Source organism: Haliotis rufescens, unplaced genomic scaffold, assembly GCF_023055435.1.
Source record: "Haliotis rufescens isolate VD_foot unplaced genomic scaffold, xgHalRufe1.0.p SCAF_1, whole genome shotgun sequence".
NCBI lineage: Eukaryota > Metazoa > Mollusca > Gastropoda > Lepetellida > Haliotidae > Haliotis > Haliotis rufescens.
Genome location: NW_025963779.1, coordinates 23,076,039 through 23,148,127, shown reverse-complemented (window position 1 = coordinate 23,148,127; position 72,089 = coordinate 23,076,039). Strand labels below are relative to the sequence as shown.

General features: G+C 41.0%; 4 protein-coding genes across 4 annotated transcripts; all 4 read left to right on the top strand.

Annotated features, from left to right (window-relative positions):
- Positions 1-3,324: 3,324 nt before the first annotated feature.
- On the top strand, positions 3,325-10,877 carry LOC124131599 (transmembrane protein 18-like). Its single transcript, XM_046494968.2, has 5 exons — positions 3,325-3,470; positions 5,679-5,796; positions 6,797-6,851; positions 8,428-8,521; positions 10,173-10,877. The coding sequence occupies exons 1-5, from the start codon at positions 3,417-3,419 to the stop codon at positions 10,323-10,325; spliced, it is 474 nt and encodes a 157-aa protein (XP_046350924.1). The 5' UTR covers positions 3,325-3,416; the 3' UTR covers positions 10,326-10,877.
- Positions 10,878-14,651: 3,774 nt separating this feature from the next.
- LOC124131719 (protocadherin Fat 3-like) lies at positions 14,652-23,849 on the top strand. Its single transcript, XM_046495187.2, has 11 exons — positions 14,652-14,969; positions 16,295-16,577; positions 17,249-17,422; positions 17,897-18,031; positions 18,903-19,031; positions 19,633-19,815; positions 20,295-20,497; positions 21,005-21,837; positions 21,996-22,043; positions 22,678-22,751; positions 22,967-23,849. Exons 1-11 carry the CDS (start codon positions 14,886-14,888, stop codon positions 22,990-22,992), a joined length of 2,172 nt encoding a protein of 723 aa, XP_046351143.2. The 5' UTR covers positions 14,652-14,885; the 3' UTR covers positions 22,993-23,849.
- Positions 23,850-28,766: 4,917 nt separating this feature from the next.
- Positions 28,767-44,483, top strand: LOC124131598 (cadherin-23-like). Its single transcript, XM_046494967.2, has 11 exons — positions 28,767-28,874; positions 30,212-30,473; positions 31,006-31,182; positions 35,224-35,364; positions 35,761-35,886; positions 36,482-36,664; positions 37,651-37,853; positions 38,090-38,958; positions 39,677-39,727; positions 41,542-41,627; positions 42,266-44,483. Exons 1-11 carry the CDS (start codon positions 28,794-28,796, stop codon positions 42,370-42,372), a joined length of 2,286 nt encoding a protein of 761 aa, XP_046350923.1. The 5' UTR covers positions 28,767-28,793; the 3' UTR covers positions 42,373-44,483.
- A 3,488-nt stretch (positions 44,484-47,971) lies between these two features.
- Positions 47,972-65,115, top strand: LOC124131597 (cadherin EGF LAG seven-pass G-type receptor 2-like). The gene is made up of 11 exons (XM_046494966.2): positions 47,972-48,090; positions 51,682-51,940; positions 55,298-55,474; positions 56,365-56,505; positions 56,926-57,051; positions 58,040-58,222; positions 59,972-60,174; positions 60,391-61,286; positions 62,735-62,782; positions 63,612-63,691; positions 64,207-65,115. The coding sequence occupies exons 1-11, from the start codon at positions 47,995-47,997 to the stop codon at positions 64,311-64,313; spliced, it is 2,316 nt and encodes a 771-aa protein (XP_046350922.2). The 5' UTR covers positions 47,972-47,994; the 3' UTR covers positions 64,314-65,115.
- The last annotated feature ends 6,974 nt before the right edge of the window (positions 65,116-72,089 follow it).

The window sequence follows — 72,089 nt, the reverse complement described above, 5'->3', positions numbered from 1 at the left end:
GCTGTATTTGATATATATTTGTATCAGGGTCTGTAAGACAGACTACATTCACTGTCATGCCGCGATAACCAGATTAGTGTGGACAGGGGAGGTTGTATTGTATCTTACACGTGCCCCTGCGTCTGCCCTGTTAAGACGCTGATAACATTAGTCAGTGACGTGGAACAGCTGGAGTGGGCATTATTCAACAAATCACGGAAACGTTCATGCTTCGGGAGCATCCTTTTCATACCGGTTGACAGCGACTAAGCTACATACAAGCGTGCGTCACCATGGTACTTGGTCTGCCATCAACACACGGCTAAAGTAATCTAAAACATCGTAAATCCCGCTAAACGCACTTCGATTAGTTATTGCCGAGATTTATCTACACATTGTAAACAAACAGAGTACTCGCACACATACATGTACAGTGTATGGGATGTCATTGCACGGCGCCAGGCGTCGTGTCTTATTTGCTACGGATTTGAGAAAATTACGTGTGGGGCATGGGCCATGGGGATGTGTATAAATCGTTGGATAGATGCAACCAAACTTTCGAAACAATACTTTATCTTTGTCTCACACGGTTATAATGATATGCGTACATACGAAATACTTAAATAATTATGAACATATTTTCCGTCAATTGCTAACTGTAAATTATTAGACGAAACATGTTTACATTATTCGGCAACAATCACAACAGCTGTGCTGTCCTTGACTGGTTTACCTGCCCTAGAGCGCTTCCGCTCCTCGCCTGCAGCCTCTAGGGGGCGAAGGGCAGGGTACCAGTCTAGCTCTGTCCGATCTATTTCCCAATACAGCATATCGCTATGTGGGCAACGTTGACCCAGTTTCCTTGTAGCGACATATTAGCACTTTTGGACAATGTGAATAATTGACGTTTCGGGCTACAGGCACTCACAACGTTGTGGGTTTCAACTTTAACAATATATGCATGTCGATCTCCATGTGCAGATCTACTTCATTTTAAAATAATATCACAAAATTGTAGCTATAACTTTGAAAAGATTAATTTTGAAAAATATTAATAACTGTACCACTGTAGATAGTTCAATGTCAACAGTATCATGTAAACCACTATGATTGTGTGAACTTAATACCCCATGTTCCTTAAAAACAATAACAAATTTTCGGGAAGTCATTGTTGTGAAAACACATAACTAGTTTTGTTTTTATAATATATTTGTTTTCTACTTTTATATTACATAAATATTCTCATTCAGCAACCCATACTTGCTGTAAAAGGCGACTATGCTTGTCGTAAGAGGCGACTAACGGGATCGGGTGGTCAGGCTCGCTAATATGTGATCAGCGCATAATATGTGAGTGAGTACTTGTTGTTACAAGGCCTTATACGAAATTCATGAGCACGCATCGACGTCACTGGGGTACGATGACACACAACGCCAAGTGTCAGAGCCGAACATCAGCCATGCACTTGAATTATACGGCCTGTATAAAGACACTGTTGTAAGACCGGTCACCAGTCTTAACAGTGTTGGACAATCAGCACAGAAATATGCGCACTGGGTAGGAGGAACAAGAGACCAATCAAATTATACACAATCAAAGGGATACAATTTCTACAAATCAAAGTGATTGCTACAATTTATGCTAATCAAAAGGACTTAAGGACCATCCTAGTCTTTCATATCACTATCGATAATTTGTTAGGACAGATTAACTATAGTGATATGAAAGAATCGGTTTATCCTTAACTTCTTTTGAGTACTATAGTTACGATGAGAGTCTCTCCTGTGGTAGGAGAGAGCATTCCTCTCTTTTCCACTCTCCATAGTCCTTTGTTTTAAATGGTGTTGAGGCGATCCGAGTGTTATCCGTGGTCTCCATTTGTCGTTTGGAAACTTCCGTATACCACAAATAACATGTCAGCTCAAACAAGCATGTGTTGTATACGGCTTAAACAAAACATTTTCTTCAAGTTCCATCACTGAATCGAAATACGCACATTGGTACAATACACGCTTTGAAAATATTCCAAGTAACTGCATATTTTACGTACGCATCATACACATTCACCTTGTGGCCTGCCGTAAGCAAGAGCCATATATGAATTCTGCCGTTAGCAAGAGACATATATGTTTAGTGAAGAAAGTAGAAGAACTATACTAGTAAGAAGGCGCGATAGACCGCTGGTTAGTAAGTTAGTTTTTCTAGTGTTGACACTGATTGTACTCACGAATCTAGATCTACATGTACAAACGGGGACAGTGTGTGTGATACGTACGTAAAATAAGCACTACCAACCACGGATGACATGTGCAGATCGGTGGATGCTGGTGAGGCGATGTGAACGAAATGGGGTTGAACGCCGTTCACAAGATTATTCTCTCTCCGGGCAGGCGCTCTGTCTTCTATTCCAGGGAGGCGGTTGGTGTGTGGGCGGCGGGAGGTGTGTGTGTCTGACAAGACTGCATGAATAGGGATATTAGTTATTTAGAGTGGATATACCCATACTCTTCAAAATATTCCAAAAGTTATCAACTTTCCATGGAATCTCGAATTCCGAAATCTATGGAGTTTTTCAATAGAGCAAAATTATTGTTCACATCTACAGTTTTTAACGTAACGTCACATAAGTTTCCAAAATAGATTGTTCAACTTCCAACACACTTTTAAAATTTATTAACGCGTTCATTTAATTCATATTTATTGTATCTAAGGTAGGTGCATAAAGCCACAATAACCGTGGTAAAGAAGGAAGTGGCTCTCGTCAGGTGTGTTTGTTTTTGTTTGTTTGTTGTTTAACGCTACACTCAGCGATATTCCAGTAATATGACAGCGGTCTGTAAATACTCGGGTCTGGGCCAGACAATCCAGTGAGCCTGACCATCCGATCTTACGACAAGCATTGACGCCTTTCACTGCAAGCGTGGGTTGCTGCAGACCTGTTCTAACATGGATCTTCACGGGTTCTTTCGTCATACATGTACACTACGGATTAGTAAATGGGTTAATTCTTACCAAGCCCGTATACTTGCGACCGGAGAACTTCTCTAAAACACGCATACCGTTTCTAAATTACAAAGAATAAATTGTTTAAAATTCCCAGCAAGAACTAAAGCTAAGTTATAACTTTTATATGGTCACGTCAGCATAAAAGTTTATTAATCTGGAACACGACAATCCCATTTCATCTATTCGTTAATTGCAAAATGAAAAATAAAAACATGTGCATCGACCGGGAATCGAACCCGGGTCACCCGCGTGGCAGGCGAGTATTCTACCACTAGACCACCGATGCTTACGAACAAATGTTCGCTTTGTAACGTAAACATCCCTGACTTCCTGTATGGTTGGCCTCCACTTCCGCTTCAGCCACGTTTCATTTTAATCCAAACAACCATTGCAGACAAGCGACAACGAGTAGGCAATAAGAAAAACAACTAATGGAGCCGACAAGGACAGACGAAATCGACGGGCTTTGGAGCTACCTCAACTCCGTAAGTGCGCGTAAATCATGAGAGAGTCTTGTTGCAAGCCTAGCTAGCCATGTCGCTGATAAGATGTATTGAGGTCCTCAGTTTTCGTTCACATTTAGTGTTTCAACTCCTGTATCATTACTCCAAGTAAACAAGTACATTTCCTGTGAGCGACATAGACATACCTGTTACGAATGGACATTTTGGTCTTCATGAACAAGAATTATATTATTATATTATATTATCAGTACAAAATTCATTACGATTTCCCCTAGCTTTTACAGTGGCATCCTTTGGCGAGAAAAAATAAATTATTTTGAAATTTTGGTGATAATTTTGGTTGCAAAAGGGTCACGATGTCTATCATATTATCTCAAACAGACTTCATGTTTACACCTGCATTGGGCCTATTACAGACTCAGACATTCAAAAGTTTACTTCATTGGTATGATAAATTATGTAGATCTGGTAGATGTGACCGCAATGTAGACCTATAACTACTAAACAAAATGCCAGTCTGGAAAAACAAAAATCTACAGGCAGTGTTTGGAATTAGTGGGATCCAGGTGTTCTTGAGGTCTTCTACGGTATTGGAATAAAGGACTCTCTCAGTCCTTAACTGTAAAAACATTAGCTAACGTTATGACAAGGACACCTTGACTTTTGTACTTAATGTTAAACATTGATATGTTAAACAAAATACAGTTGTGTTTGTAGCGGGATGTATAGGATTTTATGAACTAATTTAAATGTCTTGTTTATCTCTTGTACTGTGACCGCCTCCGTGGTCTAGTGGTAGAGCGTCCGCCCGGAGAGCAGAAGGTCCGGGGTTCGATCCCCGGCCATGTCATACCAAAAGATGGATACTTGTTGTTACCCTGTCTGGCGCTCGGCATTAAGGGGCTAAAACAAGGATTGGTCGGCTCGGAGTCAGTATACTGTGTCTTAGTGGGGTATTCATGTTAAACTGAATCTAATCTCAGTGAGCTAACACTCTAAATCGGCACAAGTCCGGACTAGTACAAGCAGCCACACAAACACACACGTACATGCACGTCGCTATATAAGTGCAATAATCTGGGACGCCACGTTAAACCCCATTTCACCTCACCTCTTGTTCTACAGTATGTAAACCAGACTACACACTACCTTTGTCAGACAGTGAGTGAGTGAGTTTGGTTTTACGCCGCTTTTAGCAATATTCACGCAATATCACGATGGGGGACACCAAAAATAGGCTTCACACATTGTACCCATGTCGGGAACCAAACCCCGAACCAGGTCTTCGGCGTGATGAGTGAACGCTTTAACCGCTAGGCTCCCCGACCGCCCCTGTCAGACAGTGAGGTGTAGTGGTGTAGCTAAGAGGTTCAGGTGTTGGTTTAGATTGTCATGACCTAGGTTTTATTTTCCTTCATGGGTATAAACCTACTCTTTGACTACCCAGCATTATAAACCTCCAGTGACGTCATCCGATTGTTCTCGTCGGGTTAAATGTCATAAATACGGATGTTATAATATTCCCAGGATTTTATATAATAGCCCAGGTATTTTATATAATATCCCCAGGGTTCTATATAATATGCCAGGTATTTTATTTAAGATCTCAGGGATTTTATTTAATAGAACTTCCGTTTATTTGGTAACATATGAATGTTTTTCTCGATAAAATTTGGTTGTATTTGAACACAATGTAATGAAATGTAAAATCAAATGACAAATATTTTCTTTATATTCCTGCGGATCGAACACGCAACCTTCGTGTCTGTAGCCCAGTGAGTGTTCCAGCAGGCCACAGATGTGCTGATATATCAGAGTGCTTTCGTTAAGAATGTCTTTTACAAGTACCCGTATGCCATCAACAGATATTTTCTCACATTTCCTAAGGCTCATTGAAAGTATGTTTGAAAATGTTGATAAATGTTGTTATAAATATCTTTTTTGGGTTTATAAGTTAGATATAACCCTCATCCTCGGGATAAAATCTTGGATTTGGGCTTGTAATCTCATAAAAACCCTCTGGCAAGTTTTATCCTACACATTATATCGGTTGAACATATTGATGAAAACGGTCGCCTCTGTGGAGACTATAGGTCAGAAGAGATCCCCAGTATGAAACATCACTCAATTATCATTGAGGGGAGTAGATCTAATGCACTATCTGTTGTGTCAAGTTGATTCCAAAATGTGTTTTAAAGAGGAACTACTGACTTCCTGCTGGTATTTCAGATTGACTGGTCCGAGTGTTGGCTGTGGTGTTTGGGAGGGTTCCACGTCATGTGTGCTCTGATGACCTACCTGACCAGACAAGGGGGGCCCCTTCAGGCTGTGTACTTTGTGGTGCTATGTGAGTACACTGTGGAAACAGGCCAGGCACTGATAACACACACACACACACACACACACACACACACATTGCTATATCAGTATGTCCGCGAACTGATTCTGGAAATCATAATATTATTACTTTTCCAAATGAAGTGCCAACCCTAGGCCTAAAAATGAACATGTAATTATTGCAAGTAGCCCTGATTTTACAAAGATACATCTCACTGATCCTTTTTAAAACAAAGTCGAATCAAGGTATCAAATACTACAATAATTAGGTGATAAACACACTGTGTGGAACTAGGTTACCTAAAGATTTAACACGCTTAGTTCAATATTTAACTTCACAGTGTGAGGTTTCAAATGTTGTAATTAGTATTAATTGAGAAAGCAGTACTTTTCTTTAAATATCAGGTTCTGCAGTGATGCGGCTGTCAAATCTGTCGTTAAAAAAGTGTGTCTCTTATTTATTTCAAACACATTCATTTCAAGATTTACAGTACGGCATTGACACTTTCCTCAATCAATCAATTTTAAAGGTATCCTTTGGCAAGAATAAACAAATTATATTGCATGTTTAGTGTGAATTTTGGTTTGCTTCTTCTACACTTTGCACCCCTGATTTAACATTAACATCAACATCATGTCAATTATGAGACAATTATGAAGTGTTCTCAGATTTAAGACTTAAGATTTCAATTCCAAATGAGATTTCTGGGCATTAAAATCCATGTGCAGCCTGTTTTCTTCGTGGCGGGGTTCAAGGGATTTATTCTCTCACTCAGAAATGTATTTCCCTCCCAGGCGGGATGCACAGTATTTTATCAAGATCATGTGAACCAATCAGATCTCATCATTCTGACATGGAGGTAAGATACTTTATTATGTGTGACTGGACTTGTGTCTGTATTGTGACCATGGTAACACATTTCCCTCCCAGTGCTACAAATGAAAGTATGTTCACCTGGAATCTGAAAAGTTGTTTATAACTGTGCATTATTTTCATTTTCTGTTTTCAGTGATGTTGGTATACTTTGCTGAAAATTTGAATACAATAGCTGCTCAAAACTGGAAGTAAGTTTAAATCAGACTGATTACTGTAAATCATAATATAATGTGTGCTGTTTGAAGGACACTGTCCTGTAGCTGGAATATTGCTGAGTGTGGTGATAAAGGGTACCCACTACCTCATGTTTTCCTACAGACTTCTGTAGTACTGTTACATTTCTGAAAGTGACGAGGCAATCAACTGCCATTTCTTGTACACACATGCACAGATTGGCCTCAGAACTGCAATAAAATCACAATATTGTCCATCTTCTCGAGCTCCATTTCCGATTACAGGAGCTTACACATTATCTGCACAATTTCGCAAAGTGGAATCTGGACAACATACAATCCTTGTACAATTGTAGGAAACAAACTTTCATGTTGAATTATCTCCCTTTGATTATGTCTAACATCTCGCTGAACTAAACAGAAATTGTTTCCATAATTCTCTTACATGCTCAGTACATATTGTGAAGTAATTCAGATTACCAGTGACCCTTGGTCATTGACCTCTGAAATGATATGACCCGCTGATTGAGGCTGCCACCCCCACTTTGGTACGTGAGATTAGGGGATCCTCTTAGACGGTATTCAGGACTCGGTAGTGTGATATGTGGGACGCGAATGAAATCATATTCTGTATGCAGATTCAACATTTTAAACAAATTAATGGTGTGCTTAAAGGTTTTTTCCGTTATAATAATTATTTTGTTTTTAAATTCATTTATTTTTTCGTAATTTAACGTCAAATCACACACCCTTTTCTAGTATTCAGGATGAAGAAATGAGATTCATAATGAAAAATTAGATGGTATTTAGGATTCAGGGGAGGAGTGGGTTGACACCCTCACTGATTCTGAACAACACTGGTCCCTGGCCCAATCTTTCTGATACTTGACACATGACTATTCATATCAGTAGGAAGCTCTGCACATACTAGTGTTCAGTAGTTACCATGGAGTGTTGGTCGTAAGTTCTGTTTGTTTGTTTGTTGTTTAGTGAGTGAGTATGGTTTTACGCCGCTTTTAGCAATATTCCAGCAATATCACGGCGGGGGACACCAGAAATGGGCTTCACACATTGCACCCATGTCGGGATTTGAACCCGGGTCTTCGGCCTGACAAGCAAACACTTTAACCACTAGGCTACCCGACCACCCCTGTTTGTTGTTTAACGCCGCAGTCAGCAATATTCCAGCTTTATGACGGCAGTCTGTAGATAATTGAGTCTGGACCAGACAATCCAGTGATTGACATCATGAGCATCGATCCACGCAATTGGGATATGATGACATGCATCAACCAAGTCAGCGAGTCTGACCATCCAATCCCGTTGGTCGCCTCTAACGACAAGCAGAGTCCCCTTTTACAGCAAGCATGGGTTGCTGAAGACCTATTCTAACCCGGGTTGGTCTTAAGTGCTCGCTTTAACATAATGAAACAATACACAGCATTTTGAAATGCCATGTTCGTCATTGTCTGTGAAGGAATAAATTGTATTTTTTTAAAGATAATAACTCAAAATAATTAATAACTATGGTTTCAAATTGTCTGTATGTTTGCAACATCACTAATATTGTTATGTTTTCTTTGCCTTGCAGAAAGTTTTCAAGACAGCAATATTTTGACAGTGGTGGACTCTTCATATCTGTAGTGTATTCTGTTCCTCTGCTGGTCAACTGTCTTGTCATTGTGGTGAGTAGTTACTGGCCAACTGTCTTGTCATTGTGGTGAGTAGGTACTGGTCAACTGTCTTGTCATTGTGGTGAGTAGTTACTGGTCAACTGTGTTGTCAGTGGTGAGTAGTTACTGGTCAACTGTCTTGTCATTGTGGTGAGTAGTTACTGGTCTACTGTCTTGTCATTGTGGTGAGTAGTTACTGGTCAACTGTCTTGTCATTGTGGTGAGTAGTTACTGGTCAACTGTCTTGTCAGTGGTGAGTAGTTACTGGTCAACTGTCTTGTCAGTGGTGAGTAGTTACTGGTCTACTGTCTTGTCATTGTGGTGAGTAGTTACTGGTCAACTGTCTTGTCATTGTGGTGAGTAGTTACTGGTCTACTGTCTTGTCATTGTGGTGAGTAGTTACTGGTCAACTGTCTTGTCATTGTGGTGAGTAGTTACTGGTCAACTGTCTTGTCAGTGGTGAGTAGTTACTGGTCAACTGTCTTGTCATTGTGGTGAGTAGTTACTGGTCTACTGTCTTGTCATTGTGGTGAGTGGTTACTGGTCTACTGTCTTGTCATTGTGGTGAGTAGTTACTGGTCAACTGTCTTGTCATTGTGGTGAGTAGTTACTGGTCAACTGTGTTGTCAGTGGGTGAGTAGTTACTGGTCAACTGTCTTGTCATTGTGGTGAGTAGTTACTGGTCAACTGTCTTGTCATTGTGGTGAGTAGTTACTGGTCAACTGTCTTGTCATTGTGGTGAGTAGTTACTGGTCAACTGTCTTGTCATTGTGGTGAGTGGTTACTGGTCAACTGTCTTGTCAGTGGTGAGTAGTTACTGGTCAACTGTCTTGTCATTGTGGTGAGTAGTTACTGGTCAACTGTCTTGTCATTGTGGTGAGTGGGTACTGGTCTACTGTCTTGTCCTTATGGTGAGTGGGTACTGGTCGACTGTCTTGTCAGTGGTGAGTAGTTACTGGTCAACTGTCTTGTCATTGTGGTGAGAAGTTACTGGTCAACTGTCTTGTCATTGTGGTGAGTGGTTACTGGTCAACTGTCTTGTCAGTGGTGAGTAGTTACTGGTCAACTGTCTTGTCATTGTGGTGAGTAGTTACTGGTCAACTGTCTTGTCATTGTGGTGAGTGGGTACTGGTCTACTGTCTTGTCCTTATGGTGAGTGGGTACTGGTCGACTGTCTTGTCAGTGGTGAGTGGGTACTGGTCAACTGTCTTGTCAGTGGTGAGTGGGTACTGGTCAACTGTCTTGACAGTGGTAAGTGGGTGCTGGTCAACTGTCTTGTCATTGTGGTGAGTGGTTACTGGTCAACTGTCTTGTCAGTGGTGAGTGGGTACTGGTCAACTGTCTTGTCAGTGGTGAGTGGGTACTGGTCAACTGTCTTGTCATTGTGGTGAGTGGGTACTGGTCAACTGTCTTGTCAGTGGTGAGTGGGTGCTGGTCAACTGTCTTGTCAATGGTGAGTGGGTACTGGTCAACTGTCTTGTCAGTGTGGTGAGTGGGTACTGACCAACTGTCTTGTCATTGTGGTGAGTGAGTGCTGGTCAACTGTCTTGTCATTGTGGTGAGTGGGTACAGGATGAATGTATCAGGAGACAGCTGCTGTTGCAGATGAGAGAAATGACACAACTATGTTGAGGATGAATTGAGGGGACAATTGCTTTTGCAGATAATGTGGCTGCTGGCAACCGGGACGATGATGGTGAAGATGAAGAAGATGAAGCTTAAACACCAGGCCAGGAACAAACAGAAAGAAGAGGAAAAGAAGGAAGAGGAGAAGACAATAGAGGAGAAGACAATAGAGGAGAAGAAAGATGACTAAGTGAAACCTACAGGGTCAAACTTTTCTCCTGACTGCATCAAACATTTGACACGACTGAGTCTAAGATTTGACCTTATAGAGTGTTTTTTTTTATGGTGATATGTGTGTCTCTTGCTTCATGGTGCAATGTGTCAGTGACCAGATTCTGTGACTTGGTCAGCCGTTATGCGACTTAGTAATATAACTCCGTGACACTAAGGTGGCCCATGGATGCTTTCCAAGACATCCAGACTTCTTGGACTGACCTTGTAACTATTACTAAGACCTTGTGACTTAGTTACATGGCCATGTTACTCAGTGATTTGATCCTTTGACATGGAAAGACATTGTGATCTGAGAGTGTGACTGCCTGTCTCTCACAGTCACGTGTGAGTTACCTGCCCATATTTACAATGCTGACAGATACAAGGACTTCTGAAGGAAGTACCAGATAAGCTGCATATCTGAGTGAAATACGCATCAGAAATGCAGAAAGACGCAGTAAAATAAAATCCAAGCGTATCAAATACGCAACGAACATTACAGATACACTACAAAAATAAAACTTGTGCGTATCATGAAAATATTGTGAAGTAACCCTGCGTATTCGATTAGCAAATCAGCAACTTATTTTGAAATTATAAATGGGCATTCCATCAACCTTGCCAAACTCCACGATGACAGTTACATCATGATTATTTGCCATCACACTTTCTTGTGGAAGTATCGTGGTATTTTTGAGTCCTGTAAAGCTCTCGATACAGACACCAGTTTTCAGGGACTAGATGAATAGTGTTTAAATATTTAACTTAATTACCCACATGTGTAAAAACTAGTGGGTAACAGAAATTTGAATACCCAGATAGAATTACTGATACCCAATGATTTTAAAATGCATGGGTAAAATACCCACAACATCAAAAGCTTATCTGGAGCTCTGAGTACTCAGATTTAGGGAACAAGGCATTGTTGTTCTCTGCACAGACATACTGTTTAATGTGTATGGTGAATCTTGAAATGTACCTCTGGACACTTTTTTGGTGGAATCGATGGAGGGATGATATTCAAACACAGGGAGTGTATAAAGGTATTATTGTTTTAGTTTCAAAGACATTTCTTTAATAATACCTGGTCATCTTTCTGAGGCAAGGGTGTTAACTGACTATAAAAGCCGAGTTTCCAACCTGGCCGAACAAGGCTGGAATTCTAGATTTACATTTCGGCTGGACTAACAAGTCTATGCATGTCCAATCAAAATCGAGTAACGATTTTACCATGTTTACATCCGGTTTATAAAGAACATGGATTTCAACGTGCAGTTTTCAGTAAACGGCAGGATTTGCAAAGCATGTGTACTGCCAGCAAGGTTTCTTTTCATGTTTTTAATCAAGGTGCTCATGTGAGTTGATGAACTTTGCGAGGTAAGGCCCTTTTTATGACAATGTAAATTTTGATTATTGATCAGGTTGTCTTGACTTGGTGCTGCCATTTTTTTTTGAAGCAAATGCAAATTATATGATTGGTGGAATCCGATTGGTCAGTAGGAGGGACATAGCAGGGACATAGCTCATAACAGCCATGGGTGGCGCTACGATTGAGCCGAGAAATTCCAGCCTAGTTTGGCAAGGGTGGAAACTGGACTTTTACAATCAGTGAAAGCCCTTGCCTCAAGTAGATGTAACTGGTTGATTCATTGCTTTGTGCTTGGTGTTGAGCACAGATAACTGTTGAGGACTGTATGCAGAGGTAAATGTTTGATGATTGGTTGATATGTGAGGGGGAATGTGTGTATTATATTGTTGTGGGGATGCCTAACAACACTTGCAACATGTGGGTTGTACAGTATTGAAACAAAGAACTCCCCGGTGTGGTGTCTATGCTGCATCAAGGGACCACCCTGCAGGTGTGGTGTCAGTACTGCATCAAGGGATCTCCGTGTAGGTGTGGTGTCAGTACTGCATCAAGGGACCACCCTGCATTTGTGGTGTCAGTACTGCATCAAGGGACCACCCTGCAGGTGTGGTGTTAGTACTGCATCAAGGGACCACCCTGCAGGTGTGGTGTCAGTACTGCATCAAGGGACCACCCTGCAGGTGTGGTGTCAGTACTGCATCAAGGGACCACCCTGTAGGTGTGGTGTCAGTACTGCACCAAGGGACCACCCTGTAGCCGTGGTGTCAGTACTGCGTCAAGGGACCACCCTGCAGGTATGGGGTCAGTACTGCGTCAAGCGACCATCTGTAGATGTGGTGTTAGGGCATTTGGTTAGGTATCTGAATTGTTTACATGAATAAAGTATACAAGTCATGTTAGTTGTGTATTGTAAATTACAACAATAATGTCTCTAAAGCCTGCCTACATCTATTTTCGAGCTGGCTACCATCATAATCAGGGTCAATTTCCCTTCTACTCAGGGACTGACCATTTGATATTCTGTGGAGAGGAGGCTAGGAATGTAAAGAAAAGTCTTGAAAAAATTGAAAGAAAATACCTGCCCCCAAAATTACATTGTTGTGAGCTGTTTTTCTTTTAAAAAATCAGGCTCATAGTTTCAAATAAATTAATATCTGGTTTTGTAGCTGTAGCTGAAAAAATATCTAATCTTGTTACAAAATCCCAGGCCCCCCCTCCCTCCCTCCCTCATCCCCCCTCCCCCCCTCCAATATCAAATGGTCCATATCAGGAAGTGTGTGGGTGAGTATGCTTTTACGCCGCTCTTAGCAATATTTCAGCAAAATCACGACAGGGGACACCAGCAATGGGCTTCACACATAGTACCCATGTTGGGAATCAAACCCGGGTCTTTGGTGTGAAGAGTGAACACTTTAACCACTAGGCTACCGGACCGCTCCATATCAGGAAGTGAGATAGTTAATTATTGTATATATAGTATGTGCTGTAACATAAGATACATGTGCAGCTCATAAGATACATGTGGAGCTCGGCCTGATAAGATCCGGGTTAGAATAGGTCTTCAGCAATCCATGTTTGCCGTAAAAGGCGACTATGCTTGTCGAAAGAGGCGACTAACGGGATCGGATTTTGATGCATGTCATCGTATCCCAATTGCGGGGATCGATGCTCATGATGTCAATTACTTGATTGTCTGGTCCAGACATGATTACTTACAGACCGCCGTCATGTAGCTGGAATATTGCTGAGTGCAGCGTTAAAGAAACATGTGCAGCTCACTGTAACATTTTAGGTCATCAGTTTCCCAATGGTCTTTTGGGGTCTTCTTACCACTTTTTTACTCTAATTTTAAAGAAATGTTATTCTAATGTACTGAAATGTAAATATCAGTTTCACTCAACACATTAGAAGAAAGTAGAATTTTCATTTTGACTTTTTTAAACTGACTGCCAATGAAACATTCTTTTGAAGTCAACATGCCAAATTCTCGTCAGAATCCATTATATGTATGGTTCCCTAACACATATGAGGGTGTTTGTAAGATATTTCTTTAACTTGACTGACAGCCCCTAATAATGTAGGGAATCTGTTTCTGGTCTCACATTGTTTGAACTTGGTCCTTGTCACTACTTTCACCATAGAGGGACCTCCTCTGTGGGGTCTGGTGTGACCTCCTCTGTGGATAAAGCGTCTGCCAGAGACCGCCTCCTTGGTCTAGTGGATAAAGCGTCTGCCGGAGACCGCCTCCGTGGTCTAGTGGATAAAGCGTCTGCTGGAGACCGCCTCCGTGGTCTAGTGGTTAAAGCGTCTGCCGGAGACCGCCCCAGATGTCTAGTGGATAAAGCGTCTGCCGGAGACCGCCTCCGTGGTCTAGTGGATAAAGCATCTGCCACAGACCGCCTCCCTGGTATTTTGAAGCGTATTTTGTAAAGGAAACGAAGCAGTGTTAAAATACCCGCCTGCCCGACAGTCCGAGACGGTCTATTTTACTGACGGACGATCATTTTTCAAAAGCACGCCCGATGGAGTTAAAGTTACCAAGTGGACAATCCACCAGTTTTTTTCTTCTGAGAAATAACATTAAACAGGACTATTCTTATGTTTACCCTTTTGTTACTTTTGTTCGTTAGTCTAGAAAATTCTAGACTGGCAACATTTTATCTGGTCTGGTAACTTTGCAAAGTTGAGATTTTGGGGAATTCTGTACACTGAGCTCACACATCATGTCGAATAGTACGTCAGATATCTGTCGGTGGGCTCTGAATAATGACACGTGTAAAGGATTGCACTAAAACGTGCCATGCATTACCTTCCTCAATGAACTGTATAACTACAGAGTGAATGAATAATGATTTTGTGAATAGCACACCGACAAGTGGAGACCACAACAACTTTTGTGTTCTGTAAGCACGGCCATTTAGTTTCAAGGCGGCACGCCTTCGCCAGGTGCATACTGTTCTGAAAGGCTCTAGGTGTGGAGCATATTGCAATAAGATTACTTGGATACGAAGATATAGCTGGCGTCAATCAACATGCACAATCAACAAATAGTGCACATTGAAATACGACTTGACTCCCTTTACTGCCCATTATATGACGACATCTCTTTCATGAACGTGAATAGTTTAAAATAAATATCGACTCCAGTCTCCTACGAAGAAGACACAAATGTGGAATTTCAACCTCTCCAAATTGCGTCAGATGATGAAGGTCGGTTTAAGGATACGATGTACCCTGGCTGTGGCGGGAATTGTAAGTAAATATATGTATCAATATTTCATTGACATACATGTAGCTGTATGAACGAGTTGTTACCTCATCATGACAAGGGGGCACGGGTGGCCAAGTCGTCTAAGGCGCCGCGATTCGCTGTGCAGAGTTGCGTCCCTTGGGAACGCTAGAAACCTACGATTGTGGGTTCGAATCCCGGTTCGCCCCGATTATGTTTCTAGGTTTGTCAGCACCATACCCGTGCTCGTGGGTTTCACCGAAGTGGTAAACGTCTGAGACCTGCATCACTTCGGGCTTTCCTCCCACATTAAGCTGACACGCCGTGATAACTGGAATACTGTTAAAAGCGGCGTTAAACCCAACTCACCCACTCACTCATCATGACAAAGCCTGGATTGCGCACACACGTACTGCGTTTGTCATTCAACTATTTTATTGTGAGTTAACATACAATCTCAGTTTCATAATCAATGTTGGGCATATTTTTCAGTCTAAATCTACGTTTATTTGGGGAAAAAGCAAGAACGGAAGTTCGAGTATTGAATGTTTTCATATATTACCGTATGTTTTGTATCGTAACCACCATGCTAAAACACCTCACACTGTTTTGATTGCTGAAGCGAACACCGTAACGTTTGGATACAGCATTAAACATTCCTCGGTATTTTGTTGTCCCATACTAAAAAGCCGCCTCCGTGGTCCAGTGGACAGGAGCGTCTGCCCGGAGAGCGGAACTTCAGTGGTTCGATTCCTCATACCAAACTACGTTAACTTGTTGTTTACATGCCTGGCGCTAGGCATTATGGGAATACAGTACACTGTGTCTGAGTGGCGTATTCGTTTTAAACTGCCCCGACTAGTACTGCCTCACAACCCGTGAAGATCCGGGATGGACAAGGTCTTCAGCAACCAATCCTTGTCGTAAAAGGCGACTGTCCTTATCGTAAGAGGCGACTAACGGTATCGGGTGGTCAGGCTCGCTGACTTGGTTGATGCTTGTCATCGTATCCCAATTGCGTAGATCGATGCTCATAATTTCAATCGCTGGATTGTCGCTATATAAGTGAAGTAATGTTGAACGTTCAACCCCATTTCACCTCACCTCCCATACTAAAAATGAAATGGTTGATAACCAGACCACATGGGAGTGTGTCTGCGTTCGTGTGTGTGTGTGTGTGTGTGTGTGTCTGAAAGCGTCTCAGAAGGGTCGCAGAAAATACATTTCGGATGAAGAAACAATTCCGTTGAAACTATTTCACTTAAATCGAAGAGCTTGCGTTTTTGAAAAAGTGAAAAGGGAAGCCACGGATAAGGCCTGTGGGTAATCGTAAAAGTATCCTTTCAAGATCCCGTTGCTCACGCTGCCAGCCTCTGTTATGACCTCGACATCGACCTCTGAGTCCACCAGTACCATAACAACCCCTTCGACGACGGAACCCCCAGACATCTCCGGCGCGGTGATGGTGACCTTGCACGAGGACACCCGTCTGGAGACGGACCTTGGTGCTGTCACCTGCTATGACAAATCTTTGGGTTCTGCACCAGACTCCAGGTGTCTGACGTGCAACATCCTCTCTGTCAGTCCTGGCTTCCGGGGATTTGCCATGTGGAAAAGACATGGGAATCAAGGTAAACTCGTGTTCATTTTACACTTCGCGTAATTACTTAGCTCAGTTGCTTTTTACTCGGCTACCCCACTCCTCTAGTGGTGGGTCTAGGCGGTGTTGTAATAGACGAGATCGTCCTCGTAGTGCACGTAGTCATACAAATAGTTATCGCGCATGTAGTATCAGACGTTTGTATTTTTTACGCCACACTCATCACTTTTCCATCAGAATGTCAGAAATAGTACTATTAGCTGGAGAAGTCGAAACAGGCTTTGTAGTAGGAGTATTGGACGTGGACAGTGGCAAAGCAGTGCAAGTAGTTGTTATAGTAGAAGCAGTGCTTGTTGGTGGTAAAGTTGAGGTTGGTGATGGTAGATTTTATAATAGAAGTATTGCTTGTAGAGGAAGGTGCTGGTAGTATTTATCGTTGAAGCAGTGCCAGTAGTGTGTGTGTGTGTGTGTGTGTGTGTGTCTCTCTCTCTGTGTGTGTGTCTGTGTGTGTGTGTGTCTGTGTGTGTGTGTGTGTGTGTGTGTGTGTGTGTGTGTGTGTGTGTGTGTGTGTGTGTGTGTGTGTGTGTGTGTGTGTGTGTGTGTGTGTGTGTGATAATGTCTCTCGTGAATGATATTTGTAACTGATTCGGGCTTTATACGATGAGAGAAGCTTACGAAACCTTCAAACCCCGTCTTTTTCAGATTTCCACCTGTACTATGTCCCGTACCTTCCCAACACTGGCCTCAGTCACACCTCAACGTCATCGTACAGCGTCATGGTCATCTGCAACGGCCAGAATCAGGTCAGCGGGACGTGGACGACGAGAGTAGACGTTTTACAAAACCAGCCGCCAGTTTTTACAGTCTACCCAACAGGTATACATATCTCTAGATTTTCTTTGACAGATCGCGATTTCACCTAAAACCATATGCATAGTTTATGAAATTATTACCTCACTATAGCTCTGCCTTGCTGGTTCAGCTCGCTGTATTGAAGGATTCAGTTTAAGCTATGGTATATTGTCGTATCCTTTAATAAAACCGCTCTTTCTCTTCATGTATTTGCGTTGATTAAGTTAATGGCTGACATATCATAACCATTGCATGGAGTATTGTAAGCATGTTTTTAAGAAATCAGATATTGCCATCTAGGGGAAACTTGGCCAACTAACGTATTCTAACTTGCATGCAGAATTCATGTACAGCTGTTGTGGAACGATTGCACTGTGAATGAACTATGAATGCATTCTGAATGCACTACGAATGCATGATATGCATGTTAAGGTAATGATGAGGACCTAAACATACTGTACACCCATAGATAACGTCATCTGTTGCTACTTCTTTCAGATGCAATTACTTTAGAAGCCAATAGCACTGCAGCTCACACTACTGTATACACAGCCACTGCCACAGATGCTGAAAATGACACACTGACTTACTCCATGGAAGTGCTCCCCAACACAGGCATATTTGTTATAAGAGGTAAGACGCAATTCCACGGCTTATATGTCTTTGACTCTAGCGTCCTTGAAACATACGTATCATACATACGTATTATATATGTTTCATAAAATTTACTTCAGCAAGATATAGAAGTTATGACTACCAATTTCCATATGTCGTTACCGAAAACAATAGCCTCATATAATAGCCTGGGTTTGGTGATCATGTGTTTATTTTGTCGAGGATAATGGCAACCAATAGCTGCATATGCCCTGATGGCAAGTTCACGACTTTGACGTGTCAGTTTAAACATGTTTTCTAGGGATGAAATGAAGCACCGATGCAACAAAGCAGTAGTGCAATCGCGATATTTGATACGGTACACGTCAGGCGTTAATGCAGTTTCGATATGCAGCATATTAACAAATGAGTGAAGGTGGGTTTATGCCGATTTTAGCAATATCACAGAAATGGGCTTTACCCTTTGTACCCATTAGGGGGATCGACCCGGGGCCTTCGGCGTGACGAGTGAACGCTTTACCCACAAGACTACCCCCACAACCTCCATACCAACAAGTATGCCTGTAGAAAGTGTTCATATAAAACCTTTGTGGCTGTGAACGGGTCTGTAGATAATAGCATGCCTACATTACCAGTCAAGCAGGACATAATGATCTGTAAATAAATGTTTTTCATTACACTACTCTCAGATTCATATAGGATTTATAATATATTAGTCAATATTTAGTCACATGTCTACTACACTCTGGTGTCCCCCGCCGTGATATTGCTGGAATATTGCTAAAAGCGGCGTAAAACCATACTCACTCACTCACTACTACACATTAAACGTCGTCTGTTCTTTACCAACATGGTCATATGTCAATGGGGGAACTTATCTTTGTTTCAGCCAACGATGGGACAATATCACCATCACGTGACCTGACGACTGCGAACATTTCCTTTGTTGTCGTTCATGTTCTGGTGAGGGACGTTCGAAGTACCGTAGGACCATTCATCTTGAACGTAACACTGACCAGTACGTAAACTACGTTCACCCTTTTGAACTAGGCCGTAACGCTGACCAGTACGTTAACCCAATGTATTATCGCGAGCAATGTCCACACTCCAATAGTGCATATTTTCACGCTGACTCTCTTCGGGATTCAGACCCTTTACACGAGGAACTTCTTTAATTTTTGAAAAATTATTTAAACATTATTTGGCTTTAGGGTCTTGCGATACTGGTTTCTTCCTCTGCCGGCATGAATCCCTCAAAAGAAAACCTTCATTTTCTATGGTGTCCGGCTCCGTCGTTATCGACTGATCGCTGTGTCCACGGGGAAGGAAATTCGTGACCGAACTCACGTTATTCCGGAACAAGCCGAATAGCGACTGTATCTTGGGTATATTTTAAAATGCAAGACATATGTAAGATCATAGAAGATTTAGTCCTGAGGGATTCTTTTACCGAAGAACTTGAAGTCATACGCCCATTCTGATTGATTTGTCGCATCTTCGCACATGACATTTATCGACTGGGGGACGAGTCTTCTTGCAGATTACGGAAAGGGGCGATTGGTGACTGAGTGTCCATTTAGGAGATAAACTTACAAGTTACGTCAACATCTCTATTGCAGATCTCAATTCAAAACCTACTTGTTCAAATTTTCCTACAAGTCTCAATATTCGAGAAGACGCTCCACCGGGTCAACCTATTATGACCTTGACCTGCACTGACCCTGATTCACACGACACCCTAGTGACAGAAATGACGATAAATCCTCCGTCTGAAGCCTTGAAGTTTGAGTTGGATTCCAACGGTGAGCAGAATATTACTATATAACACATACAAAGAAGTATCACTAAAAGTACCATTTTCCTTTTCAAAATAGAATCAAAACGTATAAAAAATCAGTAACTCACTTAAGCCAGTTCCCTTGCCCCCGTGATGACCTTGCGTAGACTGAGTACCCAGCATCCCATTGCCAGTCGTATGAAGCGGCTAAATTGGGAACCAATGGGGATTCCGGGATAGATTTGGCACCTAGAACCTATGCTGGTCCTAAGAGGCGATTTAATGGATAGGGTGGTCAGACTCGGTGACTTGTTTTTATGTCAAAGTACCCTGACGGCGTCTTGTTCGTAATATCAATCACTGGAACGTCTGGCCCAGAATCGATTATCAACAGGCCGCCGTCATTAGACGGAATATTGCCGATTGCGGTGTTAAACAACAAAGACACAAACACCCATCCCTCACTCTTCTCTCTTCACACTTCACCTTGCCATGATTGTTCAGGGATGAACCTTAGCCTGGCACACGCGCCACCTGGAACTCATCTTCTCGACGCCGAGTCCATCGCTTCCTACAGGATATGTTTTCGAGTGACCGATGGCTTCCTGGACCTGAGCGACCTCTGTGTCACCCTCACTGTCACCAACGTCAACGAAAACCCCAGTTGTGCCAGCAGCGCCTACTCCTGCGTGCTGTACGAGGTCAAGGTGAGGCATCACCACGACTAATGACTTCAACAACAATCCACAACAAACTAATACAAAATTATGGATGACCCATTGGAAAGAAGAAATAAACAATTTTTACTTTAATCTGATGGTTCAGTTCACGTCAAATCTTTGGACACTTTGTAAACATTAGTGCATTGTCAAAATAAATTAGATCATCCATTTTTCATAACGACACAGAATATTTTCTATGTACAATCTCTTCTTTCGATCGGGAAACGGAACTTTTTCTTAGAAAAGATAGCTTAGGGTAACATATAGAATATTCGCAAGGTGTTATGTTAAATGTCGCTCGTCAGTTAAAATTATATGTTTCTCGCCAAGGCTAGGATAAATAACATGAATTCACTCGGGGCAGATAATCCGTTATTTCTCATAAATCGAAGGTTAATAAAGAATTCACAGAAATATTATAGGACATTAAGTTGAAAATAATTAATGTTTTATCAACAGAACCCATCTGTTTATACACATCTTTTATTTCAGAGTAGTCTCACTTCGAATTATTGTAATCTTGGCAACGTCAGATTCGAGGACCCTGAAAACGACGTCATATCAAGAATATCCCTTCTGCCATCCACATACAGCAGTTACTTCTCTTGGGAATCAGATAGGTCAACGTTAACGTTAAGTGGACATTACGACATCGACGATACGACAAAGTCAACCTCATTGACCCTTGAACTTCTTGGTGAAGACTTTGCTGGTGGCTCGTCAACATGCACGGTGGCTGTGACGGTGTTAGATACCAACGACAACACCCCCGAGAGCGTCGGCACCTACATCTACAGTGTGACTGCCGGCATCACGCAGGTGCCTAGCGTACTAGGTACTATCACCGCCGTTGATAAAGACCTCACGTCGCCTAATAACGTGGTGACCTTGAAAGTTAAGGGTATGGCGCCCCCTGAAGGAAACAATTACATTCTCTTCCATAACGGTGACATTATATACTATCGATATGCAGATGTATTTATTGTGGGACAAACAATATTATTAACAGTTGAAGCAAAAGACGGTGGTGTGCCTGCGAAATCTACCGATGTTTTTATATATATTAGCGTTAATGCCGCGCCTTCACTTACAACACAAACAACGGATACAACAACCCCGACAACGACTACGACACGCGTAACATCTTCTCCAGGCGCTGGTCAGAGTCTGCTGTCTAGTGAGGCGGGGATTACGGTGTTTGCTGCAGCCGTTGCTGTTGCCGTCCTTACTGTCATGCTTGGGGCCTTCTTCCTTGTCCGATACATCTGCACCAGCTCAATACCAGGCCACACATCAACGGGGTATTCACCGAACATAAATAACTTGTGAGTAGTTGGTTTAATTGATTATTGTTACGTTATCGTGTATATATAATGTGTATGGTATAATGAGAACGTCTTGATCATTTGTTTGTATGCATCCCCTGTGAACAGAGAGGGAACCACGGAGTGCATATATCAAGGATACACACTTCATGTTTCAGCGGCAATTCAAGGGTGAGCCCTTACAACAGTGAACACCAACAACCAAGGTAACTGAATCCACTTAATCTACCCTATTTATTTCACTCTTTTATTTTATTATACTGATTTTATAATGAATTATGTCTAATCTTGAAGTCATTTGTGCCTTGATTTGCCGAATGTGCAATAGACCAAATTCGTCACAACACAAGTGTATGTAACGTTTCTACTGGCTTCGCCCTGTCCGTGTGCAAAACCATGCGGATGCGAATCCACAGCAATGAGTTGGACGGTTGGCGTCTTCTAAGGCGCCGCAATACGTTGTCCAGAGTTGCGTTCCTTTGGCGTGCCAGGGTTATATGATCTTGGGTTCGACTCTCAACTTGTGTTTCTTGGTTTGTCATCCTCTTGATCATGCTCGTTGGCTTCACGAAGCTCCTCCCACATCGAACAGAAACTAGGGTCTCATGATCTTGGGTTCGACTCTCAACTTATGTTTCTTGGTTTGTCATCATCATACTCATGCTCGTTGGCTTCACGAAGCTCCTCCCACATCGAAGAGAAACTCAGTTACTCGTATACATGAAGCCATCATTTCTGTCATTGATCTGTGTCAGCTACAGTTGCAAGTTAGTTACTTTTCAGTCTATTTTGTGCACTACAACGAATTCGAATCTACATGTTATAGACATTCATTTACAGGCACCATCAGTCCCATCAACGTAACCTAAACTACGACAGCAGCTACAAAACTGACAGTATTCATTGGCATTCGGGTACGTAATGTTCATGCCTGTGTTCGCGTGCTCGTGTAAGTAGGAATACATTCGACCATTCACAACGTAGGTCATTGTTTGCATTTTAGTAGAAGTGTTAAGAATAAAATATGTGTCTCCAGGCAGATTTGACTTATACGACGCAATGGAATACATATCACAAACTATTTGCGTTTGAAATGATAAGTAAAGTAACTATGATACTGGATTTGCAGATGCCAACCAGCGTAGACCATACTAGCAGCGTCGGAATGCCTTACTTACAGACCTCTGAACCTGAGAACGTCATACCAGAAGGCTCGCTTCAGATAACATGATGTTGTATATGCAGCTCAAACGACGTCACACTGAAAGAACACGCAATATTCGACGGCTTGGCAAACACGAAACATGACGCCAGGCTAAAATAGAACACTCAAAGACGGCAGGCAAACAGGCAAAACACTGGACAGGTTATATCTTGCAGTTAACGCCAGAACGCCAGAAGAGTTACGGTTAGTACGGAGGACACAATGAAGTCATGAGGCAGGGATCCGACGAGGAAGGGTACACAATATGGACATGGGCGTCAGCTGTTCTGTGTAGATTATTCATTCAATACACAGGACAACAGAACTAAAAAAATCTTTAGGAGAACGCGTTAATATCCAAGGAATATACCAGCTTAACGTCGTATACATAAACATATCGAGCAAGCTCTTTCTACGAAGATTTCGAAGAGCTTCGTACCACTATTGCTCAAATTTGTTTCATCAGGGTTACATCATTCAAGGCTAGACCAGAGCTTTCAAAAAGGTTTATGGTAGACATGCGAAAGCCATTTCCAAATTTGAAGCATCAGTATCCAAAATGATGTACATATGTTCCCATGTTTTTCTTCAGGTGAACAATTGCCTTTCCTTTGCATGTGTTTGTGACGGTTTTACCGGTGGAGCAGGATACGCTCATCTTTTCGGTAAAACCTAGTATCTTCAAAGTGAATCGTAAACACATGTTCATGATATAGTCGGAATCGTAAACACATGTTCATGAAATAGTCGGAATCGTAAACACATGTTCATGAAATAGTCGGAATCGTAAACACATTTTCATGATATAGTCGGAATCGTAAACACATGTTCATGATATAGTCGGAATCGTAAACACATGTTCATGATATAGTCGGAATCGTACAATGGACAATCCCTGTGGTAATGATTAAGGGTTTTGTGGCTTTCATAAAGGTACAAATGACAGAAAAAGATCACACGTTAGAACCACATATGATCCCAGAAATATGATAACAGGAAACCACTTGACGTCAAGGGAGTGGTGATATAAATGATAAAAGACTTTCTTGTCCTTTTCGTCCGACACTTGAAGTAAGATTGATAGCTTCTATCCCGTGACACGTGAAATGACAAAAGACTCTCATAAAGGACAGGAAAAAACGCAAATCAATAGTTGTGATATATAGCACCATGATCTTAAGGATCTATGAAACTACCACAGACGTTTATTAGAAAATACAATTATTTTTCACCGTGTAAAAGTGGCAATAAATGTAATATATAATGTTTACAGTGTTGCTTTATACAAATATAATAAAACTGACGCAGAAATTGGTTTATTTAGAGTACCTGTTCACATCTGGCAATAGTTTTCCTTTCAGCAAAGATGACATTTACAGGACGGATTACTTTTTCATTTTATCACATCTCCCGCATGTCCCGGATGAAGCACATGTTGCTTTGTGGATGCACCTGTGCTCATTGCAGAGTGCACATTGCACATTGCAAATTTTCTTTCGAAAAGACATTTCTTCTTTCATGTAGGTCATGATATTAAGTGAATTGATTGTATGTCATATTTCTTATATATGGCTTGTTACATATAGCATCACAGGTGACAGTCAGTACTGGCCATTTTTCTGAAAGGATATAACAAACTCTTCTTCGCCAGGCCACTGAGTGTGAGGTAGTGAGGGAGCGAGTGAGTTGGGTGTAACGCCAGTTGCAACAATATCCCCGTGTAACACGTCATGTCAGCTTAATGTGGAGGATGGACGGTGGAGTACCTTAGTGCCCAATTCGTTAGCTCATCAGGCCTAAGGTCCGGGTTCGCTTCCCAAAATGTGTGAGTTCATTTCTGGTGTCCCGACGTGATATGGTCGGTTTGTTGCTAAGTTCGGCGTAAAGCCATGCTCACTTCGTCTGTTACTAATGTAAAGCCCAAAGTGATGCAAATCGTCACAAATTACATCAGTGAAACCCACGAGCATGGTTATGGCGTTTACAAGCCACTGATCGCAATCAGAGCGAAACCGAGACAGTCACACACGTGGATCATAAGGCCAATCGTATTGTGATCTTGACCTTCCCACCACGATGAGACATGCTCAGCCACTGACCAGTAGTGCCTTATGTCGATGACACGTTTCCATACATCGTTTTCCAATACCGAGCCAACCCTATTAATTGTGACCTTGACCTTGACCTTTTTTAACGACGGTTTACATCTGTAGGTCAGATCATGCTCATCCGTATCTTGAATACATCTCCTGTTCTCTAGTTTTACTGGGACAGAAATATTAATCATTTACAAGCCAAGGTGTGTTGAGTTATTTTTTTTCATCCTGCCTGGTGCTCGGCATTCAGGGCATAAAACAAGGATCGTCGGCGAAAGTAAAATATGTCTGAGTATGGTATCCATCCAACCCAACCCAACCCAACCCGATTTTCACACGTCTACTTACCGACATGGACCTCACCAGTTTCACGTTTATGAGCAAAGCTAGCCCGATCTTCCCGAGGCAAGGAAGTTAACGGACTATCAAAGTCAACTTAACTTACAGTCGGTTAACTCAGAGAGAAGAGGTTGCACTGAAAAAACTACTATTTTCCCCTCAGTTCTTTTCCGGTACCAACAAACCATTTTACTCAAGCACGCTTACATAGATGGTCATATTCTTGATTATCACATTTTAGGAGTCAACCATATCCCTATTCATAAATGTATAATGTTTGATACTAATAACTATTTAATTATTAATTGAACATAATTATCCGAATCGCCGTGGCAGAGAGTTACATTAATTTCCCTTGGATGTTTCCAAAGCCGCTCCAACACATGTTTATATCAATATGGCGGACGTTTCCACAGCCGCTCCAACACATGTTTATATCAATATGGCGGACGTTTCCACAGCCGCTCCAACACATGTTTATATCAATATGGCGGACGTTTCCACAGCCGCTCCAACACATGTTTATATCAATATGGCGGACGTTTCCACAGCCGCTCCAACACATGTTTATATCAATATGGCGGACGTTTCCACAGCCGCTCCAACACATGTTTATATCAATATGGCGGACGTTTCCGAGCGAAAACGTGTATAACGAACAACGGATATAACGAACTGATTTCTCTGGTCCCTTGTAGTTCGTTATATCCGTGTTCTACTGTAATTCCAAAAGAAGTTCCTGGATTGGCTATCTTACTTTAACTAACAGCTGAGTTAATAAAAACGCCGATGAAGACGATAGACGTATGATTCAAATAATTATGATCATAACTATCGCATGATGTGCTTGTAATAATTGTCATACGTTATCAATATCACAAGCAAAATGCCTTACGTGACAATTTGGCATTCGCAATCTCCGAAGTAAAGTGTAAAGTGGGTAAATCGCCGAGGTTCGGAAATTTAAACTTACCTCCGTTATCTGCCCGCTTAACCAATAACAGAGAAAGTATATTTTCAACTATGCCATATATCCTGAACTACCCTCTACCTTCGCCAACCTCCCGGACATTCCATTCATTGCAAGCTAGCGCATTCTGTTCCCTTGAGTACAACTGCATGGCTATCCTAATGAAAAACACACCAATAGTCTGGATATACTGTGTCTTGTATGAAATGTGAATAGGGGCATGCTGAACTTCTATTAATACAATTATCATCAGAGTGAGTGAGTGAGAGAGTGAGTGAGTGAGTGAGTATGGTTTTACGCCGCTTTTAGCAATATTCCAGCAATATCACGGCGGGGGACACCAGAAATGGGCTTCACACATTGTACACACGTCGGGAATCGAACCCGGGTCTTCGGCGTGACGAGCGAACGCTTTAACCACTAGGCTACCCGACCGCCCCAATTATCATCAGAACATATTCCTAATGGTTTTAAGACTACGGGGCGGTCGGGTAGCCCAGTGGGTAAGCATTCGCTCGTCACGCCGAAGACCCGGGTTCCATTCCCGACGTGTGTACAATGTGTGAAGCCCATTTCTGGTGTCCCCCGCCGTGATATTGCTGGAATATTGCTAATAGCGGCGTAAAACCATACTCACTCACTTATAAGACTACAGTATAAAATCATTTCACCTGATCAAGGAGTAATCATATTCTCTGAAACGTTGTGTTCCTCAAAATAAAGTTGACATCCATAAATTTCTTACGCTTCTGTGTGTCACTTCTAAATGACATTCGAAGACTTATATAATATAATATAAAGCAGTTATTTCATTTTTGTTTAAATAAGTAAACAGTTGTAACATACTGCACAATACCAGCAAGTGGGTTCTACTTCCAATGTCAACAACCAATATCAAACCGCATTAATCCTACCGACAGGCAGCTTTCATAAACATTATTTATATCGCTCATCACACTGAGTGTGACAGATACCTATTTGTTTGCTTCAGAGTGACGTATGGGGACCCTCTATGTAAACACTCCGATAAGTCTCAGAATGTCGCTTTACATTCAAATACTTTTACAAATCCCAACTGTCGTAAACATGTGTGTTTGTATTGCTCCGCAGGGGAGAATGGACATAAACTGTCTGTACGCATTGGCCACTGAAGCGTGAGCTGGTCACACAAAAGCGTGAATATTTTAAAGAGATCGTAGGATTCACTGGCCATTAACCACATATGATAGTATAGGTTTTACCGTAAACGTCTCAGTAGGATATTCGACTTAAATGTATTGACAGTGGGCTGCATTGGGATGGTTTGTCCGCGTTATATAATGCATGTTTAGTCCGATCACACAATGAACCTGACTGTTTGGCATTACCATACATATCAGAACACTCAGCGGACGTTCACGTCTCATGTTGAATAATCACGGAACAAATGAGGAAATAATAGGTTTAGACATAAAGTAAAAGGAATATTAAAGCGAAATTGAAATAAAGTAAGCATTAAGGTATGAAATTATAGTTAATTATGATTGTAAACTTAATTATTAAAAAGGTAATTATTATAGTTTTAGTAAAGTAAAATAGTATACTTCTTTCAATTATATATAAGGAAGAGGATTTATGGATGTTCTTTATTATGAGGAACACAATTACAGTAAACTACGGTTATAACGAACTCAAAGGGACCACTAATTTTAGTTCGTAATAACCGTAGTTCATTATAGGCATATATACAGCATTTATACAACAAATGGTCGGGACTAAAACATAAGTTCGTTATATCGGTCAGTTCGTTATAAGCGTGTTCGTTATAAACGTACTTTACTGTATAGAGTTATGTTAATTATCATGGTACCGGTTAACATGGAACCACCATGTTTTTTATATCTTTTGCCAGGAATGAAAAAATATGTTAAAATGTTACAAATATGCCGAATATCAGTTCAAGGTGTCGTTAAAGCTAATTCAATCACTTGGTATTTGTTTATGAAATATAAATATAATATAATATATAAATATCTGGTTTTACCATTTTGCAATTTGATATACCCCAAGGGCGTATATATGTCCTGATCCTACAGCCTGATGTGTTGAATCAATGCAAGCAAACGTATTGGGCACGAACTGAATTCTGATAGTGAAAAGGTCTTTTGTGGGGCTTCTCGGCCTGTAAACAGATCATTCAGTTGAAGCTTGCAATGAATCGAAATCCCCCGCTGATCATCTATCCAGACTTAAATGGCCAATAATAGAACACATAGAAAGCAACAAAGGAGGGTTTTGTTATACACAGTAGGTCGACATATACATTCAATATCTACCCGAGTGAGGCAGTCGAGAGTCAACGGCCAACATGGCTTCAACGTGGTTAAACGTCCGAGGACTGTTTATCCTACTGGGGTCCCTGCTGTCCATCGTAAGCTTTAATAATATAGTAAGTACCTTGAGATGAATTAGTGCAAAACATTAGTGCACGGCAATCAGTATAACAGTAATAATCCATAAGGTCTTAAAAACAGATGGATATCTATATTGATAAAAGAAGAAGTAAAAATACTAAAACTATTTTGGTCCATTATATCGTGTTGATTTGAATAATTATTATATCGTTTTGAATGTGTTTAGTCGTAATATTTAACACAATGTGTCGTCACAGCCAGCTGACTCCAAAGGTCAGTCGTGTCCGTGATGGTAGAATGGGACACTTTTTTAACATGGAATTTGCTCTAAATCTAGATCTGATCCTTTTGGGTTTAGTTCCTCAATTACCTTGGAAACAGTTTTGTGTGTACGTACTATTTGTAAGACTTATAGCCATGGAAATACTATTGTTATTGTTCATGTCATAGCTTAAAAATAATTAACCGTTGTGGCCAGTGTGCCATTAGTCATGAGATTCTGTTGTTTCAGTTGCTGAAACATATGCAGCCTTTTGCTGATGTTAACAATATGTCTGACAGGAAGTTGACGTACTATGACATGTCTTAAACTAAGCAGAGTGGGAAGGCTTTCCGCAGCTTTGAAAACAATTCCATATAACTGTTGGGGAACACTCGAGAGATTGGCACCACACACTGTATCTAGGTCGGAATTTGAACCAAAGTCTTCCGCGTGACAAGCCAAAATGATACCCCAAGTCTTGGAATACTGATGAAGTTAGCACATTTGTCTAACTATGGTTTGAAATAATTGTTTATCATTTATGGAAATGTTTAATAATCTGACGAATATATAAATTGATCTGATACATTGTCATTCTTTATGTCGTGGGGGCACGGGCCGCCTCCGTGGTCTAGTGGTAGAGCGGAAGGTCCGGGGTTCGATCCCCGGCCGCGTCATACCAAAACACGTTAAAAGATGGTACTTGTTGTTACCCTGTCTGGCGCTCGGCATTAAGGGGTTAAAAGGACTGGTCGGCTCGGAGTCAGTAACCTGTGTCTGGGTGGGGTATTCATGTTAAACTGCGGCATGGTATCTCGGTGGGCTAGCACTATAAATCGGCATTAGTCCGGACTAGTACAAGCACACACACACACACACACATACACACGCACGCACGCACGCACGCACGCACTCACGGTGCTATTTAAGTGCAATAATCTTGAATCTATGATCGTGGGTCCAAATCCCGGTTCGAAAGAGGTTTGTCAGCACCATACCAATACTAGTCAGTTTCGCCGTGACAGAACATGAATTCTGTTCAAAGCGGCGTTAAACACATCTCACTTAGTCACTCTTTATATGTTATGATGAAATCACAACTCTTTTCAGGCGGCCATGCCTATGCCTATGATTGCGCCGTTCCAAGTTGTCAACCTCCACGAAGATAATGTTGCACAGACCACACTGGCATTGATCAATTGTACAGATATATTCAACACACCCTCCAACACATGTGGCACGTGTAACCTGGTCGACATCACCAACGACGGCACCGTATTCTTCAACGGTGTCAACAACAACAATAACTTCTTCAACGGTGGACCTTTTGATGTGTTCAGAATAAGTAATAATTTTCTGAACAATGTTAACAGTAAGTTGACCTTCGGAACAAGCTATTCGTCTGGCACCTTAAATTGCAACTGTACATCGTGACAGACACCGCCCAACGGCTGCGACGGAAGTACATAGTAACAGTGAGCTAAAATTGCGGAAGACTCTTCAGTTTGAAATGTTCTTATCAAGGATCAAGAATGTAGTATTAAATGAACATGCTATGTAACGTTAATCCGCGCCACATCGAGCAAAATGCCAATCCCACCACAGACTTCTAAGTAGTTTGTTTAGTTGCTTGTTTATTTGTTGTTTAACGCCTAGTTTGTTTATTTGTTTGGTTATTTGTTGTTTAACGCCGCACTCTACCCCGTATCTTCACGGGTAGTCTTTTAAATAGACGAAGTCGAATGTTAACTCAAGTAATTAGTAATACTGAGAGTTAAGCTTGGAAACGAAATAGGTTTTTCTCGCCAGGATACGGGGCAAATATACTCAATATGCACGTGTAACAGTAAACTCTAGGGTGATAATTGATTTACAGTTGACTTTGAATATATTACCTCTGACAGATTTCTTCGTCGTGTACGTCCCCAACCAAGGACAGAACCTGGACTACAGCCTCATCAGAACCTACAGAATCGAGGTCCAATGTGTCGCCAATGACGCCATCACTACGAGTGCGTCTCAGATACTGGAGGTTGACATCATCCCCAACCAGGCTCCCATCGTGGCCGGCCTTCCAGGAGGTAGCTGCTACAGATATATTTAGTCGTTTCTGCTCGTTATAACATTTGCAGCCGTTCACGATAAGACAGCTGGGTCGCTTGTTCGTTATATGGCTGAATCATTGCTAAATAGTTAAATATGTATTCTTCGCATCTGCTCCACCAATTTCAGTTACCAATTCACTGTCTCAACAGTATCTACCTACATGATACATGATACATGATACAGCATTCCTAACTCATCTAGACCGCCTCCGTGGTCTGGTGGTAGACCGCCCACCCGGAGAGCGGAAGGTCCGGTGTTCGATCCTCGGCCGCGTCATACCAAAAGACGTTATAAGATGGTACTTGTTGTTCCCCTGTCTGGCGCTCGGCATTAAGGAACTAAAACAAGTACAAGTCGACAAGGACTGGTCGGCTCGGAGTCAGTATACTGTGTCTGAGTGGGGTATTCATGTTAAACTGCTGCATGGTATCTCAGTGAGCTAGCACTTTAAATCGGCATCAGTCCGGACTAGAACAGCCTCACACACACACATACACGTGCATGCACGTCGCTATATAAGTGCAATAATCTTGTACGCGACGTTAAACCCAATTTCACCTCACCCACCTCACCTCCTAACTCATCTCCTACCGATCGGAAGCAATCTACCACTTATACACCACATACATGCGATGTCTAGCAGCTCCGAATTCCATCTACCACTTTCGTCTATTTATCTTTAATAACGCGTCTAGCATTCCATAAATAACCGATTATATATATTCAACCACCAGGATGTAACCGTTCAATCACACATGCATTTCGGCACAAGTAACCGTAATAATAATCATCATCTACCATATTGCTGCTTACCATTTGCTCATGTTTCCCATCACAAGGGATCGTTTTAATAACACGTCTATCATGTTATTTGTAACTGTGTAATTACTCGTCTACAACGTCAAACGTAGCCAGGTAGTTACTCATCGACCCTGTCATAATAAACAACTCCGATGACGTCTTTATCCTAAAACCACGATGGTACTAATCGACCGCGTCATAATAAACAATTCCGATGACGTCTTTATCCTAAAAGCATGATGTTACTCATCTACCACATCATAATAAACAGTTCTGATGACGTCATTATCCTAAAACAATGATGTTACTAATCGACCACGTCATAATAAACAGTTCTGATGACGTCTTTATCCTAAAAGCATGATGTTACTCATCGACCACATCATAATAAACAATTCTGATGACGTCTTTACCCTAAAACAATGATCTTACTCATCGACCACGTTATGATAAACAATTCTAACGTCTTTATCCTAAAACCACGATGTTACTCATCGATCAGCGTTATGATAAACAATTCTAACGTCTTTATCCTAAAACCATGATGTTACTAACCGACAACGTCATAATAAACAATTCTAACGTCTTTGTCCTAAAACCATGATGTTACTCATCGATCAGCGTTATGATAAACAATTCTAACGTCTTTATCCTAAAACCATGATGTTACTAACCGACAACGTCATAATAAACAATTCTAACGTCTTTGTCCTAAAACCATGATGTTACTCATCGACCACGCCATAATAAACAATTCTGATAACGCCTTTCTCCTAAAACCATGCTGTTACTCATCGACCACGTCATAATAAACAATTCTGATAACGTCTTTATCCTAAAACCACGATGTTACTCATCGACAACGTCATAATATACAATTCTAACGTCTTTATCCTAAAATCATGATGTTACTAATCAACCATGTCATAATAAACAATTCTGATGACGTCTTTATCCTAAAACCATTATGTTACTCATCTACCACGTCATAAAAAACAATTCTGATGACGTCTTTATCCATAAACCTTGATGTTACTCATCGACCACGTCATAATATACAATTCTAACGTCTTTATCCTAAAACCATGCTGTTACTCATCGACAACGTCATAATAAACAATTCTAACGTCTTTATCCTAAAACCATGATGTAACTCATCGACCACGTCATAATAAACAATTCTGATGACGTCTTTATCCTAAAACCATTATGTTACTCATCTACCACGTCATAAAAAACAATTCTGATGACGTCTTTATCCTAAAACCTTGATGTTACTCATCGACCACGTCATAATATACAATTCTAACGTCTTTATCCTAAAACCATGCTGTTACTCATCGACAACGTCATAACAAACAATTCTAACGTCTTTATCCTAAAACCATGATGTAACTCATCGACCACGTCATAATAAACAATTCTGATAACGCCTTTATCCTAAAACCATGCTGTTACTCATCGACCACGTCATAATAAACAATTCTGATTACGTCTTTAACATAAAACCACGATGTTACTCATCGACCACGTCATAATATACAATTCTAACGTCTTTATCCTAAAACCATGATGTTACTCATCGACCACGTCATAATAAACAATTCTGATGACGTCTTTATCCTAAAACCATTATGTTACTCATCGACAACGTCATAAAAAACAATTCTGATGACGTCTTTATCCTAAAACCTTGATGTTACTCATCGACCACGTCATAATATACAATTCTAACGTCTTTATCCTAAAACCATGCTGTTACTCATCGACCACGTCATAATAAACAATTCTAACGTCTTTATCCTAAAACCATGATGTAACTCATCGACCACGTCATAATAAACAATTCTGATAACGCCTTTATCCTAAAACCATGCTGTTACTCATCGACCACGTCATAATAAACAATTCTGATTACGTCTTTAACATAAAACCACGATGTTACTCATCGACCACGTCATAATATACAATTCTAACGTCTTTATCCTAAAACCATGATGTTACTCATCGACCACGTCATAATAAACAATTCTGATGACGTCTTTATCCTAAAACAATGATGTTACTCATCGACTACGTCATAATAAACAATTCTAACGTCTTTATCCTAAAACCATGAAGTTACTCATCTACCACGTCATAATAAACAATTCTAACGTCTTTATCCTAAAGCCATGATGTTCCATCGACCACGTCATAATAAACAATTCTAATGTCTTTATCCCAAAACCATGAAGTTACTCATCTACCACGGCATAATAAACAATTCTAATGTCTTTATCCTAAAACAATGACTTATCGACCACGTCAGAATTAGCATGAACTATCCTACCGTTTTAATAACGCATGTAGATTCTTATATACCACCTTTGGTTACTCATCAATCGGCTCACATGTCACCGGCTTCGAAACTCGTCTACGATGTTTCAATAACCGTTTAGATACTCGACTATTATGAAATAACAAACCGTTTTATTGACAAAAGGAAAGTGTCTCCTTTTTTATCTACCATGTTATAAGTAATCGGATTGTTTATGTACGACGTTTAGTTACTGGTTTGGAGTTTGGGTTAACGCCGCTTTTGACAGTATTCCAGTTATATCGCGGCGTGTCAGCTTAATGTGGGAGGAAAGCCCGAAGTGATGCAGGTCTCAGACGTTTACCACTTTGATGGAACCCACGAGCACGGGTATGGTGCTAACAAACCTAGAAATATAATCGGGGCGAACCGGGATTCGAACCCACAATCATAGGTTTCTGGCGTGCACAATGGACGCAACTCTGCACAACCAATCGCAGCGCCATAGACGACTGGGCCACCCGTGCCCCCACGTAACCTCGTGGTACCATAACTACATACATATGTGGTTAATCGTTTATTTGATATACAGCTACCCATGCTTGTCGTAAGAGGCGAACATGGTCGGATGGGCTCGCTGACTTGATTGATGTGACACAAAGATGTCGTCATATCCAAACTGCGTAAATCGATGATACTGATGTTATCACTAGATCGTCTGGTCCAGACTCAATTATTTACAAACCGGCGTCGTATAGCTTGAATATTGCTGGGTGCGGCGTTATAACAAGCAAAAAAACCCGATTCCATCTGTAAGTCTTTGTATATTTTCCGCTGTGACAAAATAAATGACCACTGACCAACATCCTTTCTATGTGTGTTAGATATGTTAGTATACACTGACCTACGTTTCTAGTGACGGTGACCCTAGACGCCAGGAACGGGCCTGTGGGGAGTCTTGTGTTCGATGTTCAAGTGACCGACAACGAGACAGATCCCATTTCATATGTGTTGACCGTCGACCCATCCACAGTTGACTACTTCCAGATCAGTCAGCGTAAGTACAAGCTTTTTCATGTTCCCAATTTCGACCTACGGCTTCAACTGACACTTGAACACTAAGCAAGTAGGATTTTATATATAATATTATACTCTTTAGATCAATTGGTGTATTTAAACTTCAAATCTTTGTTGTATGAAAGGCCATAGGCCCAAACACATGAACTGCATTCAATACATGATCATTTTGCAAATAGATTGACATATTTCACGGCGAAAACACATCCATTTTTCCTGTATGCTTCTCATATATCGAGATTGAGTGGTAGTTTAGTGGTTAAAGCGTTTCCACGTCACGCCAAAGACCCGGGTTCGGTTCCCCATTCTTGGTGACCCCCATGTGATGTGGCCGGGGTATCTAACCCATCTCACGCACTTCAATCATCGTCTGTAGAGGATGGAGTAATATCGGCAGCCAGGGACCTCAGAACGGCAACCGTCACGCCAGTGACGCTTAGAGTCAACGTCAGCGACGGTAACCACGTCGTCGGCCCCCTCACCATCACTGTCAACTTCATCAGTAAGTATATTCATTCATATACACACTCTTTATGGAGGTGCGTATGTTTAAAATAAATACAAACTTCGAATGTGTGGGAGGACATACGAATAACTGTCGGCTCGTGAATAAGAACCGCCCAACCCCGCTAGGCCCTATACAGTAGATAAACATATGTAGTTAGCTGAAGGGCTGTACGGTGTGACGAATCGCCTCATCTTCCCGACCAGTGGCAGAAACACCATCAGGCTCCCGACTCCTTGTTTGTAACGCAAACTATGCTGCAGATTGCGTACAGTAAACTACGGTTATAACGAACTCAAAGGGACCAATAATTTTAATTCGTTATAAGCGTAGTTCGTTATAAGCATATGTACAACATCTATAAGAAGATGGACGGCACCAAGAAACAGTTCGTTATATCCGACTGTTCGTTATAAGCGTGTTCGCTATAAACGTAGTTTACTGTAAAACCATGTCCTATGATCATCGTATAAATTGCTCTTCATTCATTGATCTTGGACTATAGTAAACTACGTTTATAACGAACACGCTTATAACGAACATATATGGATATGGATAACAATGTTTACTGTTTACTTTTACACTGTTCCAGACATGAACAGTCGTCCCGCAGTACTTAACCTCCCTCTCAACGTCACCCTGAATGAAGACTCACCGGCCGGGACACTGATAACTACGCTGACCATATCTGACCCTGACATCTTCCAGACAATAGCACCTGTCTTCAGTGTCAATCCTGTTTCCGAGGCATCCAAGTTCATATATAACGCCGGAAGTAAGTCTTGCTTGTGTTGGATGTAGAGAATCGATATTTAAGGTTAGCCAACAAGTGTTCTGCTAATTTTAAGTTTTGTGTTTGAGTTCATGGGCAAAAGACGTAAACACCCATGTTTGATGGTGGTAAATATGAAACAGACAAGAAATCGTTATTCGATGGTGATGTACTTGATAGGGGTATCACAGGCGGTATTACATGTACCATATCAATGAGTGTCTCGCAACAGGTGTGACCGTCTCCGTGAGAGCGGAAGGTCCGGGGTTCGATCCCCGCTCGCTTCATACCAAAAGACGTTATAAGATGGTTCTTGTTGTTATCCTGTCTGGCGCATGTTAAGGGGCTAAATAAAACAAGGACTGGACGGCTCGGAGTCCGTATACTGTGTCTGAGTGGGGTATTCATGTTAAACTGCGGCATGGTATCTCAGTGGGCCAGTGATGCGCACGTGGCGTCTCAAGGAACTTGGGGGGCGTAATTTCACTGTACCTAGTAATGAAGTGTGAATAATCATGTGTATACTTTCTTTTGCCCGGTAGTTTAGTTTTGTTTCAGTTCGCAAAGTGACATATATATTGTGGAAATGATTTGCCACAGTCATGATAGACGATATCATAATTCTTCTTCCCGACGAGGGGGCACGGGTGGCCCAGTCGTCTAAGGCGCCGCGATTCGCTGTGCAGAGTTGCGTCCCTTGGGCACGCCAGAAACCTATGACATATCGAAAAACAATTTATCTCATTTGTATATTTTACTGCATCCTGTATAAGTGCCTCTTCATAATAATTCATCAGCTTGACAGTATAGGGCTGGCAAAAATAGGACCCAATCAAGCGAATGTCGGATTTGAACCAATAATTATAGGATCCAGACACTCCTGGGGACACTCTGTACAACACAATATGGCGCCTCAGACGAGTGGGTCATCTGGGCCCCCACTGCAACCGCATCACACATTATACAAATTTGGATTTTGGATTTTACAGCCAATCAAGTCCGGTTAAACACAGTTGCTAACGGTGCAACTCTCCTGGACGCCGAGTCTGTCAGTAGTCTAAATCTCTCCTTCTCCCTCTTTGACGGCTTTCTCCCCTCCGTCAACGCCTTCGTCTCCCTCACTGTCGCCAATGTAAACGAACCGCCGTTCTTCAGCAGACCTGTTCATTCCTGCACGTTGTTTGAAGGCAATGTAAGTACATGTCAGTTCATTGACAACATGAATTATGTTGACGAAAAGAATATGATGTGAACCTCCCTTGTGCCACGATCTATGGAGATATGGATTCATAATTTGATTTTCTAAATGATATAAGCGACAAATTTCTTTCCATATGTGATGTGTTTTCAGCAAGTGTGTCTACAGAAGTAATAAGTGTTAGATCAGTTTAACATATTAATATATTAAAAGCTTGTTGATCCTTACAGCAATTTGGCTCCACGTGTGCGCTCGGTCTGACCATTAGAGATCCAGAAGGGGACATCGTTCTGTCCCCATCACTCAATTCCGCAAACAACAGCAACTTATTTTCCCTGGAGAACGACAACCTTAGAATCAGTAACAACTACGTCGTCGATGGTGGCGCCTTCCCGTCTTCAGTGACGTTGACAATAGAGGTAGCGGACGACAAAGGGGCAACAGGTTCTTCTCTCATCCAGGTGACGATTGTAGACCAGAACACCCAAACACCAGACTTCGGGGGCAGCGCTACGTCAGTCGTGATCACTCAGAACGTGTTGACGCCACCCACAACGCTGGCTACGATTACCGCTACCGACGCCGACTTAACCTCGCCCAACAATGACGTCACTTTACGCCTCCAAAGTAGCATCAATTTGGGAAGCAACGTCATATTCACTAATGACGGCCGGATAACATACCTGAACCGCTTCCCGGCTACTAAAGACTGCTCTGATTGTCGACTGGAAATTATAGCGTTCGATGGAGGAAGTCCAGCCCGTACTGCAACGACAACATACTATGTGAGCTTCGTCACCACCACCACAACTCCTGCTACAACCACCACTACAACGACCACGACAACCACAACCACAACAACCACGACAGCTGCTGTAATTTCTGCTTCTGACGCATTTTCGACTCCAGCCGGTGCGGCAGTGTTGGGTATTCTGATCGCACTGCTGGTCCTTCTGCTGCTGCTGGTGCTAGGCTATTTCTTGTATAGGTTCTGTAAGTACGGCACATGCTGTGGTCCCACGGGACCCAACGGATCAGGTGCGATATGCGGAGGTGGACAAGACGGGGGCATGTGTGGAAACTGTTGTGGCGGACCGCAGTGAGTTAAAATAATTTATCGTCTTTGATCTTTAACTATCCGTGCTTATCAAATTAATTATATAATTATATATAATCTCGTTCTATTACAACAAATACACTGGACCAATTCGCCGCCATAGCTTGACGTCGGAAGTGATTCCCTTACTCAATACCTCCTATCTCCAACATAACTTTCGTTCGTGAGTGATAGTAATTTGATTGGGCGTTCATTATTAGCGTCAATTCGGTCTCACATAGAAATTTTGGCAGCGAGAGATCCCAGGGTATTTATCGTAATAGAAGGTCCATATAATAAACTGGATAATCGAGGATGGATATTTTAAATACCAAGTACATTACTATATTTACATTTGGCATCACGAAGTAGTTAAAAAGAAATGAATACGATGTACACAGGGATTATTCTTTTCACAGCTAATCATTGCTGACGTGGTCTTGACAATCACGACACATTTTTCTTCAATATTACAGACAATTATAAGTTCTTCATTCTGGCTAAAATAAATTATTAGATATAATATATCACACTGATTTCTGTTACCATGAAATATCAATATTCTGGCATGCATCTCAAACTCTCTTTGTGTTTGTTTTATTTGCTGTCAATTAAGCAATTTTGATAGTCTGCCATGTTAAAAAGGTTTAAAGAAAGTCAAAATTAGTGGCTCTTACGCGATTTGGATGTAAATAAATTACTTTGGTTTATTTTCCAACAGGGATCAACCAAATCAGGTCCGGCCCAGGCCCGAGGGTCCAGACTACGGCCAGTAAGTAGGGTGACTACTGTATTGATCAACTGTCTGTTATTTGTTAATGGTAACACGCACACGAAATGATAATAAATACCAGACCCCTTTTTGAGCGCGGATCAAACCATGACGGAGATATTTCCGAGCTCTGAATGTAACATTCTTTGAGGATGCTCGTGGTGAAGCTACCTGTTCGTAAACCAAGATATCAACATGACTGAACACCTGGAGTCATCGCTTTAGGGTCATTATGTTAGAGACCCCGGGTTAGAATTGGTCTTCAAAAACCCATGCTTGTGGTAAGAGGCGACTAACGGGATCGGGTGGCATATCACGATTACTTGTTTGATGCATGTCATCGTATCCCAATTGCGTAGATCGATGCTCATGATATTAATGACTGTGTATATTTCCTGGTCCAAACTCAATTATTTAGAGACCATCGTCATAAATCTTTAATACATCTGGGTTGGGCGTTAAACAACGCCTATGATGTTGTTCTTGACTTGAACAGTTTTACCTTCATGTAAAACGTATACTAAGGAAGTATTCAAAGCATTATGATGGTTGCATATAATTATTTATAGAAACACGAATTACGAATACATGTACATACTGACATCGATCAATGTTACTTTCATAAAACTTTACAAAAGCAATGCCGTTGTCATTTGAACACAGCAAATATAGATATGCCATTGACTTAGGCTGAATATGTATACAATACACAAACATTAGCATCACCAGTCAATCAAAAATATCTCCTTCCATGCTGTTAGGGTGTCCTCCCATTAGTTAGACGTCCCAATAGTTAGACAGCTTATAACAACACTTTAAACGGTTGAGTGCACACTAATCCTTATGCTTGTTACCTCAGACTTTAAAATGGAATAGTCCAGATAAGATCTGACAAACAAAGCAAAGCAGCTTTAAATAGATAGTTTAATATTATACTTCACATTTAATGACACTTTACATTTAATAAATTTTATACAGTTTTTAACAACACTTTGTGACAGTTTTTGATAATGTAAACGTTACATTTAATAACTTTTACAGTTTTATCCCAAACGAGTGAGTGAGTGATATGGTTTTACGCCGCTTTTAGCAATATTCCAGCAATATCACGGCGGGGGACACCAGAAATTGGCTTCAGACAATGAACCCATGTCGGGATTCCGCCCTTATCCCAAACGAAGCAAGTGTCCACAAGCATCTAAATACTCAATAGCAGACTTGTCACCCTGCTGCAGCTGATCTTTGAGGCGTACCAGGCGGTTCTCTGTCTCTCTGTAGATTCTCTTGACGACACATCTCCAATGTGTGCAGGTTTGCCTCTCACGGTTTCTGTTGTAAAGATATCCATCTGATATCAACTGCTTACTTCCACGCCGAGAGGTGATGTACTCTACTTTCCTTAAACCAGCCATCATCGATACTGATAATGATACGTACCCCAAGATCATTTTTATTTGTTTGATGAGTAGATAATCTCAACTCAACTCCTTCAACTGATCATACAGTAAGACAATTAAGCTACTCCATTGTTTACATAGTTAATCTCATGCCTATTGAACCTGTGCTGAGAGTAAGGTATTTTAGATTAATTAAAGGAAATTGTAACATATATACTCCCTAAACTGTGAGTCCCCTATCCCTACTCAGTAATTTAATCTAATAAGGACTGATCCATTACACCTGTAGGTATAATCCCTCTTTGCCTAGGTAAAATTGTCTAACAATTGGGACGTCTAACTAATGGGACGTCTAACTAATGGGATATAACCGCTGTTAGACATGTAATTAATTCATCGTCATTGCGCTTCCCGCAGACTGCGGACTCCACCCCCTAATGACGGGTTCCGCAACAACACCTACCAGGCCTCGGGCGACTACAAGGATGACTTCTGGCATAACAGTACGTATAACGTTTCCTTCACTCTCTAAGTTTTATCGTTTTCTATAAGTCTTCATCATTTAAGATCCAAATCCCCGTACACTCCAAAGCTAAATGACTACCAGGGTTAGAATAGAATAGTCCCCCCGCAACCTATATGCTGGTCGAAACAGGCAACCAAATGGATCGGGTAGTAAGGTGACTAAGTTAACTCCGCGTTCTCGTCCACTGACGGGGTGGGTCGTTGCCCGCAACATCAATCACTAAATTGTCTGGTCCAAAATCGATTATTTACAGGCCACTGTCAAAAAGCTGGAATATTGCCGACAACAAACTTTACTCAAATAGCGGCAAGCTATGACACATCTAAATCAAATTTTAAAGATGTGTATTAGTTAATAATTGAACTGACGCATATAGCGAGCTATTTTTTTGTCCCGACCATTTGCTGTATATATGATGCATATATGCTTGTAACGAACTACGGTTATTACGAACTAAAATTAGTGATCCCTTTGAGTTTGTTATAACCGTAGTTTACTGTACAACTGTTCGTGGTTTCCGATCTGCCATATCCACATTCTAGCCCGGCATCGCAAGGATCCGTGTACATTCATGTGTTAGCATTATGTCATGGTGATAGCCGGATGATGTTTCAGATGACGGCTACATCGACAACCGACCCCGCTCCATCAAGTCCGTACGCATTGGCGGCTTCTCTCCACGAGGCAACCAGAGGGCGCTCCCGTCAAATCGACCATATTAGCTCCAGAATTAGATCATATCTCTTTAATATGTATATATTGCTACGTATCAATTTTCACTGTTATTATTAAGGTTATTATGATACTATTGTTATATTCTTTAGTGACTTTTATGTTTTTTTCGATGGGTATTTATTCGTCTGCGTCATACTGGTCTCAGGTAGAAACCAATCAACAATATTATAGGCTGTAAACCTCTTCTACAGCGATGGTACTTATTATTTAATAATTTAAATATATTTATATCTTAATAATTCACTTTGATTTATATATCATTATATATAGCATTAAATAATATATCTATCTACATCTTCCTATCTAAACACGAATTGCAATTATTATAGCTTCAGTGAGATTAAAGCATTACAGTGAGTGAGTGAGTGAGTGAGTGAGTGAGTATGGTTTTACGCCGCTTTAGCAAGATTCCAGCAATATCACGGCGGGGGACACCAGAAATGGGCTTCACACATTGTACCCATGTCGGGAATCGAACCCGGGTCTTCGGCGTGACGAGCGAACGCTTTAACCACTAGGCTACCCGACCGCCCCTAAAGCATTACAGAGGCGTTAGTGATGCATAGTTGTTAAAACGTTCGTTTTCATGCAAAAGATCCGTTTCTATTCGTAACGATTGGTATTGTGTGTGAAACCTTTCTTTGTATAGCCCACCATGATAATACTGAAATAATTCTTGTAGAAGCGTTAAACCACACTCACTCATTCACTGTCTAGATTATCAAAGTTACGTTCACCATTCCAAGAATTTCTTGTACGTTTACAAAAGCTGCAGTCTCTAATGTAACCGGAAGCTACTAAATGACCACGCGATATGTGGTTGTTTACATCTAATACACAGGTTTAAGTGTTCATCGATCAGTAGTAGTTAGAAATCAATATATGATATGCACGAGACAACAGCTAAACGATGCTAGCAAAGTGACGAATATACATACACTGGTGTGTATACAGTTTGAGGTAACACGATTAAACTATAGTTTTAGGAGTAATGTTTCAATTGCGTCTTCATACGAGGCAGTAGACTAGTCGCACAGAATAAAATATATAACGTCCACGCCAGTAAATAACCAGTCATACTACAAAATAGGGGTGACAATAATACAATTATATGAATGGATCCCTAAAAATCAGTGATGACACCGGGTGTTTGAGGAAAGGGTTAGCATCTTATGACCTACCAGTAGCACACGCCACAGACAACAATTTGCACAAAAAGTAAGTGTTTTTCTTGCCTGACTCCTGCCATACGACAGCGGCCTGAAAACAAGCAAGTTCTAACCTGACAATCCAATGATGGACCAGACAATCCAGTGACACCATAGCGCGTTTACTGATTACTGATAAATCACGCTTGGTGTTGACACCAACTCTTACTCCCTCATCTAGTGCTTTATCCCAATTAGTGTTGACACCAACTCTTACTCCCTCATCTAGTGCTTTATCCCAATTAGTGTTGACACCAACTCTTACTCCCTCATCTAGTGCTTTATCCCAATTAGTGTTGACATCAACATTCACTCAGTCGATTATATATCTCTATGTGGCATTTTAGAAGTTTGACAAGTTCTATATTCTTTCAATGTGATTTCTCAATACGTCGCATCAAAAGAATTTAATCGTTGAAACCAAAGGTCAATTGATAAAATGTTATTCTGTTGGCATTATTACCTATATACAACGGGAAGCATGATATTTATTACATTTTACACATTGTGTACATATATTGACTGAGGTCAACTTTTTAATTGATTGTAACATGTATGATGATTTACGTTATGATGTAATGAACGCTATGTGTGAATGTATGCCAGATTTCTTAAACTTATCTTCAACCGAGAAAGTAATTACATTACTCAGATGTGAACACGGGTGTTATACTCTTTGTAGGTTAATTCATCAACTGTTCCAAAGGCGCTTGACACTCATTTAATTCTGTGTGCGCTTTTCTTCATGTATGGTATTATGCTCGCGAATAGTAGTATTTCTGCTTGTGATTAATATTTAATATTATACTTGTAATGTTTACGTTGAGTGTCGGTGAGGATAAATGCACCTCTGTGTTGGGTGTGGGTATGTGTGTGTGTGTGTGGGGGGGGGGGGGGGGGGGGGGGGGGGTTATAATGTACTTATGGTGTGTGTGTATGTGTGTGCGTGCGTGCGTGCGTGCGTGCGTTTGTTTGTGTGTGAGTGGAGGTGGGGGTGGGTGGGTGTGTGGGGGGGTGTCTACGTGCTTGTGTATGATTGCGTGCGTGACTGTGTAAGTTAATTTGGCGTGTGTGTGTGTGTGCGTGCGTGCGTGTTCACAACCCAATCTTAACTTTAAACATTGTGTTAGTATTTGTCATAATTTACGTTATCCAGATCATGACGTTATAGGTATGCTTTTTTGTCTAGTGTCTCGTAGGCCATACCTGGTCGAATGTTTTATTTTATTGTTTGTGTACGTGTTTTAGTATAAAGTGTATAGAACATGTGACACTATAATAAACATTATTCTCTCTATGTATTTGTTCTTATATTTAGAAATTAATTTTAAATGATGAATAGTGACCATCACGGCAGTGTGATGTAATGTTGACTTGTAACACAGCGATGCCATTTGCTTGACATTTTGTAACACTTTATACAGACGTACCTCACTTGCCGTATGCAATTTAACCGTCTTATCTTTCTCACTGTTCTCACTGTTATATGCCCATGACGACAGATCGGCATACAGTCTGAGCACAACTACAAATATTATTTTCCATATAACCAAGGTAACGTGTATCTGAATGTTCATGTCCAAAAATAAATATATTTCCCGACCAGCTTTTTATGAAGCATTTGATATAGATGATAAAGATATTTTTGAATCAGTATTCAACGGAAAGACATTTTTGTTGCAAAGATCTTATGTTAACCTGCTTTTCGTTTTGGCTGTGGTTTCGGATAAGTTAAAACTTTACCCAAGTATCAGATGATGGGTGAGTCTTGAGTAACCAGTTCTTGGTGAGGGCTGTCGAAAATGTTGGAAGTTGCAAGTGACTCCTATCGGAAGGACGAAGCGAGGGTACAAAACTCATGCATGCATGTTTCTGTTTCACATGGGTATGAATTATATCAAGCATTTGAAGCGTGCAAGTCCAGTTAGGAATGTATGTCTTTCAATAGGGCCTGCTTGGTTGTTGTGATAGGACACCTTAATAATCTTATAGTTTGCTTTATGCCCGTGACGTGACAACAGCTAACAATCCATGTCGGTTGGAACCAACTGTTATGCAGGCTAGAGGGTATCTTGGTTCATTGCGTCAGTTAATAACTGCGTCTGAGAGAACAGTGGTGAAATATGAACGTCGCACCCACTGTGCGTTAAGTAATCTGGCTGCCTGCAGTTTTGCCGATTAACAGTACTCCTTTGAATACGCATATATATATATATATATATATATATATATATATATATATATATATATATGCGTATTCAAACACAATATACTCTTATATGCGTATATATATATGCGTATTCAAAGGAGTATATATATATATATATATTGTGTGTGTGTAGAAATACGTGTCAACGCGTTCCAGGATCCTACGATCGCCGGTTCGTATTTACGATTCGCCCTGATTTTGACCCTTGGTATATTATTACCTGCATTGTAATACATCAAGCTGACACGTCGTGTTATAACTGACATAATGTTCAAAGCAGCATAAAACCAACTCACTCACATCCCATACATGTATAGACACGAAACCAGGACATTGGGACCTGTATCTACCTACAGCGTCATTTGACCCGTGAACATCCGGGGTAGAATAGGTCTTCAGCAACCCATGCTTAGTAAGGATAAGAATTTATGGATGAACAACTTCTTTATTACAATTAAGAGCGACGTTTCGGTGTAGGTTCTAACACCGTTATCAAGCAAGTGATTTACAGAGTGTAGTAGGCAAGTATATATACAAGTAGGAGGCAAAGTTTATACAGAAGAGTAGATATTGTTATACTGGAGTACACCGAAACGTCGCTCTTAATTGTAATAAAGAAGTTGTTCATCCATAAATTCTTATCCTTACTTAGTACTCCAACTTCTAAATGCCTATCAAAGAAGTTAACCCATGCTTGCCGAAACAGGCGACTATGCTTGTCGTGAGAGACGACTAACGGGATCGGGTGGTCAGGCTAGCTGACTTGGTTGACTCAGCAATATTCCAGCTATATGACGGCGGTCTGTAAATAATCGAGTCTGGACCAGGCAATCCAGTGATTGACATCATGAGCATCAATCTACGCAATTGGGATACGATGTCATGCATCAACCAAGTCAGCGAGCCTGACCACCCGATCCCGTTAGTCGCCTCTTACGACAAGCATGGTCGCTTTTTACGGCAAACATGGGTTGCTGAAGACCTATTCTACCCCGGATCTTCACGGGCCACGTACCTTATGAGATCATGAACCTCATCGAGTATATCACCATTGGTTTCAAATATGCATTGATGGATTCGTCCATGTCCATATAGGACATGTTTAGTATTCAGACATTTTGTTTTTAGTTTGTATTGTTTTGTGTGTTGTTTAACGCCTCAATATTGCTGCTATGATGCAAATGAACGAATCTGGGCCAGACAAACCAGTGATTGACATTATGAGCAACTTTCCACGTCGTCGGGATATACATACACGCCGCAACCAGCCAAGTCACCGAGCCTGACCACCCGCTACAATAAGTTGCCTCTTACGACCAAAATAGGTTCCAGAGACCTTCTAACCCGGAATCCATACAGGCTCTCAGACATTAAGATACTTAATAAAATAATACTGCAATATGTAGGCTCCTACATGGACAACCTAATTTCTGTGTATGTGTATCTGATATACATAATGGAGGAGTGGCCGTTCATTATTATGTGATACTTCTACATGTTGAGTATACTGCTAAGTATCTTGTTAGCTTTATTACTTAAAGGCTAATTAGCATGGATACCATCAGGAATTAATTTTGTCATTTTCATCAAAAGCAAACACAGACATGCGACAAAACAGTAGACAGTAGACACAAGTTAATTGAGAAGTAGACGAAATTGGTTTTCAAGACTGTTTTAATGTGTATCGTCGCCAGCAGTTCTAACAATGATACACACAGTAAGCTCACATATACACATTGATCATTACGAACTGTACTTTAATGTTGGCGGTATAAATACATTTCACTCAAACACGCTTTAATGTATTCCATTTCACTTTGTCGCACCCTGTTGGCAAAAGACCTCTGAAAGTTAATGTCAGCACGATAATAATGAACGCTGACAATAAGCTCATTTCAATATAAGTTTGAATACGTCAATAACTTAAATGTATTCATACTATTAAATCCAAAATATAAAAAAAAACTAACCTGACCCAAACTAACCAGGTCCACTTTGTGTGCATGTGTTTAGAGCTATTGATACGTTGTCAATGGCTAGGCGATCCTTCAGTTGGCCTGTCAAAATAAATAAAAAAATCCCGCTGATCATTTGTCTAGAATAGAAAGGCTATAATAGGCATTATTAAAGGAGGGTTTTGCGATACATGGTGCGTCAACATAAACATTCACTCTGAGTCAGACAGTCGAGAAATGACGGTCAAAATGGCCGCAATGCATGGATTTAACAGCCAAAGACTATTGCTCCTCCTGGTATTCCTGATGTCCATCCCAAGCCTTTATAATGTAGTAAGTATTATTCTCATGATACGTACATTAATAATGGTAAATGACGATTATCAAAGAAAATGATACGAACGATTAAAAATGATTAAGATATTCATAACTGAAGTATTTACAATTATGTTTTACAATTTATGCTAGTAGGACTTAGACTTGACTTAGATGCGAGTCAGTGTACAGAGAGTGAATTGGCGCTAGTTCGACTGTGTGAAAGTGAGTATACATGTGTGAGAGTGAATGTTGGATAAAGCACTAGTCGAGGGAGTGAGAGTTGGTGTCAACACTAATTGGGATAAAGCACTAATGGGAGGGAGTGAGAGTTGGTGTCAACACTAATTGGGATAAAGCACTAGTCGAGGGAGTGAGAGTTGTGTCAACACTAATTGGGATAAAGCACTAGTCGAGGGAGTGAGAGTTGGTGTCAACACTAATTGGGATAAAGCACTAGTCGAGGGAGTGAGAGTTGGTGTCAACACTAATTGGGATAAAGCACTAGTCGAGGGAGTGAGAGTTGGTGTCAACACTAATTGGGATAAAGCACTAGTCGAGGGAGTGAGAGTTGGTGTCAACACTAATTGGGATAAAGCACTAGTCGAGGGAGTGAGAGTTGTTGTCAACACTAATTGGGATAAAGCACTAGTCGAGGGAGTGAGAGTTGGTGTCAAAACTAATTAGGATAAAGCACTAATGGGAGGGTGTGAGAGTTGGTGTCAACACTAAAGCGTGATTTATCAGTAATCAGTAAACGCGTTATCGTGTCACTGGATTGTCTGGTCCATCACTGGATTGTCTGGTTAGGAGTGAGTGAGTGAGTGAGTATGGTTTTACGCCGCTTTTAGCAATATTCCAGCAATATCACGGCGGGGGACACCAGAAATGGGCTTCACACATTGTACCCATGTCGGGAATCGAACCCGGGTCTTCGGCGTGACGAGCGAACGCTTTAACCACTAGGCTACCCGACCGCCCCGTCTGGTTAGGACTCGCTTGTTTTCAGGTCGCCGTCGTATTGCAGGAGTCAGGCAAGAAAAACACTTACTTTTGTTGCCAATCGTTGTCTGTGGCGTATGCTGCTGGTAGGGCAGGACATGCTTACCCTTTTCGCGAACACCTGGTGTCATCACTGGTTTTCAGTGATCCATTCGTCTAATTATCATCGCTGTTTTCCCACAAGGGCAATCTGGAAATCTGGAATCTGTTTTGACAAACATTTTTTTTTTATTTCTGTCATTTACGTTCCATGATAACTTGAGAGTGAATGTTAGTGACAGCGCGGTTATTCGATAGATTGTGAGTGTTTGTATGAGCGCAGGCACAATGCCGTGATCGTGACCAGATTGTGAGCATGAGAAAGAGAACATAATCACGGGAGTTGAAGATTGAGTGTAGTTGCAGGCACGGGGGCTAGGGACTGAGTGTAATACAAGGCATGGGCGTTAAAGAGTGAATGTAACTGTAGGCATAAGACCTAAAGAGTGAATGTAAGTGTAGGCATAGGAGCTACAGATTAATTGTGAGTGTAGACATGGGAGCTAGAGAGTGAATGTAAGTGTAATCACGGGAGCTGGAGATTGAGTGTATGCCTAGGCATAGGAACTATAGATAAATTATGAGTGTAGACATGGGAGCTAAAGATAAATTGTGAGTATAGGCATGGGAGCTATAGATTAATTGTGAGTGTAGGCATGGGAGCTATAGATTAATTGTGAGTGTAGGCATGGGAGCTATAGATTAATTGTGACTGTAGGCATGGGAGTTAGAGAGTGAATGTAAGTGTAATCACGGGAGCTCGAGATTGAGTGTATTCCTAGAGATAAATTGTGAGTGTAGGCATGGGAGCTATAGATTAATTGTGAGTGTAGGCATGGAAGCTAGAGAGTGAATGTAAGTGTAATCACGGGAGCTGGAGATTGAGTGTATCCCTAGAGATAAATTGTGAGTGTAGGCATGGGAGCTATATATTAATTGTGAGTGTAGGCATAGGAGCTATAGATTAATTGTGAGTGTAGGCATGGAGCTATAGATAAATTGTGAGTGTAGGCATGGGAGCTATAGATTATTTGTGAGTGTAGGCATAGGAGCTATAGATAAATTGTGAGTGTAGGCATGGGACCTAGAGAGTGAATATAAGTGTAATCACGGGAGCTGGAGATTGAGTGTATTCCTGAGCATAGGAGCTATAGATGAATTGTGAGTGTAGGCATGGGAACTAGAGAGTGAATGTAAGTGTAATCACGGGAGCTCGAGATTGAGTGTATGCCTAGGCATAAGAGCTATAGATGAATTGTGAGTGTAGGCATGGGAGCTATAGATTAATTGTGAGTGTAAGCATGGAAGCTAGAGAGTGAAAATGTAAGTGTAATCACGGAAGCTGGAGATTGAGTGTATGCCTAGGCATAGGAGCTATTGATAGATTTTGAGTGTAGGCATGGGAGCTTGAGAGTGAATGTAAGTTAAATCACGGGAGCTGGAGATTGAGTGTAAGTGTTGGCATATGAGCTGGAGATTGAGTGTAAGCATAGGCATGGGAGCTGGACATTGAGTGTACGTGTAGGGATGGGAGCTGGAGATTGAGTGTAAGTGTAGGCATGGAAGCTGGAGATTGAGTGTAAGTGTTGGCATATGAGCTGGAGATTGAGTGTAAGCATAGGCATGGGAGCTGGAGATTGAGTGTACGTGTAGGATGGGAGCTGGAGATTGAGTGTAAGTGTAGGCATGGAAGCTGAAGATTGAGTGTAAGTGTAGGCATGGGAGCTGGAGATTGAGTATAAGTGTAGGCATGGGAGCTGAAGATTGAGTGTAAGTGTAGGCATGGGAGCTGGAGATTGAGTATAAGTGTAGGCATGGGAGCTGAAGATTGAGTATAAGTGTAGGCATGGGAGCTGAAGATTGAGTGTAAGTGTAGGCATGGGAGCTGAAGATTGAGAGTAAGTGCAGGCATGGGAGCTGGAGATTGAGTATAAGTGTAGGCATGGGAGTTGAAGATTGAGTGTAAGCGTAGGCATGGGAGCTGAAGATTGAGTGTAAGTGAAGGCATGGGAGCTAGTGAATGAATGTAAGGGTAGGCATGGGAACTAGAACGAGTGTAAGCTCGAGCCCTGGAGATTGTTCGGTTGAGCTCGATTGAGTGAGAGTGATTAAGTATGAGGGCGTTAAACGTTAAGTGGAGAGATCGTGGGCGTAACCGGTTCCTCATCTGCATAACCTTGATCTCACCTTCTATCTGAATGGAAATGCAGGCATAAATACAGATACTAGTAATTACATGTTTGATGCCGTTCTCACTGCAACAAATGTATTTCATAACGTATCTTTCCTTTTATTTGGAAACAATATTCTCGTCGTACATAAAATCTGCTTTCAGCAGATATTTCTTAGGATTATGGAAGGGTACATGACGTCATAAAGTTGCCAGGACATGTTCGAATCTCCAGAAATGACGCCATAATATAAAAAAAATGTTTTATCGTGAAATTAACCACGCTTTGTCTTTCATTGTTCTTCGCGATTTATAGCGTAGCTATCTTATATAATAATACAGATTATGTTGTTGTTTAAATGTTGACACCGTAACAGTGAATTATGCCTATGTTTCAGACTGCAATGCCCATGCCCCTAATTGAGCCCTTCCAAGTTGTCAACCTTCACGAGGACAACACGGTACAGACGACGCTAGCACTGATCAACTGTACAGACAGTGGATCTACTAACATGGAGTGTGGCACCTGCAATTTGGTGGGAATCACTAACGATGGCACCGTGTTTCTTAATGGTCTCAACAATAACAACAATTTAATAACCGGAGGGCCCTTCGATGTGTTCAGAATAAACAATAATTTTCTGACCAATACAAACAGTAAGTTGTATTTGCGGCAGGTTTTTTTCATTGGCATTTATTATTCATATCATATTGATTTTATAGGATATTATACGAACTTCACTTTAATATGAAGTATATGTCCCGAGTGAAAACAAATTCAGTTTTTTCCGATATTTACAGTTTTAGTACCGTCTCCATAGCATCGGAGAGGTGAGGTGAAATTGGGTTTAACGTCGCGTCGCACTTATATAGTGACGTGCATGCACGTGTGTGTGTGTGTGTGTGTGTGTGTGTGGCTGCTTGTACTAGTTCGGACTGATGCCGAATTATAGTGCTAGCCCACTGAGATACCATGCCGCAGTTTAACATGAGTACCCTACTCAGACACAGCATACCGTCTCCGAGCTGACCAGCTCTTGTTTTAAGCCCCTTAATGCCCAGCGCCTGACAGGGTAACAACAAGTACCATCTTTTAACGTTTTTTGGTATGACGCAGCAGGGGGGTCGAACCCCGGACCTTCCTACCACTAGACCGCGGAGGAGGTCTAGCAACGGAGAGAAAGGTCAAGGTTTGTTGACCAAAAAACAGCGGAAGTCAGCGATGTTATGCCGCTGGAAAAAAGATGTTTCCCTTTCGTTTTCCTCCAGAGTACAGTACGACAAAATGATGTAATGATATGTTTTTTTCAAATTGAAAGGCCGCATTTGTGTTTTAACAGTAAAGCTGTACCTTATTATTCCTGAGAAAACGCTAATATATATAACAAATTAAATTGTCCGTAATCTCTCGTTTATTTCGCTCGATCTACTAGTTCCCTGTTAAAGCAACAAGTGCTTTGTAGACGAAACAACTGTGCAGCAGACAGCGAGTTCAAGTTGGGTTTCTGGCACCACATTTAGAGTTCACACAGTGCAACTGCTGAAAATGTCAACACAGTCAAGACTGATGAAAAACAAGCGTGAATCTTGCCAGTACACATATGTACTGTCGTAAATGTTTCACGGACACTTTATTCCACATTGCAATGAACTCCTACGGTTCGCTTTGTCGTCTTATTTAGCCCAGTTGAGATCACGCTTACGCAGCCAACCGTTATCTTGCCGTATTTCTCGAAACATCGCCTGTACGGCAGTATAAAAAAACAAAATTGTCGAATAGCAAGTTTTGCTCTTAGCTGCTCTTTAGTTAAGTTTAGGGAAGAATTTGGTTTCAATTTTTTCAATGTTGTGATTTCTAATTTGTTTATAATTTGAGAAGAAATATTGCTCCTGTGTCGCCTCATCCCAAAGTCTTCGGTCATCCAGAACCATGTGAACAGGTTAAGGTTCATTTAGCGAAATAGATAATCAGCTGCATATGCATATCTAAAATAATAAAGCGACAAAAACCTTTCCATATTCATACAAATATCTGCCAAAAGCAGAGTCGATTGTACGATTCCCATTATATCATGAGCAGGTGTTAATGAGCAACGTTTTGAAAGCTTTATTGGTGCCCTGAATATTGTAACCTTGATTAAACAGCGTCTAAGTAGGGGTCGCATGACGCTCTTTGAAATCTAAGCAGAAAGAGCATGCCCGGTTGTACCTCAAAAGTAGTGAAATATAGACACCAATGGCTGGATGGAGCTGCAGGAATATTGCTCGACATAAAGGGAATGTATATGTTGACTATTGAAGTCACCTCTGTTGTCACATAGTCTTGTGGAGGGAGTTTTGTCACTCTGAATCTTTATGCATAGATATATTCATGAAACAGATGAGGCAGTCTCACAGGTCTCCTTGATTTCTAGTTCAGGTGGGTAAATCAGTGGAAGGGAATTGGCTATTTGATGGTAATTGAACGATATCAGATCATCGATATTCCTCAAGCTTAGGTTAAACTTCTGGTCCAAATTACCTTGTTTTAACATTGCTAGTCCGAGCAAAAATTCGCAATCATATAAATAAAGAAACAGATCGGCAAGAAGGGGAACACAATTGATGCCCATGGGGATGCCGACTTCTTGCCTAATTGTCTTACCCTCAAATTGTAAATACATGTTATACATATTGCATTATACATATTGTTTTCTCAGTAAACTTCAATTTGCATTTGCTTTCATTTTTGACAAATTGACCTGAACATAGATATGTAACTATATGGCCACTACGTTTTGTAACAAATCAAGGAATGAAAGTTTATCCTTACGTTTGCCATGTGGGATAGTTCTGTTGAAAAATCAAATGTTTTAAAATAATTGAATCTGGCTCTTTTCTGAGATTTTAAAAACCAAGCAAATCCTTTGAGTTTTTGAGAATCCACATGGTATTAATTTCTATATGTCTCATGTCTAGCAGCTGGCATTAGTTTTCTGCTAAAGTGCTTCAGCATTTGATAATAACGTTGCAACTTAAATTTACTTCATTTTGTTTCCCTTTATTTTGGTATTGCTTGTGACAAGGCGAATGGGGTCAGTGCCGCTACATGTTTTAAACAATAATGTCACTGCATTGTAACCTCGTTGCTTGGCGCAATAGTATCGGTAACGTTATAACTGCAATGTCACTGCTCGTTAGAAATTGAGGACAATACATAGATGAGTCATCATATTATGATGTTCCTTTTTAGGAAGTGTTAGCGACAACTACACAAATTAAGGAGCGCAGTATGTAGGTAGCTAAGCAAAGTTTATGTCCGGGGCCATATGACAACGATAGTATTAAGTTGTATTTGAACATGTTAAAGGGCAAGTTCACACGGAAATGAACCTATTTTTCTTGTACTTTTTCCACATTAAAAGTGTTAACCTAGAAGTGTCATAGACAAAAATATAAAAATATCACAAATAATTGACATATTTTTTGCATTAAAATGATTTATATTTTTCACATTTACCAAGTGTTCTTTTTCCATAACAAAAACACCATGGCATATGCCCCTTACAATATGACGTCATTGGTGCCAATTGATAAACATTATGACGTCATTATGCTTTGTTAGAGCCGCTTAACGTGGTGTAGATACAGGTGTGTGATTCTAGCGTCTCAGATGCCAGCCAGCATAGTGTTATGCTGAGTCACCAGTGCGCCGGAGTGTGTCGTAGGCCATGTTGTTTTACCACAAACTGGTACTTGATATCTTTTGCGTTCAGAATAGACAGGGACCCAGTTGAATTGGCACCAATTACGTCATAATCTAAGGGGGATAACTCAGGCCTGTTTAGCTCGAAAAACGAAGGCCTCATAACGGCATATCATTTTCACACTATTGTGAGCTTCCTACTTTCACTGTGAAAAAAATGAGTGTATATTTTCAAACACAGATACTAACTTATTCTAAAATTGCGTTTTGTTTAGAAAAAGATAGAAAGTGATTATTGTGTGTACACTTCCCCTTTAACTCTGTGACAGGATTCTACATTGTGTACGTCCCCAACCAAGGACAGAACCTGGACTACAGCGTCATCAGGACGTACAGAATAGAGGTCCAATGTGTCGCCATTGACACCGTCACTAAGAGTCCGTCTCAGACACTGGAGGTTGACATCATCCCAAACCAGGCTCCCGTCGTGGCCGGTCTTCCCGGAGGTAGCTGCTGCATTAATTTTTCTTAGTTCATCTTGTGTGGATGGAAAAGATAAAAAAAATATTACTTATTATTTAACCATAATATTATCCTCTTTAACTCGCCTAAAGAAACAAGAGTATTCCTCCTCTCCGTAATGGCGTATTAGTTGTGTAAGTTTAACCTCCAGCATCTGTCTGTCCATGACGAATAGTTTGGTTCGTGTTCTTCAGCTCACCAAAATATTTCCAGCAACATATGATGGGTAGTGCAGAGCTGTGCTGATGTGTAATAGTGAGTGAGTTGGATTTAATGCCGTTTTTAACAGTATTCCAGTTATATCACGGCGTGTCAGCTTAATGTGGGAGGAAAGACGGAAGTGATGCAGGTCTCAGACGTTTACCACTTCGGTGAAACCCACGAGCACGGGTATGGTGCTGACAAACCTGGAAACATGATCGGGGCGAACCGGGATTCGAACCCACAATCATAGGTTTCTGGCGTGCCTAAGGGACGTAACTCTGCACAGCGAATCGCGGCGCCTTAGACGACTGGGCCACCCGTGCCCCCTCTGACTTGTAATAAGTGATTGGCACGATCATGCCACATAAAATTCGCATAACACGACGGCCGATTTAAAAAAAGGGGTTATTGTATAGTGGACAGTACTTATGCACGTATTTCAATTACGGTTGTGTTTGTGCAACGCGACAGTCATTTGACGAGAACTTGTTCCAATGCGGATGCCTCCCTTTGGTGACCAATAGTACATGCATGAATGTAACCTTTTCCTTCTCCACCTTCTCCATCATGTTCTTGTTCCATGTTTTCTCTATAACCCTGCTTTCATTTACCTGGATACATATACATATAGACTAACGACATGTACTGAACAGAAGCTCCCCATTTGTAGTGACGGTTACCCTGGATGCTATAAACGGGGCGGTCGGAAGTCTGGTGTATGATGTCCAAGTGACCGACAACGAGACAGATCCCATCACGTATGTGATGACCGTCGACCCAGCCACAGTTGACTACTTCCAGATCAGTCAACGTAAGTATATAAAATAAACGTGTTTGAGAATATGTAGTACTATTTGTTGTAACTTCGGCTTTCGTTAGACCAAAGGGAGTTATTATCACAACCAAACACTAATTGATTTATATTTGTTACTATATTCTTGATTTGTGTTCGAAATTAGAAGAATTTGATTGCTTTTGGAGCAAATTAAATAAAACATTATCATCCAAACGTAGGAGTTTAATCATTCATGGAAACGTGTAGGAAACTGTTTGAATGTGTCATATGTTACAATATAAGACCTGACAGTGTTATATGTCTTGTTGGTAGTCGTTAAACAAGAAATAAAACAATAGACGCCTATTATCCAACGAAAAATTATTTTCTTTTCGAGGATTCCAAAGCAACATTTTTCATGTTAGTGGTAATGGATTCCACGAATTCTGTCTGCAGAGGACGGAGTCATTTCCGCAGCCAAACACTTGTTAACGGCCACTGTGACCCCTGTGACGATCAAGGTCAACGTCAGTGACGGCAAGCACATTGTAGGACCCCTCACCGTCACTGTCAACATCATAAGTAAGTAAAGGATCAGAGGACAAAACGACTGTCCCACCCTATCCTCACTAAAGTGGGTTCTTACAACGAGCATGGGGTAGTTTAGGCCTATTCTGATCCGGGATCCCCACGGGTATTGGTAATGACTTCAAGTGACTTCAAGACTTAGTCGTGCGGGCAGGGTCTATGTTTCTACTTATGCAGAGCGACGTTACGTGAGGGGGACATACATGTACGATTAAATGTGGGTTCGTGAATAAGAATCGACGAACCCCGCAGGGTTCTATACAGTAGATGATGAACACATATAATTTGCTGATGGGCTGGGAAGATGTGACGAATAGCCACATCTCTATGGCCTGTGGCAGAGGCACTATGTGAATGAGTGCGTACACATTTACATCGCATTGACAAAGCGATAATAACATGGTTATAAAATATCTGTCGACAAAGGACAGTTAAACAGTAAAACCTGATTAAAATTTAAAACACATCAATATACAATTCATTGATACTTAGTAATTAAAAACAGGCTATAAACCAACAATAACCGAAGCTAGACTACCTAATCTCGGAATCAGAAGTTACCGTGAAGATCCGGGGTAGAATAGGTCTTCAGCAACCCATGCATGCCATAAGAGGCGACTCACGGGATCGGGTGGTCAGATTCACTGACTTGGTTGAAGCATGTCATCGTATCCCAATTGCGTGGATCGATGCTCATGATGTCAATCACTGGATTGTCGTGTCCAGACTCGATTATTTACAGACCGCCGTCATATAGCGGAATACTGCTGAGTGCGGAGTTAAATACCAAACAAACAATCCTCTGCTTCATGCGTGATAAGTACTTTATGGACTGCAGGAACTCGCAGGCTATGTAACGTAAACATTGCTGCAGAATGCGTAACATCATAATGTCACACGAACCTCGTATGAACTGTTATTCACTCATTGATCCAGGATTATATCGATGACAATAAACTGTATATTTTGGCACTGCCACCAGACTTGAACACTCGTCCCAGTATCCAGAACCTCCCACTCAACATCACTCTGAACGAAGACGCACCGGCCGGGACTCTGATAGCCACATTGACGTTATCGGACCCCGACATCTTCCAGACATTAATTCCTGTCTTCACAGTAGATCCTGTAGCGGAAGCCTCAAAGTTCGTCTACCAGACTGGAAGTGAGTATTTCCGTCGACATTAAATATCTATGACTGCATACAGGTATGTCGTCGGAGACAGCAGAGCAGTTACTCAAAACCCTGCAACTCTTTGCCCAAATCAAACCAACTCTTAATAAGTTCATGTTCCTGAATGGCGGCTTTCAAAATTCATAACTGGCAGACGAAATATTGCAGGCTCTGTTTTGCTACAGTAACAATGGGAGATTCGTATGGCAGGCATTGTTCGCACATAAGTGAGGTCTTGATCTTAAATAGACTCGAACAGGGCCGGGATCCGCTCATGGTTGGCTCATGATTTGTTACCTGCGCCACATTGAGATTTCCTCCAACATTATACTGACACACCATGATATAATGAAAGCTTTCTTTATAAGTAATAAGTGTTGCACCCAACCCCTTTGTCTTCTGGACAATAAAATATGTTGAATAATATTTCTACGATTCCGACTTCAGGATAGGCAATCAATTACAGTGATAGGAATTGCTTGTAAAGTTCACCAGTTCGTATTTGTATATATGTGGCCTATCGTGACTAAAACGTCTAAGTGAGGTGAGGTGAGGTGAAATTGTGTTTAACGTCGCGTCCAAGATTATTGCACTTATATAGTGACGTGCATGCACGTGTGTGTGTGTGTGTGTGTGTGTGTGTGTGTGTGGCTGCTTGTACGAGTCCGGACTGATGCCGATTTATAGTGCTAGCCCACTGAGATACCATGCCGCAGTTTAACATGAAAACCTCACTCAGACACAGTATACTGACTCCGAGCCGACCAGTCCTTGTTTTAGCCCCTTAATGCCGAGCGCCAGACAGGGTAACAACAAGTACCATCTTTTAGCGTCTTTTGGTATGACGCGGCCGGGGATCGAACCCCGGACCTTCCGCTCTCCGGGCGGACGCTCTACCACTAGACAACGGAGGCGGTCTAAAACGTCTAAGTAGTAATCAGATATACTTTCATTGTAAGCTTCCTGTTATGAGAGAAAAGACTATTAAGCATGCAGCAACAGCACAAAGAATGTTTAAAGTTTGATTCGAACTTGCAATCTCTTGATTTGTCCGTCACGCTATCACCTATGCTACGAAGACTATTGTCGTCAGAGGTATCACCTATATAATCACCATCAGCTTGGTTTGTACATGTTTTTGTTACTATAGTAGTACCAACTACGTTGTACGCCCTGGTGGTATATGCGTTACGGGAGTGCCTGTGAATCTGATTTGCAATCTAATTTCAATATATATGAAACACCTAAACCATATTTGACTTATAGCCTCATAGTATGCACTCTATTAAACATGTATATGTTCTAAAGACGACCAGCGTTATCTTGCTGAAACAGGGCCAAACCCGTGTGTGTTGATTCAGGAAACCATGACACTGCCGCCTCCAAAACGACTGTGTTCGGAGCAGTTGCAATAGATACTCGGTTAGATCTTGCTGTGTGACAATAAAGAATCTCTGTTTATTAAGTCATTAAGGAATCCCTTCCTTAGATGAGACTCAATAAATTAACACAAGTTACATTTTTTTAAATGCATTGGGAACATATTGTAACATGAAAAGGTGTATTGCAATAATTCGCCGATACCCATAATTATTAAATTATCCTTTTTTCATTTTATGTGTATGAAGAAAAGTTGTTCAAAACCATTTCATTCTTCGACGGATATACGTAAACAATGTCATGAAAACGTCAATGTGGAAAGATACACCATGCGAAATAAAGGTCATTGTATTGTTTCAGCCAGACAAGTCCGGTTAAACGCAGTTGCTAACGGTGCAACTCTCCTGGACGCCGAGTCAGTCAGTCGTCTAAACCTCTCCTTCTCCCTCTTCGACGGCTACCTTCCCTCTGTCAATGCCTACATCCTCCTCACTGTCGCCAATGTAAACGAACCGCCGTTCTTCAGCAGACCTGTTCATTACTGCACGTTGTTTGAAGGCAATGTAAGTACATGTCAGTTCAAAAATATGAAATTAAAGTAGAATGATACAGTTCTGCTACTCAGACACCCATGCGATAATTTGGTTTTCTAAATGATATAAGCGACAAAATGCTTTCCATAAGTAATGTGTTTTCAGCAAGTATGTCTATACAAGTCATACATAAGTGTTAGATCAGTTTTACATATCAATATATTAAAAGCTTGTTGATCCTTACAGCAATTTGGCTCCACGTGTGCGCTCGGTCTGACCATTAGAGATCCAGAAGGGGACATCGTTCTGTCCCCATCACTCAATTCCGCAAACAACAGCAACTTATTTTCCCTGGAGAACGACAACCTTAGAATCAGTAACAACTACGTCGTCGATGGTGGCGCCTTCCCGTCTTCAGTGACGTTGACAATAGAGGTAGCGGACGACAAAGGGGCAACAGGTTCTTCTCTCATCCAGGTGACGGTTGTAGACCAGAACACCCAAACACCAGACTTCGGGGGCAGCCCTACGTCAGTCGTGATTACTCAGAACGTGTTGACGCCACCCACAACGCTGGCTACGATTACCGCTACCGACGCCGACTTAACCTCGCCCAACAATGACGTCACTTTACGCCTCCAAAGTAGCATCAATTTGGGAAGCAACGTCATATTCACTGATGACGGCCGGATAACATACCTGAACCGCTTCTCGGCTAATAAAGACTGCTCTGATTGTCGACTGGAAATTATAGCGTTCGATGGAGGAAGTCCAGCCCGTACTGCAACGACAACATACTATGTGAGCTTCGTCACCACCACTACAACTCCTGCTACAACCACCACTACAACGACTACGACAACAACAACAACCACGACAACCACGACAGCTGCTGCAGTGTCTGCTTCTGACACATTTTCGTCTCCAGCCGGTGCGGCAGTGTTGGGTCTTCTGATCGCACTGCTGGTCCTTCTGCTGTTGTTGCTTATTGGCTACTTCCTGTATAGGTTCTGTAGGTACGGTACATGCTGTGGTCCCACGGGACCCAACGGATCAGGTGCGATATGTGGAGCGGGTGGACCGGACGGTGCGGGAGGTGGAGGAAGAGGAGGAATGTGTGGAGACTGTTGTGACGGACCGCAGTGAGTTGAAGCTCTCATTTACCAAATAATTCTTGCAAGAGACATATCAGTGAGTGAGTGAGTGAGTGAGTGAGTGAGTATGGTTTTATGCCGATTTTAGCAATATTCCAGCAATATCACGGCGGGGGTCACCAGATAAGGGCTTCACACATTGTACCCATGTCGGGAATCTTCAATCAGTTTATTCATATATAACTGTAAGGCCACAGGCCCATAGTACAGAATACATGACAATGTGGAAGCGGTTAGAAATGTTACAAGGATTCATTTCTTAATAACATGGCATGATATATAAAGAGAGAGAGATTTTGTAAAGCCGTTTTGCTCACATGTGATATTAAAGAGATAAACTTGTATTTATTTGGATGTACATAGTATTTCTGTTCAGTATATTTTTTCCTTAAATTATCATATTTACAACATACAAGTAGAAAATGAAATTCATCTTCGACAACATTTAAAGAACATTGTTTACATAATCTTAAACATTTGGGTATTTTGTTGTGCCTGCCATCTAAATTGTGTTAATGATATTCTGCATTTTCTTATATTTACATCAGTTATATTTTTTCTGCGCATAATTGCATTTTAAAATATCTATAATATTCGCATTTGCTAGAAACATCTACAGTAGATCTCCATGTTTGAAAGTACATGTCAAAAAGCGTCTGCCTTATTTTCGATATGAACATGGCATGATTCTCTAAGAAACATTGGTTTTCCCAGATGTAACCATACCCACATTTATACAGTAAGTTATATATATGTGTGTTGATTATTACGGTCGATGTATAGTTTACTGGTGCCGATTTCTTCATACGGAAAGGCCCAGGTATCCAAGTGCTTGCTGTGATAATTTGCGGATTTTTGATGATAATTATTTGTAACTGGTTTCTGATTTGTCTGGATCACTCAGGATTGTGGTAATGTTAAAACTTTTTTGAGCATGTTTTCATAAGGATGTAAAGATATAGAGTTGCAGAATTGGTATGATAAGATAACAAGTTCCTCTTTTTTTGTATTGTGGTTTCAAAACTAAAGCGAGTGAGTGCGTGAGGTTTTACGCCGCTTCTAGCAAAACTATAATGGGTGTTGAAAAGTATGTAATAGAATTATTTCCTTTTAAGGATGTAGTAAGAGTATATTGCAAATTTCCGTTGTGTATCACTTAAGTTGAAAGTGCAGTAGAAACGGTTGAAAGCATATGATGATCCCCAAATGTTTTATGCACAGACTGTAATACTCGTTCTATTGATGATGAGTTTCATTTTGCCCTGGAACGTCCTTATTTTCAGTCAAGTAGAGAAATGTTTTTGCCGCCATATTACTATACTACTCCTTCCATTGAGAAATTACGCCAGCTTCTCTCATCTGTACTTGATAATGCTACATGACTGACTTTGTAAAATCTTTTGGATAAAACTCACTATAGTATATTTTTTAATCAGGGAACCAAATCAAGTGAAACCTAGACCTGAGGGACCAGAATTCGGCCCGTAAGTACACTTAAGGCTCACGGGTAATAACGATTTCACCAACCTTTTTGAGGGGATGTAAATACTATGGTTGAAGTAATAGTGACCTCATTGATACCGCCTTGTTGAATGGCGTCACAAATGTCATGACAGGGCATTGTTGTTTATGTCATCTTGATCCTGTCAGTGTCCCGACACGATTTTAGATAAAGAAGCTACTCAGTATATTAGTAGAGCTTAATATAAAGTGTGGATAATAAAGAGACTCATGGGTGCTTCCTTTACGAAAGGCATGTAAGGATTCAATGTCGACATCTCCAAGTTAACACTTTCTACTATACACTTTCATGCATTGGTAGAATTAGGAATCACTACCCACACAAGCCAAGGATAAGTCTGCACTACTTCTTAGTCCAAATTTCGAGAATCGCATATGATGCATTATCAAACAGAGCAATGGACAGAATAGTTCTTCAGCAACCGATGCTTGCCGTAAAGGCAGCTATGCTGGTCGTAAGAGGTGACTAATGGAACGGATGGTCAGGCTCTCTGACTTGTTTGATGCATATTATCGTATCCCAATTTCGTGGATCTATGCTCATGATGTCGATCACTGGATTGTCGATTATTTTTTAGTGCGGCTTTAAACAACAAACAAACAAGATACTTCTTCATGAATTAATTCTTGTAATACATTTCGAATCTAGAATCAGGTTTAATATGACGCTATATTTTCATTCGTGTTTAATGTCGAACATAATAATAATTTCGGCAGCTCAATCCTCTTGGTCAATGTCGAAATAGAGCGTTACTCGATTAACTGCAAATGTGTCATGTTCTGTTCGTCCAGGGTGAAGACTCCCCCGGAAGGTTTCCGCAACAACGTCTACCAAACGTCAGGCGACTACAAGGATGACTTCTGGAATAAGAGTGAGTAAATGCTACCCTATTTTTTCAGTTTCACTCTTTCATTTTCTTTCTACCGCCTCCGTGGTCTAGAGGTAGAGCGTCCACCCGGAGAGCGGAAGGTCCGGGCTAGTTCAAAGTTCAAAGAACCACACACACACACACACACACACACACACACACACACACACACACACACACACACACACACACACACACACACACACACACACACACACACACACACACACACACAGTGCATTCACGTCTCTATATTAGTGCAATAATCTTGAACGCGACGTTAAACCCAATTTCACGTCACCTTCACCTTTATCTTTCTATTTCACTCTCTTTATTATACACGTCTCACAGCCTAACCTCACATCACATCTCAAGACATATGCCACTACTAAACTCTTCTCCGTGAACACTCAATCTATCACTCCAGTTTAAGGCCCTTCAGATACCATGACACGCACCCCCATGTTAGTTTAGTGTTTCCGTGGTCAAACGTTCAGTTTCTTTGCTTGATGTTTCAGATGACGGCTACATCGACAGCCGACCCCGCTCCATGAAGTCCGTACGTATCGGCGGCTTCTCTCCCCCCGGCACCCAGAGGGCGCTCCCGTCAAATCGAGCATATTAACTAAAGTCTGCACATTATGTTTATAAAATCTATAATTTGTACTGTTTGTAGCAATATTATTTTTTGGTAATACTATTTCTGTTGTTTTAACGTTGACTTCTATACTGGTATCTGTTATGCCTGTATGTCAAGGACAAGGAGTAATTTCAACCTCTGAGTCTGCTGTATAACGCACGCTTCTCTTTAGTTATCTTTAATGCCGTTACACCCCACTTCGCCTTATATTTTATTCTAAATTTCCCAGATCATTTATTAATGAGTCACTGTCGTCCGAGATTGAGGGAAAACGAGGCGTACAATCTCCGTGGAAGTGTTACTAAAAGTTGACTAGATGACAAAGAGGTTAAATGTGGTAATACATACATCTTGTGATATGGAACCTTCCCTTCTCCTATATTAGACATTTGTTTTTCACTTTTCTGGAGACAAATATACTATGAGCAACAAGCTTATTGATGATAGATCTCAGGAATCGAGTTGTCACATGGTTGTTACATGTCACATGTAAACATGGTAAAAAAAAGTGCCCTTAGAGAATGTTGCTCACCGTAAATGTATAATCGTAAATATCCAATCCTGAATAACGCTTCAAATGGTATTATATGGAAATTGTGAAATAATGCTGAAGAAACTCTTTAAATTCGTATAACAAAGCTATGATAAGAGACAGAAAATTATAATTATACTCAGGCTTACCATAATGTGTGAATTTTTATATCTTGTGTATATATTTATGGAAATATCATGTATATTGGCAAAGGGCCTTCATTCGAAATAAAGACTTGACTTTACTTGACCTCAATTGATCTCATTACTTTGTGTCAAAACCAGCCTCGTGATTAAATAATTATTAGAATGTTCTCCTCTTAAACCTCTATAATAATTACTTTAATATAATCTGCACGTCGCTATATAAGTGCAGTAATCTTAGACGCGACGTTAAACCCCATTTCACCTCACCTCACCACTTTAATATAATCAGTAAAAAGCTTATATGTTTTTAATGCAATGCAGAAAGGAAGTTAAGGACGTTAAAAGGAGTGTTCGACGGTTTTTCTTATTCCTGATAAGAGGGCTGGCCAAAAGGTTGTCATGAAGTAGTAGAACTCCAGCAGTCAGCATTCCTCGACGCTTTCTTTGATAGAATCTCTCAGGCGATGAAGCAGATCAGCATAGTAGGCACCGGTAATCGTCTTTTGACTTTCTACACTCTTCACAAAAAGAAACGTACAGGTAGTATGTACACAAAATCCGGAATATAAATTGGATATATGTTCTTGGAAAATGTTGGTGGCCTGATATTCGACAAACGGTGCGACAGAACGCAGCCATTGTCGATTTGCAATGTCTTAAACGGCATTGTTTTCACACTTGTTAAAAAATGTCATGGAGGAAAACAGTAAAGCAAAATGCACGTGCAAGATATGGCATCCGTAACTCGTGGTAATGGCTATAAAAAAGCATTCATAAGGCAATAATTTGTCATTCAATTTTCAACATTTTTCAAGTTCGAAAATGCCGCTTCCGATCGAAACATCGCCATAGGACGTATCCAAAGAGGAATCACAGTCTTCTGTTGCACGTCACTTCAACGGCCACCACAGCAGCATTTGCCGCCTTTGGGACCGATACACACAGTTCAACTCCACTGCAGACCGCCAGAGAACCGGCCGTCCAAGAGTTACCTCTTCGCGACATTCGACTGTTCCACCTACGTCATCGCAATGCCACAGCTACGGAGACTGCAGGATGCATCCCTGGTTTGAGGAGGATGTCGGACCAGACTGTTAGGAACCATCTTCGCGAGGCTGGAATCCTAGCCAAAAGACCAGTTACCGTCCCTGTTTTGCAACAGATCCATCGACAGCGACGCTTGCGTTGGTGCCATACCTTACAGTCTTGGAATTTCAGAAACTTGAGACGAGTGTGGTATTGCGATGAATCACGATTTCTTCTTCACTGGCGAGATGGAAGACAACGTGTTTATCGTCGTCTAAATGAGCGTTTTGCCCCACATTGTGTACGTGAATTCGACAATTTCGGTGGCGGTAGTGTCATGGTGCGGGGGTCCATATCCTACTCCACGAGATCTGACTAGGTTGTGGTTCAGGGATATTTGACAGCAAATCGCTACATGAATTCTTCAACCTCACCTTCTTCCAATCATTGACCGCCAGAGGGACCTGTTTCAACAGGACAACGCTCCACCGCACACAGCTCGTGTCATGGTAGACTACCTTCATAATGCCAACGTCAACGACTTGCCCTGGCCGTCGAAATCTCAAGACCTCAACCCAGTCGAACACCTCTGGGATGAACTCGATCGACGTGTACGTCAACGTCAGAACACGCCACAGACACTCCCATTACTGGCCAACACCTTTCAAGCAGAATGGCACAGAATTCCGCATGACAGAATTCGTACACAGTGCCGAGGTGATGCTGAGCCGTGATTGCTGCCCGGGGCGGTCACACGAGAAAGTGAGTTCAGCGCAACCTTGTGGCCTCATGTGACATGACAATGAACAGTTTTCAATGTCTTTGTACAACGACTGTGACTATCGAGCTCCAAAATTTCATACTTGATATTAAATTAAATATATCGACTTTATTAGGGACAATAGATTTACTAAAAATCTACCTGTGCGTTTCTTTTCTTTTTCTTTTGAAGAGTATAAGTAATCAACATGGATCACACTCTTTGTATCCCAGAATACAGTGGCCATAACTTTCTTCACTGATCTTGAAGACTTGTATTGCTTTGGTGCCGGACAAGTGGAATGGTGCCATTCCACGAATTGACGTTTTGACTCGGGGTCATAGTGGTAGACCCATGTTTCATCACGCGTTTCTAAACTCCTTTGAATTTGACGCAAATCCTCCTCGATTAGCTTTAAAAGTTTTCTCTGGCGATGTCAGTTCTTTTTTCCTTAAAATCATGATTTAGAAACTTTGGCACCAAACGAGCAGACATCTTATTCATCTGTAAATGTTCATGAAAAATAGTTTAAATGGATGGATGGCTTAGAACTTTATCTTCCTCAGGTTCAGCAATGGTGATACATCTATCTGACAGTGTAAGTTTTCTATCTCTTTAAGTGAATCTTCATTGATGGAAATTAAGAGACGCCCAGACCTCAGGTCATTATCAAGCCTTAAACATACCTGCCCAAAGTTTAAAAGTGGAATAGCAGAGCGCACTTATCCCCATACACTTGTGAAATGCGGCCATGAAGTACTTTTCTCTAAAGTCAAAAACTTGATGACTGCTCGGTTCTCGTTCTTTTCCATTTCTGTGTCCATTTGGACCCTATCAGCTGGCTGTCACTAATATACAAACGGCCTCAACAGACCAAATACACTTGCAATGAACTACTCAAACAATGTACTACATTGACTAGTTCATTTTGTTAGGGTCCATAGTTGAAAGTTCGTCAGGCTGGGAACCTTTTGACCAGCCCTCGTATTATGTTGAGTAGGAGGGTAAAAAAATGACATTATCGAAGCGTGGTTTATTTGACAATAAAACATTGTTCTATTATGACCACATTTCTGGAAATTCGAACATGCGCTCGCAATTTGATGATGTCGGTTATTGGACGACGTTATTTTTGAGTGGGGAGTGTCTAGTGAGTTGTTCCCCATAGATGTAACAGGGCAACGCAGATAAACGCGATGGCCGAACGATCGCATCGGGAGCGGGAGCCAATTAGCAATCGATATTGGAAGAAAAGGTACAGGTAATCGAAGTGAGGATTGTGAGAATATGCGGCAAATACCCACCTGTGCATAAAATGAACTCTACTGAGGGAGTCGTCTTTGTTAAAATATGTGTAAATATTTTTAAAGCTTGTACATTCTATCATCATATTTAAAGAGGTTGTAAATAATGTTGATATCTCATATAAGAAGTAAACGACCCGTGGTCGTTGTCTATCGTACAATAAAACACTGAAAGGGAGATTAACCCACTCGGGGCTGTGTCCCTCATGGTTCATTCTCCCTGCAGTGTTTTATTGCACGATAAACAACTCCCACTCCCCGTTTATTACTTAAATATGTATGCAGTTAAAACGGTTTTTTTTGTGTTTTTAATTGGTATTGACTTTGCCTCCACAAATGTCACAGGAACGTCACACCCAAAGATACAAAGAGTAGATCAAACAGTGGCGATGGTCCGGGGTTCGATCCCCGGCCGCGTCATACCAAAAGACGTTAAAAGATGGTACTTGTTGCTATCCTGTCCGGTGCCCGGCATTAAGGGGCTAAAACAAGGACAGGTCGGCTTGAAGTCAGTACACTGTGTCTGAGTGGGGTATTCATGTTAAACTGCGGCATGGTATCTCAGTGGGCTAGCAGTTTACGTCAGTCCTGACCACACAAACTAAAGTCACCTAGGTAATTGTCAAAGAATTTAGGCAGTTGTACGCGACTACGTCAATTGCTATCTTCTACCCGTTGCATTTCTCTGAACACACATTCACGATCGCATTTGTTCAGTTGCTGCATGCAAGATTTTCGATTAGTGTGTAGTGTTTTGTCAAAATGGTGGATGGGATTAAACTGTCTGTGAAGTTGTTTCCTGGTCGCTGATTTACATTCTCCTGCCTGAACAATTCAGACGCTACCATAAGTGTACACACGTCATTGGCTACAACTCACGCAGTAAAACAGGTAAGACATTGTGACCAGCCGATACTCAGTCGGCTCTCACTAGGATCTGGTCTGCCAGGAACCGATACGGGAGTAAGACCAGTGGTCACAATGGAGTGGTGTCACTATCAGTGAAATCGAATTTGATTTTACCTTTCTCAAAAGAAATTACAGAAGACACGATTCTTTGATATTACTATAGTTAAGCTGTCATGACAGATTAACTATAGTACATGCAATATGAAATAATTGTGTACTCTTTAACTCCTGAGTGGTATAGTATCCTATAATTTCTTCATCAATCTCACGACTTCACAGCCAAGATATAAAATATTGTCGAATGACATGCAAAACTAACGAAAAGTGTGGTAATTACATCTGTGTAACACGCTCAGGTATTACGAAATCCAATAAACAATATTCATATTTGTAACTTAGGTTAATATACATCTTTGTAACTTAGGTTAATATGTATAACTCGTCATGATATCAAAGTTCGTTATCTTTACAGACGAGAGTTAGGGTCATGCACATGTACAAATCCACGTGATGTATCGGAATTCACGGAAGAGTCTCTCAAACCATTAAATTAATACGTTCCCAGTGCATTAACCGCAAGTGATGATGTTAGTAGGTTTGCAATTGCGAGTAGAGAACGTGTAGTCGTTGGAGTTGGGACACTTGTCTTTCTCTGGGACGTCCAGGTAGCTCTCATTACTGATGTGGCAGGCAGTCAGCATATCCATCATCTTGTAGCCGATCTCAATTGAGACACACAGGAAATCTGTCCGAGAGATGCACAGGTTCCGGCATTTTTGTTCTCCGTAGTTAAGTTTTATTATGTTGTTGTGTCCGTTGTTCGACAAACGTTTGTATATAGAGAAGTCTGAACCATATTCTCGACATCCTGTTTAAGAAAACAAAGAGTCAATGTTTGTTTGTTTGTTTGTTGTTTAACGCTGCCCTCAGCAATATTCCAGCTATATGACGACGGTCTGTAAATAATCGAGTCTGGACCAGACAATCCAGTGATTGACATCATAAGCATCTATCCACGCAATTTGGATACGATGACATGCATCAACCAAGTCAGCGAGCCTGACCACCCGATCTCGTTAGTCGCCTCTTACGACAAGCATAGTCGCCTTTAGCGGCAAGGTTGGGTTACTGAAAACCTATTCTACCCCGGATCTTCACGGGTCGAAAACAAAGAGTGAGAGTATTTTAGCTATATGATGTCCTGTCAGTGTTGTGTGAGAATAAGACACCAAAGTCATTCTTGACTTAGACGTTTGACAGCCAAGAACACGGATATATGTTCTCACAAACCATCGATCATAATGATATAATCAAGACGAATCTGGAATTCCAACCCACGACCATAAAGATCCTAACACGCCTAAGGGACGCAACTCCGTACAGACGACATGGCCAGACAGATGTCATCATCACTTTCTTTACCCAAACCCATACAATATTTAAGATTACATTCAAAATTTGGGTACATACATAAAACAAAAACAAAAACAAAATAGATACATACATTTTGAAATATACACATACTTTGGAAGAAAATAATACGATATCAATGCATTAGTATCCAGATGGGTTAAACAGATTACCTGAGATCACTTACGTACACTGTTAATAAACTTAGACAGGTTTCTCAGATCTTTAGTGCTGTTCCTGTGGAATAATCTATTAGTTTTATAAATATCAGGAAATATATAAGAATGATATTCAGGAATGTAGATTTTTCGATACCCATGTAAGAATTTACATTTAAATAAATATTAAAATTCATCAGCTACTACAATAGAATGATATAGTTGATATGTTCTTTCGTCTTTGACAATATTTTTCCAACCCACCTGTTTCTATTGAAAGTCGGTGTTTGCATGTTTAAAATCTTAATAAAGGTAATGGTAAAAATTTCTTAAGTAAATCGAAAGTAAGCTTTGACATACTGATTTAGATTGCCTTTTGATCTAGATGTAGAACTGTTTCGCTATTCTTGAAAACACTTTTAAACGGGTTAGCGAGACATTTTGAGGTAACAGAATAATTCTTATCACACACGTTTAGCATACCACGAGATTTTAGTAAATTTACAATACATTTCAACCACTTATGGTGATTTCCATTATTTCTTTAATCATATTTTTATAATTAATATCTAGGTGTGAGGGTTTCTCATCGATCACTTGATTTGACTGGTTGTTTATAGGCCTCCGTCGCATGGCAGGAGTACAGCTGTCAGCCGTCAGGTAACACACACAAATTTTTATGCAAATTGTGTGAGTGGCGGGTGCTATCGACACCTGTTGTCATCACATGATTTTCAATGATCTATCTATGTTATTTTCAACGCTAGTTTGCCTGTTACGCCATGGCATCTGTTTCGGTGGATAACTGATTGATAATTGATAATTGGTTATTCTCTGGCTTTGACGTTTTTTTATATAATTGATAGTTATAACAATGTGATTATAAACTTCAACATTTTCCTGTTGAACATAACGAAATTATCCATTTGCTAAGATCACAAAGCTGGTGGTCCAGATTAAATAAATCATCGCTTATATTGAAGCATATCGTCCATTCTATAGCCGTTCTAGTTTGTTTATACTTATGATATGTAAGCCCTCTGTATGAGTGAGTGAGTGAGTGAGTGAGTTGGGTTTAACGCCGCTTTTAACAGTATTCCAGTTATATCGCGGTGTGTCAGCTTAATGTGGGAGGAAAGCCCGAAGTGATGCAGGTCTCAGACCCCTCTGTATGAAATAAAAGCGACCAAAACCTTACCATATTCATAAAAAAGTTCTGCTAAAGGCAGCGTGTCCCCTTTCTTTCACAACCCTTTGTGATATAATTGAACATGCTCTTTCAGCGAAGCGTCATACGACTCTTGCATATGAATTGTTTGATCAGGGTTCCAACATCCAAGGCCTCAATAAAGATTACATTTTTTATGGCAGACAAAATTTAAGGCCTCCGTGACAAAAATGATGTCCGAGGCAATTCCCTATTTTGACTTGAACCGTTCCCGTATGGTTCAAGGTGAACGATTGACTTGCCTGTGCATGTGTTTGTGACTGGAGCCATCGGTGGGTCAGAATACGC

Bases quoted from the DNA above. Each gene is read 5' to 3' on its own strand.
- LOC124131599 (XM_046494968.2), top strand. From the start codon at position 3,417: ATGGAGCCGACAAGGACAGACGAAATCGACGGGCTTTGGAGCTACCTC. The intron at 5,797-6,796 runs GTGAGTACACTG...TTCTGTTTTCAG, and splicing joins TGTGTACTTTGTGGTGCTAT to TGATGTTGGTATACTTTGCT. The intron at 6,852-8,427 runs GTAAGTTTAAAT...TTTGCCTTGCAG, and splicing joins ATAGCTGCTCAAAACTGGAA to AAAGTTTTCAAGACAGCAAT.
- LOC124131719 (XM_046495187.2), top strand. From the start codon at position 14,886: ATGTGGAATTTCAACCTCTCCAAATTGCGTCAGATGATGAAGGTCGGT. The intron at 16,578-17,248 runs GTAAACTCGTGT...CGTCTTTTTCAG, and splicing joins GAAAAGACATGGGAATCAAG to ATTTCCACCTGTACTATGTC. The intron at 17,423-17,896 runs GTATACATATCT...TACTTCTTTCAG, and splicing joins TTTTACAGTCTACCCAACAG to ATGCAATTACTTTAGAAGCC.
- LOC124131598 (XM_046494967.2), top strand. From the start codon at position 28,794: ATGGCTTCAACGTGGTTAAACGTCCGAGGACTGTTTATCCTACTGGGG. The intron at 36,665-37,650 runs GTAAGTCTTGCT...TGGATTTTACAG, and splicing joins GTTCATATATAACGCCGGAA to CCAATCAAGTCCGGTTAAAC. The intron at 41,628-42,265 runs GTACGTATAACG...ATGATGTTTCAG, and splicing joins GGATGACTTCTGGCATAACA to ATGACGGCTACATCGACAAC.
- LOC124131597 (XM_046494966.2), top strand. From the start codon at position 47,995: ATGACGGTCAAAATGGCCGCAATGCATGGATTTAACAGCCAAAGACTA. The intron at 51,941-55,297 runs GTAAGTTGTATT...ACTCTGTGACAG, and splicing joins TTTTCTGACCAATACAAACA to GATTCTACATTGTGTACGTC. The intron at 56,506-56,925 runs GTAAGTATATAA...TTCTGTCTGCAG, and splicing joins CTACTTCCAGATCAGTCAAC to AGGACGGAGTCATTTCCGCA.